Source organism: Humulus lupulus, chromosome 1, assembly GCF_963169125.1.
Source record: "Humulus lupulus chromosome 1, drHumLupu1.1, whole genome shotgun sequence".
NCBI lineage: Eukaryota > Viridiplantae > Streptophyta > Magnoliopsida > Rosales > Cannabaceae > Humulus > Humulus lupulus.
In genome coordinates, this window is record NC_084793.1 from 52151026 (window position 1) to 52223114 (window position 72089).

At 36.9% G+C, this 72089-nt stretch overlaps 1 protein-coding gene and 1 long non-coding RNA gene across 5 annotated transcripts; one reads left to right on the forward strand and one right to left on the reverse strand.

The window, feature by feature from the left end:
• Positions 1-28937: 28937 nt before the first annotated feature.
• Positions 28938-33288, forward strand: LOC133826558 (uncharacterized). The gene is made up of 3 exons (XR_009889325.1): positions 28938-28972; positions 33048-33125; positions 33217-33288. It is a non-coding gene; the product is annotated as an uncharacterized LOC133826558 (long non-coding RNA).
• A 2626-nt stretch (positions 33289-35914) lies between these two features.
• Positions 35915-42368, reverse strand: LOC133792423 (protein ALP1-like). Of its 4 annotated transcripts, none has more exons than XM_062230342.1 (5): positions 42135-42365; positions 41901-42002; positions 38410-38950; positions 38095-38320; positions 37022-37256 (listed from the first exon to the last, which is right to left on the reverse strand). In XM_062230342.1, exons 3-5 carry the CDS (start codon positions 38944-38946, stop codon positions 37162-37164), a joined length of 858 nt encoding a protein of 285 aa, XP_062086326.1. In that variant the 5' UTR covers positions 38947-38950; positions 41901-42002; positions 42135-42365; the 3' UTR covers positions 37022-37161. The 4 variants fall into 4 exon arrangements, with proteins under 4 accessions (XP_062086317.1, XP_062086319.1, XP_062086326.1 ...); XM_062230331.1 differs by lacking the exon at positions 37022-37256 and adding an exon at positions 37382-38010 and having other exon boundaries at positions 42135-42356; XM_062230333.1 differs by lacking the exons at positions 38095-38320; positions 38410-38950 and adding an exon at positions 35915-36753 and having other exon boundaries at positions 36905-37256; positions 42135-42368.
• Positions 42369-72089: the final 29721 nt, after the last annotated feature.

A 72089-nucleotide genomic window follows, 5' to 3' on the forward strand; every position in this document is an offset into this window, starting at 1 on the left:
GGGTTGGGAAAAAGCTGTCATTCTTAAGCTTTATAAAATACTTGGAAAGTGAGGTTTAGTGTATTTCGGTATTGAAGTTAGACCAATCCATAAGGTCAAATAAGGTACTCTTATTCTTTAAGTCCAGTTCTTTAAACTACTTTAGTTTTTTTTTAGTTCCTTTTATTCAGAACCTAACTTTTGATATTGGTTTTTGATTAGGTTCTTAAAATTTAAAGATCTTTCTTGGTAAGTTTCTTCTTGAAGGTTTAGTCAAGCAATGACCAAAATCATATTCCACAGCCAACTCCTAAGAACTGGCAGCAATTGTTTAATGATCTACAGAAGTATTGACGCAGGGAGAAGAACTCTACCTCCTAAGACAACAACAGGTTCCTGCAGTAGCCAGTGTACCTGGGGCACCCATTGTTTCGGTGCCAGTAGCTGAGCAGTTGCCTGAGGTTGGAAACAAATGGGAGCCTCTCTATGAAAGATTCAGAAAGTAGCAACCTCTAGTATTTAAGGGCAGTGCAGATCCTACAAAAGCAGAACAATGGATGAGCATGATTACCACCATTCTAGAATTCACGAGGGTGACTGGTAATGAGAAGGTGGCCTGTGCCACGTATATGCTTCGGGAGGATGCCCGAATTTGGTGGGAAGTTATATCCCAAACCAAAAACATCAATGCCCTGAGTTGGGAAGAGTTTCAGACTTTGTTCAACAAGAAGTACTATAATGATGCCATCAGGGCGGCAAAAGCTGAGGAATTCATCAGATTACTTCAGGGGAGATTGTCAGTGACTGAGTATGCCCTGAAGTTTGATCGATTGGCAAAGTTTGCCATGGAGTTGGTGCCTACTGACGAGACCAAAAGGGAGAGGTTTCTCCAGGGGATATAACCTAGATTAGCCCGAGATGTTTGCATTACCATTGTGGATGGGGTTACTACCTATGTACAGGTGGTTGAGAAGGTACTCACAGCTGAGAGTACAGAGAACAAGATTTGGCGAGATAATGCAGCCAGAAAAGAGTTTAGGGGGACAGGTTCTCCTTTTGTGGGTTCTAGTAGGGGTGGAGGCCCCAGTGATTAGAAGAAGAAGGTTCCTGATACCTTCCCAACTCCAGGTCCTGATAGGCGACCCCGTGGTATTTCAATGAGCCACTAGAGTGGTAGTGATGCCTAGAAGACCTATCCTGAATGCCTTAGATGCAAGAGGCGTCATTTGGGAGAGTGTAGGGCATGGGCCTGCTTTTTATGTGGAGTAGTGGGTCATCTCAAGAAATATTTCCCTAAGGAAAGAAAGAAAGAACCCAGAAAAGCGGACAGCTCGGCCCCAGCTTGAGTGTTTGCATTGACACAAGCAGAAGCTGAGGCTTCTCCCTCAGTAGTTACAAGTCAGCTTGTTTGTGTTGGAACCCCTTATAATGTTTTGATTGATTCTGGTGCTACACATTCTTTTGTTGCTAGTAGAATTATTGATAGACTGTGTAGACCTTGTGATTTTTATGCTGTGGGGTTTGGAACTTTATTACCCACTGGGGAGTTGGTAGTATCCAGGAGGCGGGTCAGATCTTTGCAAGTGACAGTGGAGAGCAAAGAGTTGTCAGTGGATTTGATAGAGTTAGTTATGACTGACTTCGACATGATTCTGGCTATGGACTGGTTAGTGAAGTATGGTGTAACCATTGATGCAAAAGGAAGATGGTCACCTTTGAGCCTGAAGGTGAGGATCCTTTTGTGTTTGTTGGCACTGTGCATGGACCCCACATACCTATGATTTTTGTTTTGAGGGCTAGAGATCTATTGCAAGGAGGTTGCATTGGATTCTTAGCCAGTGTGGTTGATAACACTCAGGTCGTGTCAGTGAGACCGGAAGAGACTAGACTAGTTTGTGAATTCCTAGATGTGTTTCTAGAAGTTTTGCCAGGGTTGCCACCACACAGAGAAATTGAGTTTGTGATAGAACTGACACTAGGGGCAGAGCCAGTGTCTAGAGAACCTTACAGAATGGCCCCAGCTGAGTTGAAAGAATTGAAAGTACAGTTGCAAAAGCTGTTAGATTTGAGTTTTATCAGACCTAGTTTCTCACCTTGGGGAGTGCTAGTTCTGTTTGTGAAGAAGAAGGATGGTTCTCTGAGAATGTGCATTGATTACAAAGAACTGAAAAAGTTAACAATCAAGAACAAGTATCCTTTGCCAAGGATAGATGATCTGTTTTATCAGTTGCAAGGTAAACAGGTATTCTCAAAGATCGACCTTCGTTCTGGTTATCATCAGTTGAGGGTCAAGGAGGGACACATACTGAAGACTGCTTTTCGTACTAGGTATGGGCATTATGAGTTCTTAGTCATGTCTTTTGGATTGACTACTGCCCCAACTGCTTTTATGGATTTGATGAACAGAGTATTCAAGGATTATTTGGAATAGTTTTTGATCGTCTTCATCGATGATATCCTGGTTTATTCTCAGTCAGAGTCAGAGCATGAGAAACATCTGAGATTGGTTCTACAGAGATTGAGGGAACACAGACTGTTTGCAAAGTTCAAGAAATGTGAGTTTTGGTTATCTCAGGTATCTTTTCTTTGGCACATTGTCAATAAGGAGGGGATTAAGGTAGATCCAGCAAAGATCGAGACAGTCAAAGATTGGCCAAGGCCAAAAAATGCTTCTGAGGTTAGAAGTTTCCTTGGATTGGCAGGTTATTATAGGCGTTTCGTGGAAGGGTTCTCAAAGATTTCTACTTCATTGAATGAGCTGGAATGCAAGAATTAGAAATTTGTGTGGTCAGACAGGTGTGAGAACAGATTCCAGGAATTGAAGCAGAGATAGATTACAACTCCAGTTCTGAGTCTTCCAATAGATCAGGAGAAGTTTGTGATTTACTGCGATGCCTCACATCAAGGTTTGGGCTGTGTTCTGATGCAGTCAGGGAAGGTAATTGCTTATGCCTCATGTTAGTTGAAGGAGTATGAAAAGATATATCCAACTCATGATTTAGAGTTGGCGGCTGTGGTCTTTGCTTTAAAGGTATGGAGGCATTACCTTTATGGGGGGAAGTGTGAGATCTACACTGACCACAAGAGCTTGAAGTACTTCTTCACGCAGAAAGATTTGAATATGAGACAAAGGCATTGGCTGGAGTTAGTAAAAGATTATGATTGTGAGATCTTGTATCATCCAGGAACGACCAACGTGGTAGCTTATGCTTTAAGCCGGAAGGGTCCGAGGCAGATTTATAGTGCGAGGCTGATAGCGAGAGAGTTAGCAGATGATATGACCAGAGCTGGTATAGAGTTACTGGTGGGCCAGTTGGCCAATATTATGCTACAGTCTACACTGTTGGAGAGAATAAAGGAGGGTCAGTTGGGTGATCCTCAACTGATCAAGATCAGAGAGGATGTTTTGGCTGGAGTATCCAGAGATTATACAGTGTCATATTTGGGCTTGTTAAGATACAAGGGTCAGATATGTGTTCCGTTAGACACTGCTATGAGGCGAGAGATTCTAGATGAATCTCATACTACACCTTATTATTTGCATCCATGCACCATGGAGATGTATCAGGATGTGAGATCGTTGTATTGGTGGCCCGGGATGTAGTAGAATATGTGGCTAAGTGCTTGACATGTCAACAGGTCAAGGCTGAGCATCAAAGGCCGGAAGGGTTATTGCAGCCTCTGGATATCCCAGAGTGGAAATGGGATGACATCACGATGGATTTCATGGTGGGGTTACCCAGGACTATTGGTCAACATGATTCTATTTGGGTTATTGTGGATCGCTACACCAAGTCAGCTCACTTCTTGCCAGTGAGGACTACTTATACAGTTGACCAGTATGTAGATCTTTATGTGAGAGAGATTGTGTGCCTTCATGGAGCACCGAGGTCGATCGTGTCAGATCGTGACCCCACTTTTACTTCTAAGTTCTGGGGGAGTTTATAGAAGGCCATGGGAACACAATTGAAGTTCAATACTACTTATCATCCTCAGACAGATGGACAATCTGAGAGGACGATTCAGATATTGGAAGACATGCTGTGAGCATGTGTGCTGGAGTTTGGTGGATCTTGGAGTAAGTATCTACCTTTGATAGAGTTTTCCTACAACAACAGTTATCAGTCTACCATTGTGGTTACACCTTATGAGATGCTATATGGTAGGAAGTGCAGATCTCCCATTCATTGGGATAAGATAGATGAAAGGAGATACTTGGGTCCTGAGGCAGTTCAGAGGACCAGTGAGGCCATTGAGAAGATTAGAGCTCGGATGCTCGCTTTTCAGAGTAGGCAGAAAAGTTATGCAGATCTCAAGCGCAGGAACGTGGAGTTCCAAGTTGGAGACTATGTCTTCCTTAGAGTCTCTCCATGGAAAGGGGTGAGGAGAATTGGGAAGAAGGGCAAGCTGAGCCCTAGATATGTAGGTCCATTTGAGATCCTGGAGAGGATTGGTCAAGTGGATTACAGGTTGGCCTTACCTCCGGCATTGTCGGTCGTGCATAATGTGTTTCACGTTTCAGCTCTTCGGAGGTATGTATCTGATGTGACTCATGTTTTGAGCTATGAAGATCTGGAGCTTGAGGAAGATCTCTCCTATGAGGAACAACCAATGCAGATACTTTACAGAATGGACAAGGTCCTCAGGAATAAGACGATACCTTTGGTTAAGGTATTGTGAAGGAACAGCAAGGTCGAGGAAGTGACCTGGGAGCTGGAGTCAGATATGTGGAGTCAGGATCCCGAGCTATTCAGGTAAATTTCGAGGATGAAATTTCTATAAGGAGGGGATAGTTGTAATGCCCCAAAATCCCTAATGCGGTTTAATGGTTGGATTAGTAGGCCGGGATGGCCATAATTGATTTATTATGCCATTAAATTATTATATGCATGTTTATGTGAATTATATTATAATATGATGTTAAATGCATGCATGTGGGTCCACATTTCATCACAGGGGTATTTTGGTAATTTGGCCTGTCAAGGGCGTAATTGTATATTTGTATGCATGTTGACAATCTATTGTTGAGGCCACATTATAATGTGGATTTTTTTGAGCCATTCGGCATGAGACGATCGTTGAGTGCAGGTTAGCGGTTTGGTCATAGCGGGATTAAGTTTGGGGCTCGGGGTGAGTCTCGGGGTATTTCGGTGATTAAAGCGTTGCCGGGAGTCAAAGGGTAACGGGATATGAATTATTGGTATTTGAGAATATCAAGAACAACGTGAATTGGAGGATGTTAATTATGATTAACGAAATAGGTGGGAAAGGACGGTTTTACCCTTGGGGAGTCTTGAGGAAACCTTGAATGACCTAGTGGCAAAAAGGTCTTTTCACCATATGATATATTTAAGCCATTGAAGGCTGTAGAAGTTGGCCAAAACAGAGTATCAAAGTTTCCTCCCGTACATCCTTTTCTCTCCTTTTTCTTTTGGATTTTTGGAGCTTTTCTTGAGGATTCAAGCTAGGGAAGTGGATCTTGAGGGCTTAGGATTGTGTTCCAGCATTGAAGAGGGTCCTAATTTGAGGTTGAGGTAAGTGTCTAGCCATTAAAACTCTATATTTGCTCTGTTTTTGGTTTGGTTCTCAGTTTGGTTTTCAAGATTGGTTAAAGGGAATTGATGGGAGTTTTTGGCTAGGGTTACTTGGGTTGTGATGCCTAGGACATATGTAGATGGTTTTTGGGTTCATTTTGGACTTAAAATGAGGTTTGGAAGCTTTTGGTTCAGGTTGGAAATGGTGGAGTCCAAGGGAAAAGTTTTAGGGGCATTTCTGGCTGTGTGTAGCGATTTAGCGCCCACAAGTGGGCGCTACAACGCTACTCAAGGTGGAGTTCTTGCTGACTTGGGCGCTAGGGAATTATGGGGGTAGTGCTACAGCACAACCATGCTCCTTCAGATTTTGGTTTTGGGCATTTTTAAGGGTTTTTGGCTCGGGGTTTCAATCCTTAAGGCTCGGGATCGAATCTACTCACTGTTTGGGTACAATTCGGGGTCTCGGGAGTGAGGTTTAGGTCAAGACCCTTTCATTGTTGATTTTCATTAATGAAGGTTATAATTGGTTATGACTAGGTAACTGCTCAGGAATCAAAAGGTCGATCGTTCTCAAGGGTCATTCTTTTACTATCTCTCGCTCGAACTAGAGGTAAGAAAACTACACCCCATATGTGACATGCAGAGTTATTATTAAGGCATGTTGAGTGTTTAAATGTGGACATTGATTGCATATCAAATGCTTAGCAAATCTTTCTTACTTGTGAATGGCACTGACTTACTAGTCAGAATCGACAATGGTGTCAGAATTTTTGAGCACTGGTCATATGTTACTAACCTATGAGTCAGGAGTTTCATAAGCGTCATGAACGCCGATAAAAGATTAGATCTAATTGACATCTGCATTAAATGACTCATCATGAGCATTAATGTCGGACCGACCGTAAGTTCGATGAACTAAAAGCGCTTGCCTAGTTCCATGACTAGTTACTCAGAGCCAGGGCCAGAAGGCCCAGGTGACAGTATCATCACATGGCTAAGGGTATGGAACCCACAGTAGTGACTCCATGGTCACTCACTTGGTTTACATTGGTGACTCGATCATTAGTCACTTATCCTATTTAAGCTAGTGACTTGATCACTCATTTGTAAAGGGTACAGAATCCGCATTAGTGACTTACAACATCGGTCACTCATTTGTTTGGGCTATAAGTCCTGGATGATTATCATGATCATCATTTGATATTATATACATGTAGTAATGAGTTTTCTTGCTGGACTTTGGCTCATGGGTGCTATGTGGTGCAGGTAAAAGGAAAGAAAACTCACCCAGCCTTGAGTGGAGAGCTTAGATGGCGATGTGTACATATGTGGTCGCTTGACCACCATGGCCAAGGAATTCCTCAGAGGGACTAGGGGTTAACCCTATTTTTGCCGCTTAGGTCGGCGGGTTGTAACTTTTGTACTGTAATGGCCATTTTGTATTGTAAATAACTTGTAAACGATTTTATGGGTCTCGTGAACAATTTTATGTTTTAAATAAAATATATCCTTTCCTTTTGATTGGTACTTTCACCTTAACCTATTAATAACACTTAGATGCACATTTATAACCAAAGAACTCGAATAGCGAGTTAAGCACGATTCAAAGTTCACAGTAACGGTCTTGGAGTAATCAGGGTGTTACACCCAGGGTCGACCAAGATGACTCATAACCTTAAGGCATTATACTGGTGGTTGGGAATGAAGAAAGACGTAGTAGAATATGTGTCCAAATTCCTTATGTGCCAGAAAGTGAAAGCGGAACATCAGCGACCCGCAGGCTTATTGCAACCGCTTAGTATTCCGGAATGGAAGTAGGACGATATAGCCATGGACTTTGTGACAAGATTGCCATGAACAAATAAGCTGCATGACTCAGCTTGTGTTGTGGTAGACAGACTCACCAAGTCAGCTCACTTCCTGCCTATTAAGACTACGTACACTGCAGACTAGTACGCATACATTTTTGTTCGAGAGATAGTACGACTGCATGGAATCCCTAAGACCATAGTATCAGATAGAGGATCGGTGTTTACATCGAGATTTTGGGGAAGCTTGTTGCAAGCCATGTGTACCAAGTTAAGCCTTAGTACGACATTTCATCCTCAGACTGATGGTTAGTCTGAGTGTTCCATACAGATTTTAGAATATATGTTGCACGCTAATGTACTAGACTTCGGAGGATCATGGAGTAAGTATTTTCCACTTATAGAATTCTCCTACAACAATAGCTACCAGTCAACGATCGGTATGATACCCTATAAGTTACTTTATGGAAGGAAGTGTCGATCGCTGTTACATCGGGACGATGTAGGAGAAAGACAACTTCTTGGACCCAATGTTGTTAGAGAGGCTCAGGATGCAGTGGCGTTGATTAGAAAGTGTATGCTCGCTGCTCAGAATTGGCAAAAGAGTTATGCAGATGCCAAGCGGCGAGATATGGAATTCAAAGTCAGAGATCAAGTCTTCCTAAAGATATCTTCTATGAAAAGAGTAAAGCGGTTTGGGAAGAAAGGCAAACTTAGTCCCCGGTTTATAGGTCCTTTTGAGATATTGGACAAGGTGGGAATAGTAGCATATAGATTAGCCCTACCGCCAGCTTTAGCAGATAGCCACAATGTGTTTCATATCTTGATACTACGTAGATATGTGTCAGACCCATCTCACGTCCTCAAGTATGAGACGATAGCACTCCAGAAAGATTTGAGTTACGAGGAGCGACCCGTTAGCATCCTAGAGATGGGGATGAAAGAATTACGATCTATGAGTATTATGATAGTCAAGGTCCTATGGAGTAATAGTTCAGAATGGGAGGCAACGTGGGAGTTAGAGGAAGACATCCTAGCACGGTATCCAGAATTGTTTGGTAAGTAAATTTTGGGGACAAAATTCTTTTAAGTAGCCGAGAATTGTAGCGTCTCAGAATTTTACTTAGCTAGATAGTAGTAGTAGTAGCTTGCAGTATTTACTTTTCGTGGATATTGGTTCAAGCCGGGATATTTTTGGATACTCATAGAAATAGTTATGGATTTTATAAGTTTAACCTATAGTTTAGAAATATTAATTATAACATAAAGTTTGATTAATATAGCTGGTCCTAGAAATATTATTTATTATGACCCAAGGTTTAGATAGAATTATTAAGAGCATGACACTTGTCACATGCTTGTTTATTTAAGGATTTTAGATGAATTAATTAATAAATGGATTAATCTAGAAGCTTTAGAACCTTCCAGTAGTTGTTAGGATCACATTTTACTCAGTCAAAGTTGTTTTAAAAAACTTCAAATATGCTGAAAGTGTGCAAAAACGTGTTTAAAATATCAGTGTATGTCGATATATGACAGTTATAGGGGCCGATATGTCGCATGCGGAAGACACGGAAAATACGTCGACTTCGCACGAATGAAACCATGAAGGCTCGGGGCATAGGCATAGGCAATATATCGCCTAGGGTAGGGAGATATATCGGCCCTTGGGTTGGTTTTTTAAACCTCGTGGAACCCGAGCTAGAAATAGCCCCAACCATTTGGACTTGCTCTTGAACATTTTTTATCGAGTTCTGGGCATCTATTGAAACAAAAATTCAAATATTTTCAATGATTATTCATTTATTCAGTAATTTTAAAAAGGGGTTAGTGTTACTCCTTGAACTCTATAAATAGGACCTAGTACTCAGCCATTTCATTCACCATTCAAGCATTTTTTAGAGCTTCCAAGCTGCTAAGATTACTCTAGAGAGAAAACACTTGGGTTTTGGGTTAAAAGCTTTTCCAATCTAAGCTTTTCTAAATACTTAGGAAGTAAGATAGAGTGACTTTTCAGTATCGAGGTGTAGATCAAAGTCATAGTCCATTCAAGGTATTCTTATCCTCAGGTTTAATCCATCATTGTTATTTTATTTTCTTCCATTTTTCTTTCAGATCCTAACTCATTGTTATGACTTTTTGGTTAGGTGTTTAAGTTCCTTGAAACTTAAGGATTTTGATAAGTTTCTACTTTGATGGTTTCTACTAGCTCGATTAGTAGAATGAGGACCTAGATGGGTTATCATACACTATTTTGTGATCTAACCTACCTCGATTAGTAGACTGAGGACCTAGATGGTTTTATCACATGCTACGGTAATGAGTTAATGGCCATTAATATTGTACTCCTGTATGATATACGTTCTTACGTCATATGTTTTATAATATATGTTTTATGATATAGTCTTATGATTTACGATATATGTTTTTAGTAGATTTTCCTTGCTGTGCATTAAGCTCATTCCTTTTATTTTAGATGGTATAAGAAAATGAACTTGGAAGACGGGACAGATTCGTGGCAGCTTGGCATGTGTATTAAGGATGGATGGATTGAATGGACTACGAGAAGATTGAGGATGGCGTTGTTTAAAGTCTTTTAATTTATGTTTTATGTATTTCCACACTTATTTTTTAAACGATTGATTAAAGTTTATGTTCTTATGTTTTACGTACTAAATAATGGGTACCCATACCTTATTTTGTATTTCGTATCGTATTTTGGATTTTTAACAAAGTTCTAATATTTTATGTATGTATGTATTCCAAAATAGTAGTTATGTTCAGAAGTTTTTAATGGTCCGAGGTCTAGAATTAGTCGGGGCATTACAAACCAAGACCGTTACACTGTGTAGTTAAAATAGTGCAGGACTTGCTAATCAAGTCATTTTATTAAAAATGTGATCCTAAGGTTAACAATTGGATTAGGGTTAAAAGATTTTGACCATAAATGGTTAATTTTTCATTAAAATGGATATTAGTACATGAGATCCCAAAAACAAGGTTTAAGTGTTAAATTACAACTCTCAAAAGTTATAGACAATCAGTGGCCACTCTAATGGCAAAATACAAGGTTTTAGGCCTTTGTCCCTGTACTTTCCCTCGACCGTGTTGGACGAGCAATAGACAATGTACACCTCGCCCCAAGAGCTCTACAACTCATGGTTGATCCAGCTTACCCTTGCCTTTACTTGCACCATGCAGCGCCCGTGCGCCAAGGCCCAACAAGAAAACCAAAACAATAATCACATGTAGCAATAATAATATTCAATCAAGCTTATCTCATATAAACATAAAACAGAGTATGAATATTCAATTAAACAATGGTAATCACATAATCTCAAGTTATCAGGGTTGGCACCCTTAGGCCGAGCCCTTTATCGATCTAGTTGGCCCCGGCTCACTTAGGCCGGGCCGCGCTCAGTATGCTTACCATTAGCCCCGGCTCCCTTAGGTCGGTCATTCTTGTATGATAAATCAATATTATAAACACATATTACAAGCAACCGGTAATTGGGAATCTTAGTCTCGTTTACAACCACACAGGGTGTAGTTTTCTTACCTTGAATTTCGAGCAGAGATAATAAAACGGTCCCGAGCACGATCCTCCATCCAGAGCTTTGGCGATAAACCTAGTCACAGTGCCCAATGGGTAATTGTTAACTTCCAATCCAAATAAATACTTAGGAGTTAAAAACTAGCCTCCGGGACATCAATTTCTACTGAACCGGGTAGTAGAAATTGTCCCGAGCGCCTAGGTTCGAGCCCTCGAGCCTTACCAAACCTAGAAACCAACCTAAGGCAAAAATCCCTAGGCGGGCCGCGACCTGTCCCCAAGGGTTGTGACTTGCCCCCAAGTCAGAGGCTATACCCCCAAGCCTCAAGGGGAGGTAGGTCGCAACTTGCTCCCCAAGGTCGTGGTGCCCCCCAAAACGAAGAGCACACGTAGGGCCTGATGGGGACACGCGCCACGATGCCCCTGAGCATGGTCACGGCGCGCTCCCTTCAAACCCAGAAATTATGGGTTTTCTTCACACTTTTCCCAGCTAATTTTCCTAGAATTCAACCCAGTAAAACTCCACAAACACAGCCAAACTTACCCATGAATTTATGACCTTAACTCACCCAATTTAACATAGAAAACTCAACCCCAAACCAGTCCAATTCTAGCTATAATTCCAAACCTCATGCAAGCTTAACCCATAACATAGCTCAACATAATTAAAGATTCTGGTTTGAATTTCTTACCTCAAGGGACAACCTAATTCCTCACAGTTTCTCTGAGTATTCCTAACTTGATCACCCAAATTTCCTTTTGCTTTCCCCCTTAGCTTCAAGTCCTCAATTCCAGAGTTTGATTCCCAAGTTTCTCATCTAAAACTCAGCAAAACATCCAGCTTGTCACCTCCTCAATCTTCAAGCTTCACTTAGCTTCACAAGAGAGAGTGAGAGAGAGAGTACGTGGGAGAGAAAAAAGGAGAGTTTGGGAAGCTTTTCCCTTAAGTTTCTGGTTACTTCCTAGGACTTACTGAGCTTATCCCCAACTTAAAAAAATTACCCCCATGCCCCTTTAAGCTTACTAATCTTCCAAGGGTACTTAAAGGGTAAGATAGTCATTTTCCTCAGTTCCCGCTAATTCCTCAAATGTTCCTAATATCAACCAATCAACCCCGTCATGTCCAATTAATTACCAAACATTTATTCAACATCCAATAGTTCCCAAAATATTCTCTAAATTCCCAAAAATACCCCTAGCCTCCCCCGAGCCGAGTATTAAACCCCGTTGTGAATGTTTCGCTAATACACTGACTAGGACCGTCTCGAGTCATATGCTGCAAATATATCCACATAATAATGTGGTCTCAACAATTTATCACACATAATTGCATTTATGCCCTCAACGGGTTAAAATTACAGTTATGCTCTTATAAGCTATAAAGGGCCCACATGCATATAATATATCCATATAATCATATTAATCATGCATGCCACATAATCACGCATTTAACCATTTATTCACACATATGCCAATCATGCCCTCCTGACATGCTAATTAAGGCCCTTAAGCCTTATTAGTGATTTTGGGTCATTACACTCGCATACTTAAGTTGAGCCACTGCTCTACCCTTATTATTTTCAAGCTTTATGCTTGAATCAAATGGTGTATTTGCCTCTTTGATTTTGAGATGATTAAACTTGTCAAGCACTTTCTCAACATAGTGTTCTTGACTTAAGGCATAATCCCCACTATTTCTTCTCACTTTTATACCCAAGATGGTATCAACATGTAACGACCTGACTATTACTAAGGCCTCAGACCATTAAAAACTACTATGACATAGCTACTCATTTGAATACATACATAAGAAATAACATAACTTTATTTAAAACCCAAAATATTGTACCAAATACAAAATAAGGTAAAAATATAAAATGTGATATGGTATGGGATCCCATTGTTATAAAACATAAAACATAAACTTTAATTGTTTAAATACTAATTGTGGAAATACATCAAACATAATTTAAAAGACTTAAACAACGTCATCCTCGATCTTCACGCAATCCATTCAATCTATTCATCCTCAACACACATGCCAAGTTGCCACGATTCTTTTCTGCCTTCCATATTCATTTTCCTGCATCACGCTAAAAATAAAGGAATGAACCTAATGTCCAGCAAGGAAAATATACTAACAACATATATCATAAATCATAAACATAAGACTATATCATATACATATACTATAAACATATGACTATAGAAAAAAAGTATACCATATAGGACTACAATATTAATGGTCATTAACTAATTATCATGGTGTGTGATAAAACCATCTAGGTCCTCTGTCTACTAATCGAGGTAGGTTAGATCACAACTATAGTATATAATAACCCATCTAAGTCCTTTCTCTACTAATTGAGGTAGGGTAAATCATAACTCTAAACCATGAAAATGATAAAAATTATTGGGGCTTGCTATCTAAGCAAGTCATATGCCCAAGCGACTACAAAACATATTCTTGGGGCTTGCTATCTAAGCAAGTCATATGCCCAAGGACTACAAAACATATTTATACATATACATATTATAGCATAAAACATATCATAACATAAACATACAAACACATATAATCTAACCTATTTTCCGTACCAAAAACTGGCATATTTGGGAACAAGAACAGGATTTGGAACACTCCTAAAACCAGTAGTAAAACCATGAGTTTCTAAAGAAAAATAGATGAAAAGAAAACTAAACCATCCAAGAAGAAACTTATTGAAAAGAACCTTAAGTTTAAAGAAACTTAAACACCTAACCAAGAATCATAAACAAGAGTTAGGATCTAAAAGAAAATAAAAGAAAACTAAAGAACCATGAAGAACTAAACTTATAGATATGACTTGATCTATACCTCGTTACTGAAATAATTCTATATCTTACTTCCCAAGTGTTTAGAAAAGCTTAGATTGGAAAAGTTTTTATCCCAAAACCCAAGTGTTTCTCTCTATAGTAACCTTAGTAGCTTGGAGGCTCTGAAGAATACTTGAAGAATGAAGAAAATGGCCGAGTACTAGGTCCTATTTATAGAGTTCAAGGAGTGAAGCTAACCCCTTTTAGAATGAATATAAAATGAAAAAGATTTGAATTTTCGTTCAGCAAATGCCCAGAACTCGGTCAAAATCGTTCAAAGGTAGGTCCAAGTGGTTAAGGCTGTTTTTAAATTTAAAATCCCAAACTTTCAAAATAAATGCACCCGGGGCGATATATCGCCTACCTTGGGCGATATATCACCTAGAACATTTTCCCGAGCCCTGTTCGTTCATTCGTGCAAAGTCGACGTGTTTTCCATATCTTCCGTAGGCGATATATCGGCCCCTATAGCTGCGATATATCAACATACATTGATATATCAAACACGTATTTGAACTTTTTCAGCATATTTTGAATTGATTAAGCAGCTTTGATTGAGTCAAAATGTGATCCTAACAACTACTGGAAGGTTCTAGAGCTTTTAGATATTTCTTTTAATTAGTCTATTCATCAATAATACTTAAATCCTTAATAAACATGATTATGACAAGTGTCACATTCTTAATAATTCTATCTAAACCTTAGGTTATAATAAATAATATTCCTAGGACGAACCATATTAATCAAACCTTATGTTATAATTAATATTTATAAACTATAGGTTAAACTTATAAAATCCAAATGTTGCTATGAGTTTCCAACTAAGTCCCGGCTTTAACCAAAATCCACGGAAACTAACATACTACTAACTACTATTACTATCTTGCTAAGTAAATATTCTGGGACACTACACAACCTCTCCAATGTCTTTCATCTTGAAAGTGGAAGATAAAAACCTCTTTGTTTCTATTATGCCTTTCATATCATTACTCAAAATCAATATATCATCAACATATAGACACACCAAGATGACATAGTCATCATAAGTCATAGAGTATAAGCACTTGTCTGCATTATTGTGTCTAAACCCATCCAAATTTATGGCTTTATCAAATTTCTCATGCCATTTTTCGGTTCTTGCTTTAAAACATATATTGATTTAACAAGCCTACACACTTTATGTTCATTTCCCCTTAGAACAAAACCCTCCGGTTGTTCCATATAAATCTCCTCATCAAGATCTCTATTTTAGGAATGTCGTTTTGACATCCATTTGATGAACATAAAGGTTATATATTGATGATAAGGCAAATAGTACTCTTATTGTAGTTGTCCTAGCAACTGGTGCATACGTGTCAAAATAATCGATTCTTTCCTTTTGTTTAAACCCTTTGGCTACTAGTCTTGCCTTGAAGGTTTGATGTGCCATCGGTGTGATATTTCCTCTGAAATACCCACTTGCACCCAATTGGTTTTGAACCTTGTTGAAGGTCTACCAATTCCCATGTGTGGTTTGATATAATTGAATCCATCTCATCACTTATTGCCTCATTCCAAAAAGTAGAGTCTCTCGAAGACATTGCTTCTTGGAATGTCTTGGAATCACCCTTAACTTGAAGAGCCATAGGAAATTTCCATGTGACTACTTGAAGGTTTCCCTCTACTAAGTAGAGTGTCTCCACTTGAGAACATGTCTCATTTGATCCCAACTCTTTAAGCATTTGGCATGTCCGAGGCAATATAAGTTGCTCATCAACCTTTGGATCTTTCTCTTTAAGAGATTCTCCAACACCTGTGGGTTCTTGAGAATTGCTATCACATTATAACATATTCTCAAAGAACTCCACTTCTCTTGATTCTATTATCACGTTAGAATCCCAGTCTAATAGCCTATAGACCTTGCTATTTAAGGCATAGCCAACAAATGCACACTTTACGACGATTGGACCCAACTTGGTTTTTTAGGCACTGTGTTCTTGCAATAAGCAAGACACCCCCAAACTTTAAGATAGCCTAGGTTAGGCTTCCTTCCTCTCCATAACTCACATGGAGATATATTGTTCTTTTTCATAGGAATTTGATTCAATATATGACATGCAGCAAACCATGCTTTACCCCACAAATTATAACACAATTTAGCATGTAAAAGCATAGAGTTAATCATTTCAAGATAAGTCCTATTCTTTATTTTAGCTATTCCATTTTTTGTGGAGTGTATGGTGTAGTGAATTCATGTATAATGCCATGTTGTTCACAAAACACATTAAAATAAGTTAAAAAGTATTCACTACCTCTATCACTTCTAAGAGTCTTTATTTTCCTTTCCAATTGATTTTCTACTTCAGATTTATAGATTTTAAATGCATTAAATGCCTCATCCTTACTCTTAAGAAAATACACATAAATATATCTAGAGCAATCATCTATAAAAGTCATGAAGTATCAATTTCCTCATCTAGTCAACATGCCATTAAATTCACATAAATCACCATGTATTAAATCTAGCAAGTTTGAACATCTATCAACAATTGGAAAAAGTTTTTTTTTACCATTTTAGATTTAACATATAAATCACATTTATCATGCTCATTCACATCACAATTAATAAATCCACATTTAACAACTCTTTTAATTGTGCTATAACTTATATGACCAAGTCTATTATGCCACAAAGTAATAGAATTGGAATTAACCACATTGCAAGATTTTGATTCCATATCATTATTGTCACTATCAAGAGTACAATGTTTGGTCATTCCATCACGTATAACCCTTTTCCCACAAAAATTCACAATTTAGTCAAAGTGAGTTTACCGAATTCAAACTCTATTTTGATACCGAATTTACTAAATAGACTTCCACTCATAATGTTTCTAGTAATATTGAGAACATATAGAACATAAATTAGGGTCACTTTCATTCCATTAGTGAAGAACACATCAATGCAGCCATTTCCAAGTACATTGGATCTCTTTTCATTTGGCATTTGGACTTCAAGTCCCTCCTTTGCACTTTCAAAGGTTTTGAAAACAATTTTATCATAGGTTGCATGAATGGTGGCACAAGTATCACACCACCATCCTTGCACCTTTCCTTGGGTTGCATTAACTTCACTCAAGGTTGCAATGATCTCAATATCAAATGCATTGGCCTTGGTATCTTTACTTAGGTTTGCAATGATCTCAACATGTTCACCTTCTCTTAAGGTTGCATTAGTCTCATCACTACATGCATGAACTATGTTAACTCTCTTTAGGGTTATCATACATTCCTCATTGAATGAATTAAGTTCACTTAAGGTAACAAAGATCTCATCATTACTTTTATTAACCCTAATCTCATTATGGTTAACTATACAATTGTTATATCTCGCATGATGATCAATAACTTTATAAACTTGGGGAACTTCTAAGGATTATACACAATAAGAATATTGTTGTCCAAAATCTCTATTCCAAGCCTTCCCTTATTGCTTGAAGCTTCAACTAAGTAGATCAAGTTTTGGGATTTAACAAGCCTTAAAACTCATGCAAGTCAAGCAAAACTTGATGAGTTTCTCAGAGAGAACTTTGGTCTTTGAGAGCTAGAGAGAGAGAGGTTATAGAGAGAGGGAGAGGTTAGAGAGAGAGAGAGTTGGAAAGTGTTATCAAGGCTTTACAACTCTAATAACCCATATATATAATGTACGCATCATCATTAGTCAAACCAATAGGATTAGAGCATTCAAAACACATCATTTGGAGCATTTTGCGTAAACTGTACAACCCTAAAAGATCGCCCAGGCAATGTATCGCCTTTCAGGTGATACATCTCCTGCTAGCAGGCTATGCATCACTTGCTAGGGCTTTTGAAGCCCTTCACATTTTGGCAATGCTACGCCACTTAGGGGGCGACGCATCGCCACCCCTCTGACTTTGGACCCCTCTAATTTTCCTTAGATTGCTCTAAATACTACCAATTTTTTTGGGAATGTTTGGATATCTCATTGTATTACTTTAGAACCATAAAAGTCACTTTTAGATGTCTTCTACACAATATCATGCTTTCACTTCTCTTTAAGTGAAAATCGTTAAGTGTTTTGCACCTCAACGTGTAAACATCTTAACAATTATATTTAACCAATCGCAACATGCTCTTGGTCCAGAGATTGCATCACTTTCTGATTGTATCCAAAGTAGGCGTCCATGAATGACAACAACTCATTTCTGGAGGTGGCATCATTGATTTGGTCAATTCGAGGGAGCAGAAGGCAATCCTTGGGCATGCTTTGTTGCGGTCGCAAAAATCAATACACAATCTCCATGTTCTGTTCGGTTTGTGCACAAGCACCAGGTTGGCGACCCATAAGGGATAGAAGGCTTCTTGGATGAAGCCATTCTCTTCAAACTTCTTCACTTATGCTTTCAGAGCTTCATTCCTTTTGGTTTCTAGGGACTGTCACTACTAGGGAACTAGAGGTGCCTTCGGCTCTATGTTCAGAACGTGGTTTGTGACCGACGGGCTGATACCTACAATGTTGCTGTGGGACCAAGCAAAAACATCTTGTTTTTTTGGCAAGAAATTGATCAAGTCGGTATTCACGTCGCTACTCAGGTTCTTCAATTCTACTTCTTCGAGCTCTTCGACCGATCCAACCAGTCTCTCTTCGCCCCCAAAGTGAGTATCCAACTCCTCATCGCTTTGGGACTCATCTCATAAAGTGTTTAGACTTGGGTCTTCGTTAGTGGCAACACTATCCATTTGATTGCTGTTGGCGACGTTGTTCCTACGATCATTGTTGGTGACCACGTCGGGGGAAGCCTCACTAGTCGAGGCCCTGTCTCCCAAGCCACCTACTTTTGTTGCCTCGCCCATTAGGGCCTTGCCAATCTCAACCTCACCCATCAGGACCTCGCCTATCTAGTCCTCGTTAATCAGGGCCTTGCCTATCTTGACCTCGCCCATCAGAGCCTCACCTATCAAACTTGTCTTTGTCGTCGCGATGGTCTTCTCATCAGATAACTGCTTTATACCTTGAACTCCTTGGTCATCAAAGATCATGCTAGCACTACCAACACTTCCATTTCTATATTTTTTGATCGATGCATTGTAGCATTCGTACTCCTCTCGCTAGTTTCCTCTTACGCAGCCGATACATTCGCTAGTGGGGAACTTAATGGTGAGGTGGAAAATGGACGTTATGGCTTGTTAATCAATGAGCACGTGACTTCCTAGCATGCCGTTGTGTCGTGATGGGCAATCAACGGCTGTGAACGTCGCCATGGAAGTGGCTCTCTAAGGAGAATCACCTAGAGTCACCTGGAGCTTGATGTATCCAATAGGGGACAAGCCCTTGCCATTGAACCCATAGATCATGGTTGAGCACGGCGCGAGGTCACAAATAGACAGTTTCATTTTATCCAGACATGACTTGTACAAGATATTGAAGAAATTGCCATTGTCGACTAGGACTCTTAGCACCTTTAGGTTAGTGATCTGACCTGCGAAGATCATGGAGTCGTTATACGGGTAATGGACATGTCTTGAATCTTCGCTTGTGAATAAAATGTCTTGGTTATCCATGCGTGAGACCTTCTTGGTCTCTCTTCGTTTGTCATCCCTTTGTCTGCTTGATGTCGCAGCTCGCGTGTATACTTCTCCCGACACTTGTTACTGTCTCCTGCAAGATGTGGTCCTATACAAATCGTGACAACGGTAGCTATCACTTCTTGAACCTCACCTACGGAGGCTGGCAATCACGGTCAATTTGGTGGTGACCACTGCCTTTGCCTTCCGTCATTTGGACCATCGTTCTAGTTCTGGCCTTGGCGACGATCGACGAAATGAGCCACATGTCCTTTTCTAACCAAGAAGTCTATCTTGTCCTTTAGTTGTCGACATTATTTAGTGTCTTGACCATGGTCCTTGTGGTAGCAACAATACTTGGTCTGGTCGCGCTTGCCTGGAACCTTCCTTATTTGAATTTGTTTTTTGTATGGTGCCTAATTCTCAGTTTCCATGAAGATATTTTCACACGTCCAGGCCAAGGCGATGTAGTTGATGAAGCATAACTCATAAATAGACTTTCTTCCCTCCTGCTTTGGTTTTTTGTAGTCTTGCCCATGCTTGTAGGAAACTTGGTGATTGCTTGCTCTTTTCCATTACCGTTGTTCTCGCTACCCTTCCAGTCCTCACCATTATTTTGACCATGGTTGCAAGTCTTGATTTGGTCCACATTCTTCACCGCCTCATCTATACTGTGAACTTATTTATGCGGTCCAAGAAATCATGCATCGAACTAGCTACCTTCTTGGTTAAGTTGTTCCAGAGTGGGCTTTGGACTCTCATTCTCGCCTTGCTTCAGGTTGGCAGGTGGTTAGCCTCGCGATGGTGGACATAAGAGTTATATAACTGATGGTAAAAGTCTTGAGTGAGTTTTTCATAGGAGACAATGGATCTAGGATGGTACTTCCAAAACCATTGCTTCACTACCCCAACCAACGTGGCTGGGAAGACCTTGCATCATGCATTGTTTGACACCTTGTGAATCTCCATCTGAATCTCAAAGTTGTTGATGTGCTCCAAGGGATCTCCCTTGTTGTCGTAGGATGCCATCAACAGCCTCCTAAAGTTGTCAGGTAGTTGTGCGTTGGCGATGGCGAGACAGAAGGGGCTCAGCTAGCTTGGATTCAAAGTGGGATCACCATTCTTGGTCCTGCCCACTTCCTTGATTGCCCTTCCTAGCTCCTCAATAATGGTAAGAACTAGGTCGTTGGCGACTAGGACCTCTTGACCCTTGGAAACCGGGACCCCTTGACCGTTGGCGACTGGTGGTCGCCAATGGTGATCTACTTGCTCTTCCCTTTGAGAATTTAGATGGTCATGCAAGTCACGTTGGCTCTCCACATCCCTGCCTCGGGCGTCACCTCACCGGTCATTCAGATGTTTGTATATGTCAGGTTCATTCCTTGGTCTTACTCTTTCTCCATGAAGTGTGAAAATGCTACTAGTGTGGGCGCTATTGGTGTCCTTTTCTCGCCTATGTGGTCGGCTATGGAGTGAGCAGCTAATCGAGCCTTCTCCATGGTCCCAGACCTGGGGTGGTCGCTGTCCTTCCTGGTTTGGAGATTGAGAGGTTTGTCTTGCTGGGGCCGAGATCTCTCGGAGTTTGCAATGCTCGTGGAGTGATGAGTGGTGGATTGCTCCACCCCTTCTTCGTCCAGGACATGGGGTTTCCCTGAAGGAGTTTGGCGATGACTCACTGCCATATGTACTACCATCTTGAAGGCGAGGGTTGCCTCTCGTTAATGCTGCTCCATGTCCCGTCGATGGACAACCATCTCGGCTACAGCGGCAGCATTCATGGTGCACAACCTTGCCATTTCTTGTCTCAGGGTGGCGACGTCCTCCTGTGCCGCCTTAGGTTGTTGTGGGATGTGGTCTCCATTTCCTTCATCCATGTTCTCATAAGGGTGCTCCTCAACGTTTCTATAGTGGAGGAGGAGGATTTAATGGGGCCACATGGCCATTTTCTTTGGCTAGACCATGCGTAGGTGCCATGGCCAGCGAAAGGGTATGCTACCTTGGGTTGTAGGTGAGAAGATCACACCCTGAGACTCACACTCTCAATGAAGGCACCAAAATGTTGACTCATTTTTTCGTCAACTTGCACAGAGCAATAAATGAAGAGTTATTTTCTATGTACAATCTCAAGGCGAAACTTAATGATGATCCAAAGAAGAGACAAATAATGCAGTAATAAATGAATGAGACAAATATTTATAGTGGTTCGACCCAAAAAAGATGACCTACATCCACTTTAGTTTGTATTATTTCTGATGAACTTTGAACCCTCAAGAACAAGCTGAGTTTGATCTTGTTCTTGGGGAAGTTACAGTAATAGAGAGTAGGAGCTCTCTCTAAAGATGAACAATTACTAACATGTTTTTTGACTGACCTTGTTACATTTTGATTCACACTATTTATAGATGCAGATACAAGTAGGGCTTAAGGTGGCACCTTGTTTCCCGACTAGGCTAAATTTTGGTACACTTGGCTGGAGAGAAGTTTCTGTCTCACCAAAAATGGTAATCTGATGTGTCCTATTCATTTAAAGGTTTGAAGGCACACTTTGGTTCAGAAAGAAGGCTTGGATGGCGAGGCCCACTGGCGAGCGTGGCTGGTTATCGGGGCTAGCGACTGGCGAGGGCCTCGGCCGACCAGCTACGATTGATGACGACTTAGTTGGTGCTTGTGATGTGTGTTTGTCCAACTTGTGCATCCGACTATAGCGATTGACAAGAGCCCTTTTCTTCTTACGATTGGTGTTTGCATGGCCATCTAGGGATCATTTCGCTTCCTGCGATTAGAGAAGCAGACCAACTCTAGTGAGTCTTGCCTCTTCTTATGTGTTGGAAGAGTGGCAAGGGCCACTCCTCTCGGGTTCTGGTGGTTTTTGTTGTGTCTTGCCACTTTGTCTTGACACGTCATCACCTCGCGGGCCACCACGTGGAAGATTGTTTGGTATTGAGGAGGTAGATTTAAAATTTAAATGAAAAATTAGTAAATTATCTATTATTATATAATATATATTTCAATTTTTATTTAAGAGCCTATATGTAGTTTTTTCTAATTTTTTAATCTTATTTTAGAATATTTCATTTTTTGAAGAATAGATTTTGGATGATCTAGACTGAGACTTCTGTTGAGATTGGTTAAGTTGTTTACACAATGTGGTGCAAAATATTTTACAGTTTTCACTTAAGTTGAAGTGAAAATATGAGATTTTGTAGTAGGCATCTATAATTGACTTTCATGAGTCTAAAGTGATACAATGAGGTATTTAAGCATGTCCAAAAAGTATGGGAGCATTTGGAGGTGTTTAAGGTCACTTTGAGAAATTAGACCTGCTTATATGGCGTTGCATCGCCACCTTGTAGGCGATGCATCACCTAAAGTGTGAACTACGTAATGAGGCCCTACATGCGATGCATCGCCTGATGCCTGATGCCTGATGTGTCCATACAATTATGTGGTTTTAGTTCCAAATGATGTGTTCAAAGCACTAATCCTATTGGTTAGACTTAATGATGGTGTCTACACTATAAATTAGGGTTATTAGAGTTGCAAAGCCTTGATCATACTTTACAACTCTTTCTAACCTTTCTCTCTCTCTAGCTCTCAAAGATCATAAGTTTTCTCCAAGAAATTCACCAAGAATTGTTTGAATTGTGCGAGTTTCAAAGGCTTGTTCAATCTCAAATTTCATTCTCTCTTGGTGAAGCTTTAAGCAAAATGGAAAGACTTGGAATAGAGATTTTGGACAGCGATACTTCTAGTGTATAAGCCTTTAGATGTTCCCCAAGTTTGAATATTCAATTGCTCAATTCAAATGTTATATTTATCTAAATCGTAACTTTTAATTGTGTTTATATTGTAAGTATTGATGATTAAATGTTTATAAATTCATGTTATAATAATTTAATCGATTAATCTTTAATTATCAAGATTTGCATCATACCTTGAATGTTATTTGATTATCAAGATTTGTATTCATACTTTGAATATGGTTCTTGATTAGTTTCTAGGGTTTTTAATATTGAATTAATTCTTCTAATCATTGTTAATAAAGAAACTATAAGCCATAAATTCCCAACAACTTCTTCCCTCCATCTCTCCTCTCCTTCCACTTACTCTCTTGCCAATAATTTTTTTGCTCTTCACCCACCTCTTTTCCTCCTACCAAATATTGAGACCCTGTGTTTTGTTAAAATGTTAAAAGTAAGAATATATAGATAGATTATTTTATTCTTGTATTTTGGTCGATTACCTGTTTTGACCATTTTTTAAAAAAAAAATTAACTTTTGGACTCTGTATTTTGTCAAAATGTTAAAAGTTCGTTATAAAAAGTACAAATTATGTATATATAAATTTATGTTTTGTGTAAGTAACACACTATAATGAACCTTGTATTTTAGCCTATTATGCGTTTGGACCTTTTATTTTTAAAAATTAACTTTTGGACCTCGTGTTTTGTCAAAAAGTTAAAAATATGAATATATAAATAAATTATTTGAACCATATATTTTGGTTGATTACTCACTTGGACCCTTTAGTTTTAAAAATTAACTTTTGAATCTCAAATTTTGTGAAAAGGTTAAAAATAAAAGAATAGATAAATTATTTATTTATTATTATTACCCATTTGGACCCTTTTATTTTAAAAAAATAACTTTTAGACTCTGTGTTTTGTCAAAATGTTAATATGAATAGATGGATTATTTATTATTATTATATATATATTTTTTAACATATATTATAATTACTATTAGAATAAAAATATTAAAAAAAATAGAGTTTCTCCTTAATTAATTAATAATCATAGATTATAAAAGTAGAATAAAAAAGGACGTTTATTCTTATTATATTGATAATTTAATTAAACAATTATTATAATTAAATATCTAATCAAATTTGAATTCAAATTATTTATATTGTTTAAATAAAAATTTAAATAAATAAAATTGGAATTCAAATTTAAATTATATATGTTGTTAAGATAAAATTTAGGAATCAATATCATAAACAAATGTATTTAGAATTAAAAAAGTATAATCGTAGAAATAGAATGGAAAAAAATTTGAGAGAATGAAGAGACTGATGATCAAGAGCTAACTGTGTCTATCGACCATTAATGAAGAACTGCTGATGGGATATCAGAATTGCCATCTTTCAATAATTTTATGTTTGATTCACAATTTATATATATGTATATATATACACATGCACATAAAAAGAGCCATATAGAACATATAGAACCATAGTTTGGTTACATACCTAAACTATTAGTTATCAAATGAATTCATAATTTAATTTTTTTTAATATATAATAATACTTTAATATATATAGATTTATATACTTTCAAATGGCCATGTCCATGTTGAGTATATCACCAATACCACCAATGTTTGGTATCTTGGTCCACTTGGCTACTGAATATGTTTGACTTAAGACTTAAATTAACTATTGCATGCCACATATATGAAAAAGAATAAGAAGCTTTTACATCAGTAATGAATTATTTAAAGCTATGGAAATACAAGATATTTACACTCAAAATTCTTCTTAATACTCTTCTTTCTCGAGGCAAAGTTACTTGCACTACAAATTTTTTTAGTATATATTACATTAAAAAATAACACATATTTAGAAGCGTTATTAATGGGTTATTAAAAAAAAAACACGGAACTATTGGCGCCATATGAAATACAAGATATAGGCGGAAAATGAATTTTTTTTGGGTCTAATCTCTTTCAGCCAAATTTTAATCCCTAAATCTAAGTTACCCAAACAATTTCTCTCAGCCTCCATCTCTCACTCTCGTCTCAACTCATCTCTCTCTGCCTCATGAAGTCACGTCGATTATAGCTTCCAGAGTTCTATCTCTGCCTCACGACTTCACGCCGACTATCACAAGCTTTTGGAGTTCTATTTCTCTCAGCCTCCATCTCTCACTCTCGTCTCAACTCATCTCTCACTGCCTCACGAAGTCACGCCGATTGTAGCTTCCAGAGTTCTATCTCTGCCTCACGTCGACTATCTCAGGTAATAGTCTCTCCTCTGCTTACATTTTTTTTAAGGTACGATATTATATGAAATATGAAATATAACTTTCTGGGTGTCTCTCTCTTTACACTTTGGATGAAATCGATTTGGGTTATAAAAAAATATGGTGACTCGAGTGTGGTTGGTCAACGTTCTGACTGTTTTGGAGTAGATTTTTTGAGCAATGGATACTTGTAATTTGTAGGGCTGAAACTAATTATTGGTTTTGGTATGATACTTCATTACATATATTGAGAGTACTTTTAAGTTAAATGCCTAAGGGGTGAGAGTTTTGACTGGTTTCTACAATGAGCTACAAGTTTGTTTCTTTTGACTGGTTTTATAATTGATGACACTTGCTGGTTGCTAATGCTTATTTGGACAGCTATTTCTGATCCTTTGGGTGTTTATGTTTTTGAATGGTTGATGAGTTTATGTTTTTTCAATAATATATAATGGTCTCACAGTTTATGTTTGTGAGCATGTTGTTTTCTGAGTTTCCACCCCCCTTTCCCTCTGAAGCTTCAATAATATATGGGAGAGGATACTTTAGTCTCAAATTTCAGTAAGTTGGTTTGCTCCTCTCCTTTTCTTTTTCATAGCTGTAGTTGATTTGATAATAAAGAATGTTGGCTGATGTGAAAAATGGAATAACAAATGGAATTCTGTAAGTTGTTTTCCCTCTTGCCTTCGTGCAATTTGATCTTTTAAGTGTCTCAGGTTTTAGTTATCAGATGTATTTTATGACCAGTTCGTTGTTTCATTACTGTACCTTTTATAGATTATGTTCCCTCTTGGTTTTTCCCCCTTGAAGATGGTTAGATTATCTGTAAAAGTTTATTTGGACATAGAAGGGCACTGTTTACTTTTGGTTAAAGTTGTGCATTTAGTATTTTCTGTATTTAGTTTATAAATAATCAATCAGGACATATTTTGTGCGTACTCATTGCATAGGTGGTTGTATAAAGTTTAACCATCTAATGGTTATATTCAGTGGGAAGGGAATTTTCTTTTCCGTAATTATTGGTTACATGGTTTCTTCTGTCAATTCTCAATCAACTTTTCTTCATTTGCAGCAGGATGTAGAAGGAGGTCAACAACCATCAAAGGTATTGAAAAGCTTGCTATTATAATTTGTTATTCTGTATTACGTGCTATAAGGGTAAATATATAAACTATATGACAATGTAAATTAATATATCACTAAAAGGCTACTGTCACCTGTAAAGTGTGGTATCCGGAGTTTCAGTTATGGACTTTTTTTTCTTCTTTCTTTTCATTAGTGGGTTGTTGAGAAACTGGAAAGAAAAACATAACTACTGAATTAACTTTTGCATTGGGACTTCAAAGTTCATATTCCCATGCTGATATCTTTTCTGATATATGGGTTGGTAACTAGACTTATAATTGGTTCCAATATGTGAGGTCAAGTGATATTTATTGCTTCTGCTAGATTCCGTACATGGTTGAATTAACATGTGTTTGCTGATTATGTATTGAAAAGAAGACGCTATCTTATAAGCATTTGGTTGCATACATATATGTAAATTGACACCTCGACAATTTGTACCATGTATTTGCATGATGTTAGTTTGGCTTCCCTTTATATGATTGTATTTCTTACTACGAAAATATTGAATTCAGAATTATATCAGGTATGCAACACGTCAAAAGCGAGCTGATGCTAAGAAGGCATTGAAAGATCTTCTGAACAAAAGCGGGGCCTCCAAATTTTCATTTCAAGTAAACTATGTGCATCATTTATTTTCTTTTAATTTTTTAATTAAACTCCATTCCATTACATGTCATGTTGAAATTTATTATAATGTTTGCTGTTCTTGCTCTATACTTTCGCATTATTCATTTTCACTTTTTGAGTATTGATTTGTTTTTATTTCCACTTTTACCTAGGATGATGACTCAATGTGAAGACTTGGTGGGCAGGCAGATAAATCAGATAACTCTCGAAAGAAACATAAGCCAAAGTATTCAGCTAAGCATGCTTACAAAGCTCAATAAAAGAAAACTAAAGGTGAGTTTTTTTATAATTTTATTAAATTATCATATTTTTTTCTTAGTTATTTAAATTAAGGGTGAGGAAATACCATTATATCACTACCACATCAAAAGTTGACGATTTTTTTTTATCTCAGTTGTAAACTTGAAAAACTTGGTTATGCATCTTGTGATCACTGCAAAACTGTTCCGTGCAATTAGCTTCCTATTCATTATCAAAGAATTCATATTGTAGCACTTTTTTAAAATTTTCTTTATGAACATAGCTTAGCTATTAGACGAATTTATGTAATGGAGAGTTTTATTGTGGGTCAAATTTATATAATTCACGGCTCAAGTAAATGTTTGGGTGCATTGTACAAAAGAGAAAAAGTTAACTTTTCATTCCCCTGTGAGAAGTAAATGGCTGTTTCTATTTATTTCTTTCTCAATTGTTTGCGCAGTATGTGTAAGCGAAATGCAATTGAAGATGCTCGAAAAAAGCTTACTTTATGAAAATTACCAAACATAACTTATGATACTGTCTTGTTTATTGTTGGAAATATGGAACCGCCAAGTACATGTCAATTTGATACTGGTATGTGCCCTTCTATTGACATATATATGGATGCCTAGTGCAACAAAACATGATTATGTATTACCAGAACTCTATTGACAAATAACTTCCTATGTTTTCAATAGATTGACAGTTTCTATTCTACGCTCAAAATGACGTTATTAAACATTTTGGGGTCTGTGAAGTGCATTTAGACGAAGAATCATACTATCTTAGATACACTTTTAACCAATAAACATCTCATTTTAACCAGCAGTCATAAATTTTATGACAATTACACCTAAATAATCTCAGAAAAATTATTTTGGCTAAAAATAAAAATAAAAATAAAGACAGATGAATATGAGAAAAACTAAAAACCATATCTACTGAAATTGAAAGTTGTGAGAAAACAAAAACTGAGAGAAGTAATGAAAATAAAAAAAAAATTACAAAAAAAGAGAGATGAACAAAAAACAGTAAATTAAGATAGACGAATTATAGTAATCAGTAATCACTATCAACAACTCATCGTCAAGTAAAACAAAAGAAATAAAAATCTATACAAAAATAAAATCAATAGAGAAAAAATTAAGATCAAGAGATTTGAGTAATAACTTAAAACAATCAGATCATGTATTAACTGCAGAAAAGAAACAACAACTCACAATTGAGCCAATGACCGGAAAAAAGAGCAGAAATGGCTGGATCTTGGCTTAGAATCCATGGAAACCGCACGCTCCTCAGGTTCCGTCATCCAAGGATGTTTTATGGGGTTGTGATTTTTTGATTGATTTTAGGTCCTAGTTGTTATTGGGGTTGGTATATTTTGCAATTCGACTTGATATATGCTTTGCTTGTTTGATCCTATAAGCTTTATTGTCTATGGTATGAGGTTTTAGTAGCACAAGAATGTTGATATTTTTATAATCAATGATCATTTGAGCATGTAAATAATATCTATGTCTTTGTTCATGTAATTTTTATTTTGATCTTATAAGCATGTTGTTCTTTCAATATGAGATAATTGTGACATGACTTTTTGATTTAGTGGCTTCATTGGATTTCAATTTGGAAGGAACTTTATTTGCAGCAGTTTGCAAGAGGTATGTTCTCTTTTATTTTTGTTAAAATATTTTGCAAATGTTAGAGGAGTTTGAATATCTTAGATATTCATCCATAGTGAAGTAGGTCCTGAGATTATTATTATTGTGTGCTGCGGTGATAACGGAAGGTTGAGAACTTGTGTGTCTTAGTGAAGTAGGTTCTGAGAAATTTGTGTGCTGCGGCGAGATAAGGAAGAAAACTTGTGTGTTGTTTGAATATTTTGAATTGATAATGATTGATGGTTGGTTAATAAATATGGCTGAAAGGTTTTCTGATTTTCTGTTAGTTATTTGATGTATATCTAATAAACTTCAAAAACTCACATAAATTTGAAAATCTAGCAAATCACTAGGTAGAATCACATGAGAAATCAAACCGTACACCATAACCTAACCCTTCTAAGTAGGATGAACTCATAGTATAATTTGCTGAGTATTGAGACCAAAAAGCACCAAAAGGAGAATGGTTGAAAATCGAGTATACAACGAGAAAAAGTATCATATGGATCAATAAGCATGAAAAATGAGAAATTGCAAACAGCAAAGTGTGTATTGACTTTGTTGTGCTGACACCAATTAGCTAACTTAGTAGTTACTAATTTGATCATTTCTGGCCAACAGAAATGCTGCAGAATATTCCTAAAGAAAAGAAAGAATAGAATACAAAATTTAGTTTACAAGAACCAGTGCATTCATGTCCAAGAGAAAAGTCACTCAGTAATGATTTTAACACTAACTTATTTTTACACACCATTAAGACACAATGGCTCAAATATTTACATGTTATTAACTCTTATCGAAACCCCATGAGCACAGAAGATTAAAAAGTATCCCAAAAATTAGAATTTCCCTTAACTTTATGGGAAAAGTGGGGTAACAATGGCAAACTTAAAACTATGTTGTTGTAGAACCTAAACTCACCCTGGTTTAATAACCTGTAGCAATATGGAAGCACAGCCACAAATGGACTGAGTTTGAGACGCTCCGCAAGCAGCTCAGATAGATATCTGACACCACAAAACAAAAACAAAAACAGAGTTAAGATCAAGCTTTATATACAAAAATCATCATAACACATACGATTCCCAATTAAATTATGCAAAACAAACAAACATTAATACTATATCAAAAAAAATATTATTAAGAATATAATATTTATATAACTAAATAGAAAGATTAGACAGATTCTCATAATAAATATATTTCTTCTATATAAAAAGTATACAAATAACTGAAATTTTTTATTGTAGTTTTCCCCTGGTCAAGACAAGTCGTTTTCACATGGTAGTTTAATGTTCTGTTTGTATCCCAGGAAACTAAACTTTTTATGGTATTCCAGTTTGTTTTTCCAATAAAATCTATAAAGAGAAGAGAATAAATGTTAGTGAACTGGTATCATGGAATTTGGTTTTGAGATTGTTACCTTTGGAGTAAGATAATGAATAAGTTGCATTTTCAGCCCCATTTCGTATGGACAGATAGGAGCTTTTCTCAGTAATATTATATTTCTGTCTTATCTCTCTCTCTATATACTCATCAATGGGTTCTTACTCCTCAAACTACTACTCATCGTAAAACAATTAACGGTGTGACCCATCAGCTCAAACTTTAACTTGATCGTCAATACATGTGCATAACAAGTATTGACTGCAAATGGATCAAAATGATTATGACTATAATCATCTCTGCTGATAGTGTTGTGAATCCTTAATCAAATACAATTGATCAAATAGCTTAAGAATAATCTTATAGAACTTTAGACAGAGAAAATTAAAAAACAGAGGTGAGAAGAAGAAGAGAATTTGAATGAAATAGCCACATTCTTTATTGCTGAATATCAATCCACATTACAATCTTGAAAGCCTTCTATATTAGTTTGTTTACAAGATTACAGAGCTAATACAATGTAAATTGTCATTAAAAATAACCTGTACAATGTAATGTCTATTTATAGACAATTATACTTAACTAACATTACTAAGAAGAGTAAAGCAGTTAAGTTGTTAGTGACTGAAATGAACAGGTCAGCATAGCTGACCGAACCAATTCCTACAGATAGTATTAGTAATTTTTAGAACAACCAGATACTGCAACATGTAGCAGCTTAAACTTTTCCTATATAGTAGTTCCTAGATGTTGCAATAGATCATTTCAATTATCAAGTGTAATTGCTCTGATGCATGGGCATATGTTATTTGCAGTGCATATAAGTAGACTATTATGGATTTAATAAAAAGAAACCCATTATAATTCATATACATCTTGACCACTACACTTGCATCACACCTTATATAGTCAGCTGCTAAAATACTAAAACCAAACTAAATCACACCTTTATAGTTCAGCAGAATATTCATCCATAGAAGAGAATCCTCTGAGAGTCAAAGTAGAGTCCAAGCCTTACTATATTTAGGCACAAAGGAAAGAAAGAGAAAAATTGATAGTCACAATAGAATTAGAAATTTATATTAGAAAATAGAATCAAAATTATGATCCAGAAACATAAACATGAAGGAAACTGTCTGTCTATAACTGTGTACAAAAACCATTATCCCTTCTAATAGTACAAAGACTAGAACCAATATATAAAATGGTTCTGAACTGAACCGAGCATCTTGCTCTTTAAGAAACTTGTCTCCAAGCATCCGAGCAAGATTCAAGCCTGAAGAAGAGGAAAAAAGTGACTACTTCTTTATTTAAGATTATGGTAGTCCAAAAACAAAAAAAATGAAGTTTAAGTATCGCATAATCGTGTTTCCCCATCTCTCAGTGGCTCTCCTCTTTCTTCCAGTCTCAGTCTTTCAGTATGACTAACTACTCTATGGTCCTCCGTCATCTTAATCGATTTCCCATTGGCACTGCTACAATTAAACATATTCAATATAAATTATCATGTTGCTGGTATAAATTACAATGCAGGTACTTCTATAATTATATTTGGACCACATCTAATAAGTATTAAACAATAATAATTTTACAGAGATATATTTTAGGAAGACAAAAATAACATGATACGTGAAAGTAGTTACTAAATTGTATTAAAACGTCATAAGTTCATTGTCATGATCATGCGTGCGTTAATGTATTTCATCAATTGCTTAAGTTTATTCTGTCTGAGTTTGTGATTTATTTGAATTTCATTGCTGGTTGGGTTGGTTCATGATATTTTAATTTTACAGAGATATATTTAAGGAAGACAAAAATAACATGATACGTACTTCATAACACATGCTGAGTCCCCCACATTTGCACATTGTGGAAAGAAATTTTCAGCACCATCAGACCATACCAGAAGCATTGTTGCAGTACAACCCTGAGTAAAACTAGTTATATTAGCACAAACTATAGCATTATCAACATTCATCACTACACAAAATTATCAAAAAGATATCAAGTGGATATATGAATACACCATATATGTAATAATATATATTTATGTTTTTTTTATTTTCTGATTTTCCTGCTTGCTGTGCACATTTATAGGGGCGGTGACTTTCTTTTTAAATATTTTTTATACACACTAAAACAAGAGTTTCAAATAATAATAACAATACTAAAACATATACATACATATGTATATGCTGCTAACATTGTCTTATCTTCTTCTCTGTTTTTCAAATAATAATAATAATGCAATACAATTCTATGAGATTAGTGAATAGTAATTTGAGTAGACAATTATTAAAAAGTTTAATCAGTGCTTGGGTTGATTGTCTAAAAATTTGGATTTGTGAAATGTTTTATTTAATATCTATGTGTCTTTGAGTGAAGCCCAATTAGTTGTGTTTCTTTTGGTTTGTGTGAATGAAGTTTATTTTTTCTATTTAGTGGCTATAGTTTAGGTATTTATTAAGATCTATTTAATACTTTATATTTTATTAACTAAAAATACTCAACTATTGTTGAAGCCATGTGAGTGCCATGGCCATTTTAATCTCTTGGGGATAAATATTCCCCTGTATTGGTTCTATTTATAGGCTTATTTTTTTATGTCGTGAATTTACTTATGAATCTGTGAGCACCAATAATTTTTGTGTTGTAGATTGTATGGTTAACCTCATCTCTTTCTTGGCAGGTACCTCTCTATTATGATGGGATTGGGGGCATACGTTTGTCATTAAAACTTTCTGACTCTAGCCAAACACCTATAGAGGTATGGATTAGTTTGAGTTGTAGTATCAATTATAGTTGTTATTTCACTAATATCTGCATTAGAATCAATGGCTCCAAATGAAAAATATTAGATTGGATTGGATCTGGAGAAATTGTTGCAGAAGGTTATTTTATTTCAAGTGACCCAAAGGATGAGGTTCACCATATTCCTCTTGGGCCTAGTGTTATGAAAGTGGGGATAGATCTTATGTGAAAGAATGATGCATTTCTGTGGAGGCCTTCAACATTTATGTCTACTATAGAAGATGCTATAGGTAGTATAATTGCATGGCTAGTTGATAAAGTTATAATTCGGTAATTAACTTTTTTTATGTACTCTTTTAGTTTACTATAACTTTAAGTTGAAGCATTAATTATTTAAATTTTGTTGTAGCTAAGCAAATGGACTCACAACAAAGACAAGTGCACAAAAGATGATGAATTGAAGGATGGAGCAAGTTTCACGCATGATTTACTTTTGTGTTTCTTGTATTGTTTCTATTTTTCATTTTTGAAGTAAAAATTGTTCAAGATTATAAAACTTTATTATGTTATGCTTTCAAACTTAAGTTAGAACTAAGATCTCATGAAGTAGACACATTCATGGTTTGAATTAGTTATTGTTTAATGTAATACTTATGGTTTATCAATCTATTGAGAATTACATTTTATGATTAATTTTGATTTTTTTTTATCAAAATACAATAATGAAAATCTTTTAATTAAAAAAAAAACCATATAAGTATACTCATCAAAATAAAATTTAAAATTTTATTACTATATGTTATGATTTAAAAACATATTATAAGCGTAACAAATCGTTATGATTTATATAATATAACAAACTAAAAATGTTATCAAAATAATCAAATGTAACAGTTGAAAAGTGTTATGCAAAAAGTATAAGATTAAACTTCAAATTTATAATCAAATACTCTAACTAAATGTTATTATTTGAATATTATAGCAACTAAAAATGTGTTATTGAATAGTTTAAGATAACATCGAACATAACATTCAAATACTTTTATAGAAAAGATAGGACTTTTAATAACAAGGGCTATGTTAGCGTTTTCAGAAGCGTTATCAATACTCCCGGTTAGCAGTTTTTAAGTGTTATGAATACTGCTTTTTCTTGTAGTGTTGGTCCAATTTCTATGGACATTCATTTGGTTATGCAAAACGTAAGAATAAGTAAATAGAATTAAGAAACTGAAGATAAAAAATAATATAGTTTATGAATCACAAAAATTGAGATACACGTAAGTTATCAATGACAAACAATAATAGTAAATATAAATTGTGCAAGTAAAGTTTTGAGCCACGAACCATGACAAAATTGTTCTAGAATAATTTCATAATGACATGAATTAATTATGCATATTATATATATAAACATTTAATATCTAATAAAATTTAAATTCAAATTATAAGTTATGAATATTTTTAATTGATATATATATTATAGATTGATATTCTTAATATTGATTTAATAAATATTTTTTTTGGTTATTATGAAAATAGTATTCAACAGGTGCCTATGCTCATATGATTTTATTTAGTTATTAATATATCTAATGACTTTAGTTATTAAATAGTATTTAGTGATTTTATTTAATAAATAATAATTAAATGACGTTTTAGTTGTTAAGGAAATAACTTTTTATTCTTTTATATTATTGTTACTGAAAATAAAGTAGAATAAAAAAAATGAGATTGAAAACGTATGAAAATAAAGTAGAAAATGATATTGAAAACATATGAAAATAAAATAGAATAAAAAATATCTTTCAAAAAAATATAATAGAAAATGAGAAAATCTATTTAATTAAATATCTAATCAAATTGGAATTCAAATTAAAAGATATTTTGTTTTCTTTCTTTAATTATTAATTAATATATTTTAAAAATTAGATAGATTTTTTGTTGTTTTATCATAAATTTTTAAAAGAAGAATAAAAAATTGTGAATAAAAGGAGAAAATAGATATAGTGATGGATATCAATTTTAGAGTACCACACACACACATCTATATATATATATATAAATTTATTTATTAGGTGCAAGCAACGTGCAATGCACGTTTGTTTAGTTTTATTTAGAAAATTTACTAATTATGTTTATCAATTTTTTATGATTGTTATATAAATTTTAAATAAATAAACAATATTATATATCAAAGAATGACATAAACATATTAAAAGAAAAATTAAACACAAACATTGTTTATGTTTTTAAAAAAAAAATAATACGATAACCTTTTAGATCGCAAATGATAACTCTTAGGTGGCGTTTGGTTGGAGGTAATGAAAATAATGGAATAGGAATAGGAATAGGAATAGGAATAGTAATGGAATGGAATAAGAAAGGTAATGCGATTATGTTGTTTGGTTAGAATAATGGAATCAATGATTGAATACCTATTCTTATGTTTGGTTGATTATGGAATGGAATGGAATGGAATAAATTTATTTTGGACAAAAATACCCAAAGTGCTTAAAATATGATTAATAAATTAAAATAAACATACTAAATATATATATATTTATATAGATTTACCAACAATGACGTTACTTTTTTATCATATTTTTTTTTTTACAAAATAATATTTAATAATCCTACTTTTTTTAAGCATAATAATTCCACTTTTGAACACTACAAAATATTAAAATTATCAATAAGAATTTATTTTTGTGAAGTATTTTATTAATGTCAAATGCAATTTACTTTAATTATCACTAAACACTATTTTATATTTTTTAAAAATAAAACAATATAATAACATAAAAATGTTAAACTAAACATTATAACATATTTATATTCTAATAATCAAAAGAGTTTTTGATTACTGTCCATACACATGAAATATCACTAGAAATAGTATAAGTATTCATGTCCAATTACTCAGATCTATGCTCAAAGACAATCTAGTTTGCAAAATTATGAGCATAAAACATTACATCATATCCAAAAGATTATAATTTGTATACTACTGAATGTCAAAGGCAATATAAATTGTCCTGCAAATTGTAGTAGAGCAAAGTGGACTAAACATGATCTTAGAGAGAGCCATCAAGAAGAAGTGTCACCCATTCATCCTTCTCATTATCTGGGACACTGAAAAAGTAAGAAACCAGAGCATTATCTTGCATAATCATGCGAGCTACCTTATGACGTTGAGCTGTGGTAAGTGTAGTGGTCCTTTCTAACTCTTTCCCAAGTTGCATATGCTTTTCATTCATGTCTTCACCAATAGCTTTACTCAAACGAATAGAAGCTTTTTCAATTTCTCTTGCGATAATAGAAGCTGATTGTGTGAGTGCATCTGAAAGTTCTTCATGATTTACACCTTTCCTTTTCTTCTTTGAAGACCCATCTGATTGAGTGTGAGATTGAGCACCTCTTGTTGCATCTGAGACAGACATAGATGGCACTTCATCCACATTGTTAGCATAGTTGAAATCATCTTCTCCAATAGTAGTGTTTTCTTCTTCAGTTTGAAGTTCTTCAACAACATCTGCTGCAGTCTCCGCATTTTTTCCAGTTGCACGATCCTTGCCAAAAACCATACATAAGTCATCATACCAAGGGAATGACTTGATTTTGAAGGGGGCTGCTTCTTTGTGACTCTGCATTTATACAAAATAAAAAAATCAGATACAAATAAATAAGCAAACCATCCTTGTTATGGATCCATTAACATCATAAGCAAATAATCATTCTTATGGATCCATTAACATCATAAGCAAAATGGTAGACCAAATACTATTATTTGAGTACCTGCAAATATGCTTCCCACACTGACTTTTCTGCAGTAACAGTTTTTCTGTCGTTGTCCCACCCAAATCCACTACAAAATGGTCCAGTCAACATTTCATGAACCACTTGAAAATGAGTCTTCAAAGTCTTCATTCTAGACTCAATGTGTGGCTTAGCTTGTATATCACATCCAGGCATCCGCTCCTTTAATTTCATCTCAAGAGCTCTAAGATGACCTGGCCTGAAATTTCCTTCAGCTTTAAACTTCCCTTCATTATTCAGTTCCATAAGTGCTTCAACCAAGTGTTTGTCTTCATCTTCGCTCCAAAATCTTTTATTTTGTCCTGGACCTCTTCCTTTTGAAGTCTCCATGCTGAAATAAGGTATCAAAATACTGTAAAACTAAAAACTAAAGCTGAAATATTGTAGTTGAATGAAAAAGAAACAAATAGCCATCACTAAAGAAATAAAAGTGAATGGATATACACACCAATAACAAAACATAAATTTAAAGATAAATTTTCCATTTCAAAGCAAGGGATAAAAGTTTTTGGGGCGGTCAATTACACAAACAGTCAAATGAATTGGCATAGCCAAGTGAAACCAAATTTAGAAACCTAGACAATCATTGTGCATTTAATCTAAGAAATAAAAAAACTAGCTTGCTCTCCTATGTTCTCTCCATTCGTTGTACATCTCAAGTGCTAAATGATTTCTAAATGTTGTCCACACTTCAGAAGCTTCAATACTTCTTATGGATCCATCAGCATCCATGCTATCTTCTTCGTCTCCACTATCACTCTCATTCTCTGGATGCATATCAGTATTATCAGTAGGCATTTCTCTCCTAATAAAATTGTGAAGCAAACAACATGCTAAAATGATTCGGTTTTGAGTCTTTATTGGATAGAATGATGGACTCCTAAGAATTGCCCATCGATTCTTAATTGCACCAAAACATCTCTCAATGACATTCCTAGCAGATGAGTGCTTCATATTAAAAAACTCTTGTGGATTTCTGGGAGGATTCCCATCTTCCCATTGGTTGAGGTGATAGCGTTGGCCTCGATATGGAGCAAGAAATCCCTTACAATTAGTATATCCACCATCTACAAGGTAATAATGACCTAAAATAAAATAAATATAAGGATTAAGTTGTCTCCTAAATGACTTATCCAAAAAAAATGTATAATCTAAAACACAAAGCATACCATTTGGAACACACAAACCATTTGTTCTACGTATGGCATCACGTAAAACTCTACCATCTGCTGCAGAGCCTTCCCATCCAGGTAACACATATATGAATTGCATGTCTTGGGAGCATACACCTAAGACATTTGTAGCTATTTCACCTTTTCGAGTACGATATTTTGGTTTATCAGCCATAGGTACTCTCACTCTAATATGAGTTCCATCTAGTGCCCCTAAGCAATTCTACCACATAATAAACAAACTTTTTTTATTAGTATTTCAAACAAATAAAAATTTGTAGTGATTTTTAATTCAAGTAATATATAATATACCTTGAACCATTTCCACCTTTCATCTGTTGAGTTTTCAACAACCGGTTCAGGTCTTTTCAATAACGCTCCATGTAGTCGAATGATTGAATGTAACACATTGTGAAAAAACTTGCTAATAGTCTCACCAGATCTCATAAATCGAAATCTAATGACTCTATTTTTCACATGATGAGCAATTACATGTAAAAACATGGCCACTTGCTCATCTACTTGCAAGTATTTAGATGCTTTTAACCCACCCCTAGTTTCAAGCATTATGCATAAATTGCTAAATGCTTTCCTATTCATCCTAAGTTGATCAAAACAAATGACATCACTCTCATAAGCTATTTGATGCACAATTTGCCTATTGACAAAAACATCAAGTATGTATAATTGTCTTCCCAAAGAGCTTGATTCAATACCATGTACAATAATTTTTTCCCATAATTTGAAAAACCACTGCACTACATGCAACACATTCATCCAATGCAAATAAAGAGCCATGATCTTCTTCTTTCTCAAAATTTGTCTCTCACTGACAGTTAAACGAACCATTATCCTACAATGAATATAATCAAGCAAATAAAATTTTAGTTATCGAAATGAACAAATCCAAGTTGATTAATTAGTCCCATTTTTTCTCAGTATTTTGTTGCCAGAAGGCTTTGACAAAATTAATAATAAATGAAGTTCCTTAGATTTAAAAAGGAAACTGTTCAACTACTTAAACTCTTTAGCACAATTTCAAAGCATAAATTTGTTGGTTTGCTCTACAATTATATAGTATATTAAAGTCAAATCATATCAACATGTTATATTTATATATATAAATATATGTAAATACTGTGTCCAAAATACACCTTAACATGTTTAGTTGTTAAATATTAAACTTGTTATAGCAAAACCCTCCAAAGAATAACTAATTTGCAAGAATTGATTCTGTTGTGAAATATTTTTTTTTCTTATATAGTTTGCTTCTAAAGTCTCAAGTTGTGATTTAAAATCTTTCTAAAAACAATGATTAACTTGTGTATAGATTTTCATTGCAGTGGCAAAAAATGGAAAACAAATACCAATTGGCAGAAGTGGGCAAGCATAATCCAGAGTTTTTTTTTTTCTGTCAGAGAATCCAAATTAAAATAATGTTACAAAAATGAGATTAAAATAGTATTTATTTAGATGGGGTCATGACACTTTTTGACTTTGATTTAAAACTTGTGGTGTAGATTAGACACATTCATCAACAGAGACACATACACTCCACTCCATGCTCTCTGCTCCAATTAAAACTTGTGGTGAATGAGAATGAGACTCTGTTTTAGTGTTTATTGACCTTTGAGAAGTAGATGTATCCATATATGGGACCCCACATATAGGTCTTATCTAAGTGGTGATTGGCTAAGAGGTGAAACTCCATCTTGTTTTTTTATTTCTGATTGGTTGGGTGTCTAATGAAGAGTAATTAAGACCCTTTTGTTGTAATGTTTCTTCTTTTTTATATCTCTTATTGTATCAATAGACCCCTTAAAAACGATTGTTTATAGCAGTCCCCTCCCACTTTTGGTTACTTTCTTTCACATGAAAGGTTATTCTGCTCTGGATAATAATGACCAATATGGCTTTTTAAGTATGGCTAAGAGCAAATTATAAAGAAGAAAATGGCATTTTGTGTGTATAACATAAACTCTTGAGACTGATCTGTGACAGGTTATTTCGTTAGTTATCTGAAGATATTCCCTAATAAGAGACTAGTTTTAGCCACAACGGTGATACAGTATTAAAACCATCTTTTTCCATTTTAGTTGGTGTTACTAAAATTAGTCAAGTAAATTTTCCAAAAGAGCTGGAGGTTGAAGGGGTTTTTAGAGCTACTAAGAGGGCCAAAAAATCACATAAATCTTTAATTAAATACATGTTTTCTCTCTCTCTTTCCATGTAGTGTATATATATATGTATATATATGTGTATATACACCTATATGTGTGTGGATACATGTACGGGTTATAAATGAGTTTTGTTCTTATTAAGCTATATTTCAATGTAATAAACAACCTTACCCTTTGATAACTTCTGTTAAGCTATATACATGTACACAAAATGTGTTGACTAACTAAACTATAAACAAAACTTAGCTGAAGTTGATTCATTCAATTAATTATGAATAATTAATAAATTATGACTTAATCTACATGCAGATTCAAGCTTTGTTCCTCCTCTGATATATTCTCTTCTGGTGTTGTATGGGGAACAATTTAAATTTTAAGCAATGCATGCTTGCTTATAGTTCATTGCTGCTGCTTTCAGCAACACTGGTTTCAAGCATTTGAACTAGCCCTTTTCCCCTCCCACACACCCATTTCCTTATGCAGATTTTTTTAACTTTCTTTAGGTTTTCACTTTAGTAAAGATTGTTTTGTAATTTTTTTTGCTGTGTTATGTGCATTTATGTAAGCTCCTTTACTTTCAAGGATTTTAACAAGTGTATTTGGAGCATAAACAATACTTGAATTATGTTTAGTTTTTGAGAAAATATCTTGCTAGAAATTTAGCCTTATTCTATTGATGTATACAAGGTGTACTCTGTTCTTTATAATTTTTTATACATAGATTTATAAATATATTACTTTTGAGAATGATGTGTTCTAATATTTATTATTATTTCATAATTTGGCTGCAGATTGTTTCTTTTTATGCTCTTTGAACACTTTAAGATAGTCATGTAATATATATTGTCTAAGAAATACTTCTAAATATATGTGATTAATATTTTGTTGAGGTCTTTTTTTCTTCAAAAGATCTGTGATAAATAGATATCACATAAATAGATCTTTAAATAGTTTTATATGTTGTATATTGATAATCTATTCGCTTGTATATTAAAATATGTCTAGTGATCTTTTATAGAGCATGCTTGCTTGCTATATATATAAACAGATCTATGTCAAGTATGATTTTGTAATGACAATATGATATTATTTTCAGATCATTCTTGGATAACAACACAAACCCAAGCCTAAAAGATCTAGTTCATATTCTCCTAGCTTATTATAGTGACAGATGCCACTTTCTTCTGAGAAAGGTAATCTAAGATTTATTACATTCACAGTCATAATGGTTCAAACACAAACCCTCAAATCTTTTTCAGTAATATGCCAGATGTGCAATGGAAACATTATAGGCACTACTGTGAGCTAAATTCTAATAGAAAACATCTAGATTCTTTAACCCACAACTTCATCAAACCAAGAAAATAGTGACTAGCTTGTAAAGTCTCCATTGTAAATGAGAGACGGGTAACAAATATTGACCTCACAGAGTTTATTTTCTTTTGTTTGGAATTTTTTTGGAAAAAAAATGTTTTAGATAATCTAGAACAAAAACATAAAATAAGTTGGAGGACTTGGAATTACAACAGAAGGATTAAAAAGTCTAAAATATGCAAATAGGCATTCCATCAAACATTTGGTGCTCTTACTGATTTCATAGAAAGAGAGATAGAGAGAGAGTACCTCTGCAACAGATTAGAAAAGCAGGAGGAAGAAGAGAAGAGTGTCTCTGACACGGACCTCCGATTGGGACGAGCAGCTACCTTCGACTGGGTGTGTTGCTTGCTGAGAGTGAGAATGAGAGATGATTGTGTCAGATTGCTTGTGGTTTTCAGGAGTTGAGCAAGAGGAGAGTGAGATATCAAAATAAATAAAGCAAATAAGTAATAAATAAATAAATTGCAGGCATGGCCATACCTGAGGAACTCAGCGAGTTGGAGAAGAAGACGAAGACCCAGGAGAGAGATGATGATAACCAGTGGAATGGAATTATAATTCCACTTGCTCAAAATTGGAAAAGTTATTCCGTTAGTTTGGGGGAATAACCATTACCGTGGAATTCTTTTCCACACTTCTTATTTCCAACCAAACAAATGAATACAGCCTATTAATATTCAATTCTATTCTTTTCTGGCCCATTCCATTCAACCAAACGGGCCCTTAGATAAAGAATTATTTTGATGCTTTTAAACTTGTAAATGTAGAATTAGGAAGAGTGATGTTTGCTTATCGGTGTTATTTTTAGTTAATTTATTTTCCTTTTTATGTTGTTGTGAGTTTATTGTGTTTGTTGACAACATTTTTTCGTCAACTAAAAAAAAGTAAGAGCGACTAAGCACTTATAAACGAAATAGGAAGAAAAGAAAGAAACAAAGATTTTTTACGAGGTTCAGTAGTTAATTCTACCAACATTCATGAGCCACTTTTATTATAATTTGCATGAAACCTTTTGAGAGAAATTTCACAAAGCTTTTGAGTACAAATTTGTGCGTGAAAATAAATGACTATCCTCCAGGCTATTTATAGACATGGTTTAAGGAATACTCTTCCCTTAATTTTAGGGAAGTTACAAAGTATCTGATTTGAATTTGAAAATACATCCTAATATCTTAAAATACAATTAAATGTATTAATTTAAACAAAATTCCCTTAAAAATAGGGCTATTTACACACGGTTTCAACTAAGCCCACAATTATAGGGATTTATAACTGTATACATATTGTTGCTTCACGCGTTCGCCTCCTCATCTATCAGACTTTCGAGTCTGTCCTTCAAAGAAGACATTTGCCTTCGAGCTCAAACTGTGTGCTGGGGTACCAGTGTCATGGTGTCTTAAATATATAATAGGTATAAACACAAGTAATCATACTGAATACCATTCGTAATTTCGTTCTCTTCACTCACGAACCTTATTTCGAGACTGCTTTTTAAGTCTTGAAATTTGGGTGTAAGAATTGTGTCTTAGTAGTTTTTAAGAGTTGAAAGAATGAAAACAATGCATTCAGGCATGAATTATCTAAGGAGAAAGAGGAAATGTAATTTGGTTTCTAAGTTGTATTGTTTGTCCTAAAATCCCAAATTTTGTTGTAGCAGAGAAAATTTTGGTGGAGCATTTTCATTAGGATCCAAGTGGGGATTTTCAGCATGTGAAGAAGAGCCACTTTGTAACGACCTAGATAGCCAAGACCGTTACACTGTGTGTTTTAAATGGTGTTAGACTCTCTAAACGAGTCTTTGGGCCGTAAACGTGTAACTAAATGTGATTAACAGTTTAGGGTTAAAAAAATTTGATAAAAAAGAAATAACCATTTCATTAAAAAATATTTACATTCATACATGGGATCCCAACATAATGTTTAATAGGTCTATTACTGTTCAAAAGTTACTACCAACTCACCTAAGCAGCAAAATAGGATTTAACCCTAGTTCCTGTGAGAAACCCTGAGTCGTAGTGGTCGAGCAGCCGCATTTGTACACGTCGCCACTGAAGCTCTCCAACTCATGGCTAATCTAGCTTCCCTTTCTCCTTACCTACACCACATAGCACCCGTGGGCCAAGGCTCAGAAAGAAAACTTAAACATGCTCATAAGTAGTTAATAATATGTCATAGAATCACAATAAGCATGTCTAGCAATAATAACCCTACTCATGTATGCATTATATGCAAATAAGTGACTACACTGTCACACAGGGGCCCACTGTCCTAACTAGATGACTAATAAGTCATAACGGGGCCATGCCCTATGATATGGGACTAATAAGTAACCCGGGGCCCATTGCCCTATCCTCTGTATAACCAGCCTTAGAGCTGGCCCAGCGTACCTAGAGCTTACTTTTCCACGAACATTGGGTCGAACAAGCGTATAATGCGCTCTTGATTAGGCCTAACCATATTGGCCAGCGCTCAGTGCGCTATTTTCGTCCTTGACTTATAAGTTAAGCCTTTTTCAATCAGATAATGCAACACAAACATACATTTTATAACAACTATTCAGATGTAGAGCATTCAACATGCTTAATCAAATAATCACAGACATAATCGTAATCATGCTCATTTACAGGGGCCCAAGCCCTAATCAAATTTACATTTAACTATCGAGCCAAGCCCTAATCACATACATCACTCATTGGGTGCATTTTTCCTACCTTTGGTCCAAGTGCAAGTTAAATATGGACAACCCTCCAGCATGATCCTTTCTCGAGCCCTAGTAGTACCCTAGTCATAACCATAACAAATGATATTCATCAATATCAAGTAAATAAAGACTTCTGGATCGAGTCCTAGTCTCCGGGACCTCAAATTCTACTAATACGAGTAGTAGAATCCTTTTCGAGCCCTTAGGTTTGAGTTCACGTCACTCAAAACCTAATCTGGCCAATTTCCCCTATGTGTGCCATGGCACCCCCTTACGGGTCACGATGTGCCTCAAGTCATAGCCCCTCAACCTTGAGATTCCCAGGGATGCATGTTGCGGCGCAGCCCTGAAGGATCGCAATATGCCTACTCAAAACCGAAACCCTTGGGCCCTAGGTTCACGCGAGTCGCGGCGCGACCCTATTTACCCAATTTTCCTAGCTTTTTTCCTCAGCCAATTCTTACCAAAATGCATCCCAAATAAATCCAAAAATCATTTTCAGTCCTCAGACATCATCAACACATTAATACCAACAATACCCAACCCTAAACTCACTCAAAATCCCACCAAAACTCAAAATTAATACCTTGAGCCACAAAGCTCATGAACACTTCAAGAACACTAGAAAACCAGGGTAGAATTTAATCAAAATAAACATTGATGCTTACCTCAATTGTGAAATTCAACCTTCTAGTTGCACTAAGTCCAACCCTACACTCAAGCCTTCAATCCCAAGTTTCCCAGCCTTAAATTTCCCTCAGCTTTTCTAAAGAAAACTAACCAGCCTATGTGAGAGAGAGAGAGAGAGCTGCTTGTAAGTGTATTTTTTGTTAATTCTACTATGTTCTTAATTGGAGAGGCTAGGTATATCTATCTCTTAGGCAAGGAATGACTGAAATGCCCCTTGCCCTTAGCTTTGCTCTCTTATGCCTTCAGGGGCAATCTAGTCTTTTATCACATATCGCTTTAATCATAATTATTGCCTCATAATTCTCATTACTTCCAATACCCTCAAATATCCACTAAACAATTTCCCATTACCCGACAAATCCCGGTAATGTACTAAATCGCCAAAATACACCTAGGCTCACCCCGAGCCGGGTATTTGATCCCGTTATGACTAGCCCACTAACTTGCTCCCAAGGATTGCCTTGTGTCGTATAACCCAAATCTATCCACATAATAACGTGGTTTCAATTATATAGCACATATATATATATATATATTCAAGTATGCCCTCAATGGGCCAAAATCACAAAAATGCCCTTCTAATAAGAAATGGGCCCACATCCATGAAAATACAGTCATATTATAATATAACTCACATAATTCATTTATTCATGCATCAAATCACATAACGATACAATTAATCAATGATTGCCCTCCTGCCCCCCTAATCAAGACACTAAGCCTTATTAGGGAATTTTGGGACGTTACACACTTGGCATTTCATTAATTGAGTTGGTAAAGAGTGATGAGGTGGCAAAACCAGATGCATTATTCAGTATTTTGGAGCATTTTCAAGAGGGAAATGAAATGAGTTCACATGTGAAAAATGGAGGGGTGGCAATGTTGTCATTTTTCATCTAATTTTGATAACCTAGCATAATTAAATGAGAAGGCCAATCACAATTTGAAGAGGGAGCTGCCATTGTAAATAGAAGAAGAAGAAGAAGAAGAAGAAGAAGAAGAAGAAATTCCAAGCTTGAGGAGGAGAATCCAAGGAAGTAAAGGAAGAGGAGGAAGACAAGATTATTGAGTCATCATCTTTGGCTTGTTTTCTCATCTTTAATCTCATTTAAGTTTTTAATTTCTATAGTTTTTTCTATTTAAATATCCATGGGCTGTTTTAATTTGGGATTTGTGATCTTGAATTTAGCCATGATCTAAATATTTTGAGGCTTGAATTATTAATGACCCCTATGTCTTAGTGTTTAAATTTCTAGCACTTTATTTTAACAAAAATACCGATTGTTCATTCAAGTGTGCTTAAAGATTATTTCTTGTTGTTTTTTGGCCATCAATGGCAAGATGTTGAGTTATATTTGTGCTGGAAAGTTTGAATATAATGGATGAACTTGAATGACACAAGTAGATAATCTTGTTAGGTTATATTTAGTGAATAACATAGGAATGTGTTATTTTCCTTGTGTAACAATTATGAATTGAATCTTAAAATTGTATTCTTAAATCTGACCAGGCATAGGAATATGTTTAATTAGGTGAAATAATTGATACCATAGGATATGGGAAAGTTCTATGAACATATTTTGAATTCTTATTAACTCTGAGAATTTTGCTAAAATATTGTTGTAGCAAACGTTACAGGCCACTTGACATAGAGGAATTTAATAGCTCCAACCCATTTCACTAAATTGAATTTCTCTTGCTTTTAGAGTGTCATCCTAGTTTATTTTAAGCATTTTTAATTGGTTAAAATTAGTTTTAGTTTACAGGAATCAACCCACTTTATTTTTCAGCATTATTAAATTGTTTGGTAATTGATTTGTGCACGATTATTTGCTAATTCAATCCCCATGAAGACGATACTCAACTTATCATTATATTACTTGTTTTGTGACTATGTACACTTGCATATAATTGATCAAGTTATATCACAACAAGTTTTTGGCACCATTGTCGTGGATTGAATTTAGTGAAATTATGTGTGTTAAAATCAATTTCTTATCGATTTGGTTTTGTATTTTTCATTTTTCATTTATTTTTATTTTTCCTTGTTCTATTTTACATTTTTTTTTTGTTGATTTCTTGCATACCTGAGATGTCTCATATGCAAGTCGTCATGAATTTTGTTCGACATGACTTGGAGCCTTTATACAAGGCCTGGTGGAGATACAAAGTTTTGCTAATGAGGTTCCCTTGCCATGGTTTGTCCAAAGAGTGTCAACTTGAAGTCTTTCTCAATGAGTTGAATGCCAAAACAAGAGAATGGGTAGAAAGAGGAGATGGTGCCACCAATTTCTACCAAGTATCCGTGAATGAAGCCTATTGGATGTTGGAAGACATGACAGAATACAATGAATGGTGGAATTGGAATTATTCAATGACCAACCAATGGTGGGAGATCAATTACAGCAATATGGAGCCAACTTTTGACACTTGTACTCAAGGACAAAGTGAGGAGAGTCTGGAGGATTTTAAAAAATTCAACATAGAAGGGAAACCTCCCCAAGCGGCTCAATCAAATTCATTGTAGGTATTAATGATGGAGTTTATGGCTAAATATGATACCTTGATTCAAAGCCAAGCTTCATCCTTGAGGAATTTGGAAAATCAAATCGGGTTATTGGCCAATGAGTTGTGTATTAGAACCTATGGTGATGTGCTTAATGATTGGGAAAATTCAAGGGTGAAAGCACAAAGTGAGGAGGTCAATTTGGGTAGTGGAGTTACCAATGGAAGAATTTGAGCATCAAATGGAGCCCTCTTCAATCCAAAATGACAAAGAAAAGAGAGATAAAATAGTAATGTCGTATGCTACCTCTACCCAAGATGTGGATAAATTATTTGAGCAAAGTAGTGAAGAAAGACTAAATCCACCACCACCCCTCATGTGAGCTAGTGATAATGGAAGAGTACACATGTGACTATCCTTATTGGCCACCACCACCTCCATTAGCATTGTTCCTTGACATCCATCATGCACATTCTTCAGAAGAAAGTCAAATGGATCATTTAGGCTTACCAATTCTGTATCTCGCCAAGCTTGATGGAGTCCATAATGAAGACCCATGTGTGATGGCATATGCCACTCTCTATGGGTTGAAGCCTCTCTTTGATGTGTACTTCTCTACAAAGTCAAGCTGATGAATTTAAAGCGCTTCTTGGGAGGCAACCCAAGTTTCTAAACTTTGTTTTTAATATTATTTGAGTATTTTAGTCAAGTTCATTGCATTTCCTTTATTGAATATTTTTATGTTTATAAAAAAAGGCAAAAACATGTGCTCTTTACTTAGTTATTTTAGTTTTAATCTTTGTTATTTTAATTTCATTTTATTGTGATGTTTTAGGAGTGGTTTTCTGTTTGTTGATGAATTTCAGGTGTTGAAAAATAAGGAATTGTGTTTTGGGAGTAATTGAAGAGTCAAGTGCTTTTGTGGAAATTTTTCGGAAGCAATTCGGGGTGCAAAATGGGTGATATTTCCGAAAAAATGAGAGTTCCGCCTGTTGGAGCAAAATTTTTACTCATAAAATTTTGCAGCAACAAATTTTTCAAGTTCAAGTTCAGGAAAAAAAAGTCAGAGAGCTTCACGAGCCCGCGTGAGAATGGGACATGGGCTCGCAAGGGCAACTGAGTGTTCATTCAAAATAAAAAAATTAAATTAATTTAAAAAATAGTTTAGAAAAATAATAATAAAGAAAAACAAGGGTACTCGATACCCTTGTCTTCATCTTCCTCTCGTCATCTCTTCCTAAACCTAGCCACCATCTCGATACCCTTGTCTTCTTTTTTTCTTTGTTATTAATAAAGAATAATGGCAAGAGTGATATTGAATTTGTGTGGGGTAATCTTTTGGGGAAGTGAGTGTGAGCTCTTACTTTGGTCCTAGGAAGATTAAGGTGCTTTTAAGGTGAATTGAGCCTAAATTGACTTCTTTTAACCACCCTCACCTAAGCCTTACATTACAAGCTTGATAAAGTCATTTTGATCTTTGGTTTGGTGTTTGTCTACATTAGTGGAGAGGGAATCATTAAGTCAACCTATGGAGACACTTATTAGGATTTAGGATCAAAGTCTAGTTTGTTTTGGGGGAGAATTGAGATTGTTTGGGAAGTGCTATGTGAACACTATAAGGAGAAATGCTTGATTCTTGGTTTGATAGCATCATTAACATTTGTGGAATTTAGTTGAAAGAATTTACAAGAGGCATATCAACAACTTCGAGATTCAGATAGAGATCCATAAGGCGTCAGAAAATGCTCGATGCAAGGTTTTCCCGACCACGATGGTCGGAGCCGCGAAGCAATGGTTTTGGAGTATCTGCTAGGGACTAGGCTATAGATAACCTTAAGTTTGTGATACAACTCAAGACAAAAGATACAAGTAAATCACCCTTTAAGAATAGTTAAACACAATGAGATAAGAGTTTAAAGTGGACCTTCCTTGAAGAACAAACCCTAGGAACATAAAATCACAAGCTATGATTTTAAGTGAAACACAAAAGTTGCAAGTCTTGACATAAATGAAGATTTGTTGTCCAAAAATCTCTATTCCTAGCCTTCTCTATTGAAATTCTTGAAGCTACAACAATGGAATGAGATTGGGATACACAAGCCTTGATACTTCATACAAGCCAAGCTTTCTTGATGAAGATCTTGGAGAGAACTAGTAATCTTGGAGCTAGAGAGAGAGATTTCTTCTTTTAGAGAGAGAGAGAGAGAGGTGAGTGATCAATCAACCAATTAACTCATATGAGCCCGTTAAATAGTATAGGACCCTCATTAGACTCAACCAAAAGAATAGAGCATTTAAATTTAAGTTTTGGAGCTAAATTACGTAACAGTATGGATACCCAGTAATGGCCTAGGTGATGCATCGCCTGGTATCACAGGCCGACTATTTTGGATCTCCAAGTAAACAGAACATGCGACACTTGCGGGCACTCCAAGCTAGCAAGTTTTCCTGCAACTCACGCCAACGTTCAAACAAACTCATTGCTTAGCCCCAAACACTTCTCGTACATGCAAAAGGCAATAACGAAGTATGAGCAAGCACAAAGCAAGTCATTCCATAGAACGTCCACACCACACAAAAGCATACAACAAGGCAAGTGTCACGCAATAGCCCAATGAAGGCAAAAATCAAGTTGCATATAGACAATAAGGAAGTATACACGGGAAATTATGGCAAACATTGTTTTATTAATATATGGCCTTGATAGAGCAAGGGAGTACACTGATTGAGCCCCTATCTACTCGTGGCCATGGTGCTTCCCTAAGTCACCAGGTCACCCCCCCTAAGGAGCATTCTTGGGGTACAAGGTCTTCCCAGGAACATATATAATTTTTGCCTGGGAGACATATGTATAATTACAATATCGCCACTACCCTACCCCATGAGGTTGCTTGGTGCAAGACTTAACTAATGATCAAGAACCAAGGCATGCTCACTTACAAAATGGTCCCTTGTGGGTGTGCTAAAGGAACAGCATGCCACACTCGTCCCTACTTAATTATTCCCCGTCCTTGATGAAGTAGCTTATAGATCTTTAATCTTCTGCATGAGCTTCTTCATGTCTTTCGCCCTCTCTTAGCTTATCTCGTTGTCTGCAAGCCCCTTCTATTTTACTAGCTATTCTTTGTGATTTTTAAAGTCAACGGTGACTGTTCTTTCGCCAGGATTTCTTCAGGTTGATGCTTACTCCTTGGCTAAATGATAACCCCTCCTCTAGTTGATTGGTTACAAACTAGATTAGCTGGATCTTCCTGATACGACTTCAAGTCTCTGACGTTAAGGACCGAGAGTATCTTCATCCATGCTAATAGGTTGACACTGTAGGAGGTTAGGCCAAATTTTGAGAAGATTGGAATTGGACCCTCGTACTTGTGAACGAGTATGATGTCCTTGTCCCCTTGGAATCTCAACTGTTCGGGCCTCAACTTGATCAACACTAAGTCACTTGCTTTGAACTCCAGTGGTCTACGCTTCTGATCTGCCCACTTCTTCATTATCTTCGATGCTTTCTCTAAATAAGCTCGTACAATCTCTATAGTCTTCTTCAAGTATTTTGTGAAATGAAAGTGTTGACACAGTTTTTCGCCAACAATTGATTAAGGAATTCGAAAATAGAGATATTAGGCTTTTGATAAATTGTAATTGGACAAATAAAAAAGTACTAAGATCACCCACACATTTTACATGGTTTAGTGGTTAAAATCCACCTAGTGCACGAGTCACTCTTATTAATCTGTTTGCTTCTCACCGTGATATTGTTTGTCACAATTTCACCAGAGTTTCAGTATACAAAATGTTCTCCCCTTTCTGTCCATTCTCCCCTGTATTTATAGAGAATTCTTCCTGGACAGTTTTGGGTAACCATGCATAAATATGGTAACATGCAATTTTTGGTAACATCCCATTCACATAAATACATTACTGCCTATTGATTCTATGCCCCCAATATCGAGTAATAAATATAGAATAATATATGAGAATTGATGAGTGCATAAGGAATCTCTGAGTCTTTTGGGATCCTTCACTGTGCGTTCGAACTAGGCATTCGCGAGCTAAACACTTGCTATGAATTGGATGTCAAAGAACTAACCTGAACCGACACGGGTCACATTCAGAGTTTAACGAAGGCGATCTGGCCATCACGCATCTCGAACTAAGTTGTTGGTGAAAGATGCGATATGGAGACTATTTGGTTGTCGTAAGTTGTCAAGTTTGACTCGAGCTGCTGACTCCAGAGTTAGGTAGATGTTATATCTGTATGCTTTCTTCATACGCTTGTCTGCCAGCTGTACCCTATGTTGAGTAATTCAGTTCGTATTTATCTTGGGGTACAACATTTCCCCCCTAAGCTCCTGCTAGTGCATGGTGTCACTTCTGACATGCACAGTAGGGGATTTTAGGTTTCTGTTATGTAAAAATGTGCTTACCCACCGCTCGAGTGTAGGACACATGTCAGTCTGTAATATGCATCTGTTCGACTTTCGAGTACTGTGACAACTGTCTTGTAAACTTTTTTTCCGCCAGTTGGTTTATTTAATCCAGACCCTTGGATCTTGAACTGATCTAATAGTGTGGCCTAGATCGGTTCCTGAAGTTTACGTATAAATAGGAGAACCAGACCTGAACCTTACCACCTTTGCATTCATATTTTTTCCTTTTTCTTCCCAAAATACTTTCAGAGCTTTCTGCGTTCCCTCATTTTCAAATAGCTTTCAGGCTAGTACCTTTGGGGCTACCATCATTTCCACGATCGAAAAACCAAAATGTAAGTATCTTTATATTTGGTTTAAATTTTCAAGTATATTTTCTTACTTTGGTTCGGTTTGAGTTTAGTGTGGGTTTTTGTTATGCCAAAAACAATAACACTAAGTCTAATTAAAAATAATGCACAAAAAGAAATGGGTGATTTTCTAGATTTTCTAGGTTTGAATGAGGATCGTCTGAGTATGTGAATGTAAAGATTTGAGGGTTTTTAGGTTTAGTTCTAGGTAGCTTAAGGGTCACAGTTGCTCGAGTTGTTTTGCATTAAACCGCTTTTCCATAAAATATTGGGTCTGATGTATCAGGGGTTTCCCAAGGTTACAACGCGTGGTCACTGACCGCACACACGCATGTGCATTGGCGCTAGGGAAATATTAGCTCGTATATACCTTAGGATGAATAGATCGAATCCAAAACCTCAGGTGGCCATACCTTTATCATCGTAGAAAGGTTTTATCTTAGGTCACTAACATGCCGCTTTGTCACAAGGAAAACTAAATTATGGCTAACCAGAAGAAGTCAATGGTGATCTCTTCTTCCTAAACGAAGAATAAGGGTAAGTAGATTGCATCCAAGACCCCTATTTCCCACTTTGGCTCAGTAGTGGATAGGGAGATTGTGGTTGACCCCAATGCCTTCTTTGAGGCCGAGCATATCGAATCCCAGATAAAGAATCAGAGAAAGGTGAATAAAATTTTACTGAATCACGAAATCGAGTTGGGATCTGAGGGTCTTGTTGCTCGACCTCCGCTGGAGGGAGAGTGGAGCTACACTCCGCTTCAGGATGACTTTGGGGCTTGGAGTGATTAGCACTTGAAGCCAGGTGCCTTTCTTCCCTGGGACCAATATTTTGTAGATTTTTTTAAACTACATCGAACTGGCACCATTCCAACTCCCCCAAATTTGTACTGACTTTTGGTACGGCTAAAATATCTATTTTTGAAGCACGAGTGGGAGGTCCCCAACCCCGCCGATATTGTGTACTTATTTTTCCTCAAAGCCAATCTATAATTAAAGGGACAAGGTGATGGCTTCTACTACCTCACCAGATTCCCCAGCACAACCTCCATCATTGACCTCCCTAGCCACCTGAATGACTACAAGGATCAATTCTTTTTCTCAAATGGGTTCAAGATCTGCACCCATCCATATTTCAACCATCCTCGTAAGCTTCTTAGCTTCTTAGCTCCTTGAACTTTGTACTTCAATTCCTCCTGAACCAAGTTTAAAGATATTCTAATCGAGTTGTTACCTTGTGTGGCTATATATAAGAGAACAGAAGTGGTTAGAGACCCTCAGAGGTCAATATAAGACCTTGGCTCGTATTATAGTCAAGGAGAAAGAGTTCCATATGGTGGTGAATGATGCCACCATGGTGGCTGTAACGTCCTGAATTTGATAATTAAGGCTGAGTGCTTGGAGGGCCTAATTTGGATTATATGCGTGCTGATGTGTTATAAATGAATTATGTGGTAATGTGATTAGACATGCATGATTGTGTGTATTAAATATGCATGTGGGCCCATTTATGTGAATAGGGGCGTGTTTGTAGTTTTGGCCCATTGAGGGCATAAATGTATTATGCATGTTTTTTGAGTGAGGGTTATGGGGATATATTTGAGAGGTGTGGTCCGAGATGATCCTAGGGAGCAGATTAGCGGAATAGTCACAATGGGTTAGATACCCAGCTCGGGAGGAGCCTGGGGGTATTTTGGGAACACAGTTTGTATTCAGGATTTATTGGGTAACGGGTAATAATTTAGTAATTTCTGTACATGTCGAGATTAAACTGGAATTTATAGGAACACTCGAGGACTTACGGGATGTGTCAAATGACAAGATTGCCCTTGATGGTATTAAAGGATTGAGGATAGGCTTCGAGGAATTTTGGGAATTAGGTAGCTGGGGATTACACTAAGTTACCACATCATTTTGGAATTCAAAAGAAAACAGAGTTGTCAATTCCTCTACCTTTCTCTCTCTCGGTTCTTCCTCTCTTTCGCTTGGAACTTAAGCAAGCTTTGGGGAAAATTCAAGTGGTTGAGGCTGTGGATTTGATGCTGAAGCTTTAAGAAATCTGAAGTTTGTGGCAATTGAAATCAGCTCAGGGTCGAATACAGTTCAGAGGTAAGCTCTTATACTTGATCTTCTTGCTAAATTATACTAGGATTAGAGGTTTGCATGACAGTTCAAATCTGAGTTTGATTTTGGGTGTTGATGAGTATGTGGAGTTGTTTGTGGTTTTGTTGTGATGTTTAGGTTATGTGGAAGGGGAGTCTAGGCTTAATCTAGGTTGAATTGGTGTTTGGGGTGTGAAATTGGGGTTTAGGCTCAAGGAAAAACGCAGAAAATAGCTAGGATTTCTTGGTTTGGGGGCTCAAGCCGCGGTTCTGTTCTTCAAGTGTCGCGACCCATGTGTACGAAGAGGCTGGAAAGCCTCTGTTTTCCTAGGCGCGCCGCGACGCAAGGTGTAGCACGCCGCAGCCCGTGTCCCTCAGTAGAGAGACATTTTTCCTCTGACTTGAGCGCACCGTGGCCCTTAAGGGGCTGGGCCGTGGTTCAAATGCAGATAATGGTTGTTTTAAGGTTTTAGGCTCGAGAACCCAAATGTTAAGGCTTGGGAAGGATTCTACTACTCGGCTTAGTAGAATCCGAGGTCCCAGAGGCTAGTGTGTTATTTCAAAGGCTTTTAATTGATTTAGATCATGATGGATATTTATTAATATGTTGTGACTAGGTTTTACCGCTCATGCTCAGGATTAGGAATCATGCTTGGGATCGCTTTGGGTTGTCAGCTTGGGACACCAGGTTAGAGAACTATTTGTACCCGTAGAGCTATGAGGTGTGTTGTACTTTATGTATTGTTTATATCTGCTATTTCATACATGGTATCACGACTGATCGCCAAGGGGCCGAGATTGGCGTTAAGCATGCTAAATGCAGGCCGTCAGGGCAAGACCCTCAAGGGTATTGTAAACACCCATTCGGCTAGGACCGCGGAGCCGGGAACGACAAGGGGCTGAGATCGGCGTTAAGCATGTTGAATGCAGGCCGCGAGGCCGATACCCTCAAGAGTGTTGTACACATTCATTTGGCTGGGACCGAAAACTTGGTGCCTAGTAACGCACCCCAATCGGTGAAGGTCGCTCGTGTAGTATTGAGCTACTGTGTTATTATACTAATGTATTATTATGTTGTTGTGCTATCTTACTGTATTGGGTTATTGTACTGTCATGTTATGGCACTGCTGTGTTATTATTTTGCTATACTATTAGGCTATTATGTCATTATGCTTTTGAGTTCTTCTACTGCTTTGTCATTGTGCATTCTAATAGGATTTGTAGCTGTTTGTTGCTCTGAATAAGTATGTTATGTGGAGGTATATAACTATTGTATGTTGTGCTTAAAGTTCTCTTGCTGGGGCTCGGCTCATGGGTGCTCTGTGGTGCAGGTAAGAGCAAGGAAATTGAGTCAAACAACCATGAGTTGGAGGGCATGGAGCGGTGTGTACATGTTTGCCCTACCTGGCCACCATGACTGGGGTTATTTTAAGGAACACGTGGTAAACGTTCGATTTTGTCACTTAGGTCGACTATACTTTACCTTTGGATTGTAAATGTATTTCAAAACAGTGTTTTGGGATCCCGATGTAACATTTTTACAAATTTCAATGAAAGACTAACTCTTCGTACTTAATGTTTATTAAATGAGTCTTTATTCTTATTAAATCACCCTTTTTAACCTAAAACCTCGATTAGCGAGCTAATGACACATTTATAAATCACATGGTAATGACTCTAAGGAAGTACGGCATTATAGTGGCCTGTAAGCTGATCCAAAAATATCAGACACTGGTCATAAGAGCTCGAGGCCCCCTCCCCGAGCTCCCTCCTCCCCAAGAACTCATCCCAGCCATTGAAGAGGTTGATAACAAGGAGGAGGTCACACAGTTGGTGTGCAAAAGAAAGGTTCCAAGAGATGGACAAAATCCTGACCAAGGCCAAGCTGAATCAGGGTAGCAGCTGGCACCTCTGGCCAAGGTAACCCATATAGAGAAATGAATTGAGCTGCTACCAATTTTAGGCTAGTCCGATTCAACCTAAGGCAGCTCGTTTGTCGACACACGGTTGATCCAAAATTGAACGTGACCATCCTTCAGTGTGTGGATCACTTGGTCGTATGCCACAACCATAGCTACCCCATATGTACCATAGTGTAGATAATACCTTTCACTTTAGGTCCACTATTTTTGAGGAATACGGTACAAACCTTTTTCGTGGCCTTCCCTTTGTCATGGTGTTTTTACCCCAGGTATTAGGGAGGCCAAGCATGAGTCAGACCAAATGAGGAGCATGAACCCTGTAGGTCCCAAAATCTAATAATACTAGACTCTCCCCTTTCCGATAGTCCAAGAGTTAGAGGTTTCAAACAGCCCAATTCGTAATCTAGAGCTGATCATAGTAGTTTCCTCCTCTAGCTCGGAGGTTAGGGTTCTTTTTCTATTCTTGGACTTGTGTTATTTTGACTAATCATTTCTTGGATCTGACTTTTCTGCTCACCCTTTTCCAGAAGAAGATATGGACTTGAAGAGAGCCTTCAAATATGGTGGGGCTGGAACTGGACCCGTCATCAAAAAGGAGAGAATATCAAAGAAAATCACATCTAGAGCCGGAGCTGCCACTGGATCCCCTGCAAATGATAAAGGTGCCAATTCCGGCCAAAAACAACAACATAAAAAAACTTCTAGCACATGTAACTACAATTACCATTCATGAGGCTCCTCCTCCTCGCCCTTGCGAACCTGCTCTGATTCCTCAAGTTGTTCGGGGTGAGGCCTCATCTTCTTCGCTCCAAGACACGCAACTCCCAAACATGCAGCTCCCAGTCATGCCGCTTGAGGTAGCTAGGATCCCGGAAGCACTTCGAGGATCGCTTAACGACATGGAAAATCACTAGGTGGGTCATGCCAGCCAGGTGAACGTCAAGGAACTGAGGGCCATAGAGGAGCATTCACCAGGAAGTGTCTTGGAATCAGCCTTGGGAATAAATCTGACTGTGAGTTATCCTCCTTCTTGCTACATTCTTTTTTTTTTATATATAATTATTTTCATGAGCTAATCTTGTCATGTATTTTTCTTTTTTAGTCTTGTTTATCCCAAATCCACGGCATTGCCCGGATCCAAGCTCAAAGAGATGAGGCCAGGGCCGTCCTGGTGGCATCCCAAGAAAATGAGTGAATCGCCAAGGAACAGATCATTGAACTGAGCCAGCACCGAGACTAGCTGCAAGTTGAGGTCGAGGTTGATAGCCTCAACAAGAAACTTCAGGAAATCGATTTGATAAAAAAGAAACTGTCTGAGGTCAAAGAGAGAGCTAAGAAGGATGTCGAGAAGGTGAAGCAGGATGTTGCTGAGACAATGAACATCTTGGAGGAGATGTTATAGTGGTGTTGGGCAGACAACTAGGAAGGAGATTTCTCATTTCTGGATGCTGAGCTTTGGAGGCGCTATCTTACTATGTTCCAAAGCTGACTCTCACAAGAGCCCTTCGAGACCGTGGAGGCTTCTGGAGCTGTTGAAAAGGGCGACGATGAGGTGACATCACAAGGGCAAGTTACCAGAGCTCAGTGATGTTTAGGGTGCCCTCATCCTCTTTTTTTTTATGTTTTATTTCAGATTTTTTGAATCCATGTAATTAAGCTTTCAAAAGCTGAAACAATCGCCTTCGAGCTCAGTTCCAGGTTATTTCTCCTTGAGTTATTCATATACTTGTTAGTACATGTTCATTAATTTTTGACCTATTTTTGTTCCCCTTAACCTATTATTTTGCTATGCTTATGAACTTTAAGTTCTTGTACATTCGCAATCACAGGGGTTATCTTTAGATCGAGATAAACGCCTAATGGCTAGACCAGCTAATTCTGGTCGATGATCTAGTTACATCTAGAAATTTTTCTTGCCTAATAGCGTTATACAGGTTAGGAATCAAGCCTTGGACCTGGTTATATCCATGAATTTTCTTTCCTAATAACATTATACCTGTTAGGAATCAAGCCTCAGACCTTGTTATAGCCAGGAGTTTGCTCGCCTAATAGTGTTATACCTGTTAGGAATTAGGCCTTAGACTTGGTTATATCCAGAAGTTCCTAGTTGAATTCTAGGTTTCGTTTCTTTGAATTTTCTTAACTTAGTTTGTATTAAGAATTTCTTTAAAAATTCGAGCTTTAAAAAGCCGTAGAATAATCAATTTTCCAAATTCTAAGTTTCATAAATTTGCAAATTTGTTAAATAACTTAAAGAATCTTCGAGGGTTATATGCCCCCCAAGCGAACAGAATTTATGAATATTCTAGGTCACTTTTACAAAATGAGCACGTGATACATCACAAGAATAAGATCAAAATATTGTTTCTATGTTTAAGTTTGAGTAATCTAGTGCTATTAAAATAGAATGGCTTTTATAAATGAGTCTTACACAAAAAAATACCAAAAACATTAATAATTAACAAAGTTGTCCTATCACTGATAATATTTTTTGAGATGTAGAGCATTCCAGGTCCGTGGGACTAACTCTCCACTTTACCGAGCTAGTTTAAAGGTTCCTTCACATAAAATTTACATGATCTGGAATGGTCCTTCCCAATTCAGTCCCAATACACCATCTTTAGGATCGTTACTAGCCAAAAACACCCTTTGGAGCACTAAGTCACCCAGTTAGAGTCTATGTCCTTTTACCTTTGAGTTAAAGTAATGAGTAATCCTCTGCTGATAAAGGGTGAGCTGTAATTGTGACTCCTCCCATTTTTTCCTTGATCAGATCTAGAGATGCATTGAGCAAGTCGTGGTTTCGATCCTGATCGAAGGTTTTCTGCCTATGTGATGTCACTAGTAGCTCAATTGGGAGCATAGCCTCACTTCCAAAGGTTAAAGAGAAGGGAGTGTGCCCTGTGGAAGTGCGATGTGAGGTCTTATAGGCACAAAGTACTAATGGGAGCTTTCATATTTGGCTATGGAGCAGATGAAAACAACTTTTAATGGGATTAGGAATAAGGACTTGAGCACCATCCTCACGAAGTCACTCCTTGACATTCAAAGTGTAAGTCCTTTACATTTTTCTTCTTCTCTCGTTAGCTTCTGTGTTGATATTTATCTAACACTTGTACATTTTTTGTAGGCACTGATGTTGGTCTCCCATGTTTGTGATAGGTCTGTAGAGTATACCTCTACGCTTTCCAACCTTCGTTCTGAGCTTAAAGCTATTTGCTAGGAGGTGTTGGACCTTAGGCGCGTTCTTGGCTCTAAGGATACGGACATTGCTTTGAAGGATGAAGAGATCAACACTCTCCACAGTATCGTTGAGCTCAAATAGTTGGAAGTGATTGAGTTGACTCTCAGGATAACCTAGATGGAGGGGAAACTTGCCGATCAACTCCAATAGTTTGAAGCTGGGAACGAGAAGCTGAATGTTGACATGGAACAACTGTGGAAGGATGCTCTTGTCAAGAAAGAGCAAGAGGTCAAGGCTGCCTGAGACAAGGCTCAAGAGGAGTATTCATTGATATCTTTCTCTTGCTTCTACTTGATCTGTAAGTCAAACAAAGATTTGAACTTGGATTTCCTTCCTGAGAAGACGCGAGCGAAGGAGCTTAGGAAGTGTCTGGCTCGCGAGGCTGTCGAGGCTCAGGGTGGTCTTTCAGATGATACTCCTTGCACTAGTTAGTCTTCTTTTTTGTCTTTTATTCTTTGTCTTTCCTTTTGTGCCATTGGTGGGGCACCTTGTACTTGACAGTTTTTACATATGACATTTTATGCCTTTATGTTTTTTTTTGTTATGAGTACTCAGTGTATTGATTGAATTTTTTTATTTCCAATGCTTACTAACTATATCAACTCACAACCCTCATTGGTTCAGGTATCAGTATACTCTGAACACATGTATTTCAAGTGCCATACTAACCTTACTCTTTTATGTTTTTCATGCTAACAACCATGGTAATGTGAGTTGTATGATACTTCACCAAGCACCATGAACAAAACAGGTCAGGTCAACCACCCCATGGGTGATAGGCCGACCACCCTATAGAGTTGATGGATTGGCTGACCACCCTATATGGGACATGGCTAGGAGTCTCCTCACCAATGCCTTTTTTGTTTTTATTTTTTGCACTTTCGGAACATATGTTTAATCAATGTCCTAGAAAAACTTGAGCTTGGTTAGTACTTAAGGTCACATCCTCATTGCTTGTGTATACCCTGATTTGTATGTACTATATGCCCCCCAAGTGATCATGGGTTTAAAAGCCTTGGTCACTTGCTACTTGACCATGCCTTGCTTCGAGAGTTTAGACACATAGTACTATCCTTTTCATCCAATGATGCAAGTAGCAAATGCTTCTCCTTCATTGGTAGTTGGATGATGGTTTCATACTCAGTAGTAATGATACCTATACACAGATGTAGATTGTGTAGCAAATGTTGATCATGATCTACGTAATCTCTCGTGTACTCGTTATAATGATTGTAGACAAAAGTGTCTAAGTTGGACCAACCAGGTCTAGATTGGCTAATCGAGCTTGTAACGAGTCTTAGATCAAATTATCGATCGATCCCTCGAGGACTAGATTCGATTATGATATGATGATGGCGACTAGTCTTCAGACCAGTATTTTTTTTTATCACATGGGTCGATAGGTTCCTCAAGAAACAGGATTGAACATGATCAAATTATTGGAGACAAGGCCCAGGACCAGTCTCTCTTTTTGGATTGTATGGGTCGATAAGTTCCTCAAGAAGCAAGATCGAACATGATCCATAATGGTGACAGGTCCTCGGACCAGTCTCTTTTGTTGATCGTATGGGTCGATAGGTTCCTCAAGAACCAGGATCGAACATGATCACATGATTTGGCAATAAGGTCCTAGGACCTGTCTCTTTTTTGGATCGTATGGGTCGATAGGCTCCTCAAGAAACAAGACCGAACATGATCCAATAATTTGGTGACAAGGTCCAAGGACCTATCTCTGTTTTGGATCGTATGGGTCGATAGGCTCCTTAAGAACTAAGATTGAACATGATCCATTAATTTGGCGACAAGGTGCTAGGACCTGTCTCTCTTTTGGATTGTATGGGTCAATAGGTCTTTCAAGGACCAGAATCGAACATGATCTAATGATTTGATGACAACGTCCTAGGACTTGTCTCTCTTTTGGATCATATGGGTCGATAGGTCCCTCAAGGACAAGAATCGAACATGATGCGATGATTTGATGACAAGGTCCTAGGACTTGTGTATTGTTGAACGTAATTTAAAGAATTAAGTGAAACTTAAGAAATTAAATTCATTGATTCTTTGAAGCACCACGGCTGTTACATTGATCATTTGAGAATAATGCATCTGCCTCCTGCTCAGCTACGCTTCTTTCCACCAAGTATTCGATGAGAATGACATGTAGGGTGTCTGCATCTTTGGCACTGGCAAGCTTGGTTAAGGCATCAACATCAGCATTTTTCTCCCTCAGGACTTGTGTAATCAAGTAATTCTTGAACTATGTCAACAAGTCCTTCACCTTGTTCAAGTACTGCACCATCTTAATTCCCTTGGCTTGATACTACCCCAGTACCTGGTATACAACTAGCTAGGAATCGCTTAATATTTCCAGGGACTGTGCATGCACATCCCAAGACAAGCAAAATCTTGCTAATAATGCCTCGTACTCAACATCGTTGTTTGAAGCATTGAATCCAAATATGAGAGCGTTGTGCATTTGATGATTCTCCGGAGTGATCAGTATTATTCCTACGCCTGAGTTGTGTTCATTGGATGCTCCATCAACATATAGCTTCCATACAGGAGTATCTCCTTCCTTCTCGATATGTCCATTCTCCGATTGGTAGGAAGGGTCTTCAAGGTTGGTGCCTTTGACTATGAAGTCTACCAATGCTTGTCATTTTATCGCCGTCCTCTAATGATAAGGGATATCAAAATGTCCTAGTTCCACTGCCCACTTGAGTAATCATCCCGATGCCTTTGGTTTATGAAGAACTTGTCTCAGCGGTTGATTGGTCAAGACTTGGATCAAGTGAGCTTGGAAGTATGGATGCAGCTTTCAAGAAGCGATTACTAAACAGTAGGCTAGCTTTTTAAGAGGGGGATACCTGGACTCCGTGTAACGACCCGGATTTTCAAGACTCGATAATGCGGAAATATAAATGTTTTCATTTAACAAAATGTCTCAAAAACCCATAGAAAAAAAACTTTTTTTAAAAAGTCGTATGGCCATACTTAACATTTAGTTACAAACATGTTTTATAAAGATTAGAGTGAGCCTAGTTTAGGAAAATTACAGAACATTTCCAAAAATAAAAAGGCTTCCCAAAAGGTCGGTCCACATGTACATTTGCAAGGAAGACTCCAGCGCTCACTGCTCTGCCTTGCCCTTGTTCTTACCTACAACATGAAACAACTAGGTAAGCGAAAACGCTTAGTAAGATCAACTTCCAAACAAAGCAGATAGAGAAATAGGGATCCGGACCCATCCGGACCCTACACAATCAATTTCAAGAACGCTAAAGCGTCCTGGCAAACTTATGGTCATGCCTGATAACCAATGATAAATTAATTCGTAACTAGATAAAAATCCTGCACTCAGAAAAATCCCAGAACAAGCAGATATATTATATCACAACTATATCTTATCAACAATTATATCCCTGCACTCAGAAAATCCCAGAGCAAGCAGATATATTATATCACAACATAATTCGAGACCAACGCTCGACAATTTCTAACAATTCATGCGTAACGCGCCCTCCAACATAATTGCTAATCTGTAAAAGAGAACTGAGTCTCCACACTAAGATCTAGCCAATAAATATTCTCATCAAGGGTAACTATCGTGTTACCTAGGGCATCGCTACTTATTCAAGAGTGTAATCCAATTTACACGGTTTTACGGAGACTTCTACGTTAATCAGTGGTGCTGGTGAGCAGCTGCCCCTAGGGTGTTCAACCTCACTCTATCTTGGCAACCCCTAGTATCTCTAGGCACCCTCACGGAATGGCCAATATTCACGGCTGCTATCCGGGAATAACTTATCAGAGCACTTGCTCGGATTCTAACCGTCCAATGATTAAGTAAGCATGAGGGCCCCTAGGTCCCATTTATCTTGGCGCCCCTAGGTTTAACCAGCTTATCCTCATCTCATGGCCACTCGTCGCGGTAATGAACCGGACATAAATAAAATCAAGCAGTGTGACGGGGATCAACCGTCTAGGATATGACGGACTTCTACCGTTCATATTTTCTAAATCAGCACTCACTAGACTAATGTCTCTAAGCAACTTTCTATGACAGCTTATATATGTGCATGTATCCCTATACTAACATACAAGACAATAATCATTTCATGTTGCAGCCATACAATATAAGTTGACTTACTTGGAGTCCTTTGTGCTCAGCAAGTTTTCACCCTCCAACGTTCAGTCCAGTTACGCTTAGCCAATACTGTAGTTATCCATACAGTATACTCGGATTAATTATGGCACTAATAATTCATTATTATTATTTTGGGCAGTTTGGTCATGTTAATAAAAGTCATTTGTAAGGATTTATAATCCTTATTTGGTTTTAAACCTATTAAGGAAAGTCATACAAAATATTCGAGACTAAACCCTAAGTCTCGGGGAGACCTATCCTAAGGTCTCGATACCTAGGCTCGGGTATCACAATGGTATTTCCCACAATCCGCTAAAAATCTTATTATTTCAAGGTATGGCTATTAACCCGCATTTTCGACTAGTCGGTTGAAATATGTAAGATTTTAGCCGGTATTATATCCAGCAAATACAAATAAATTCCTTAATTATTTTTAAAGAAAATAAACTCTTTAAATTTTCCTTATATTTTTCTTAAGGTTTTAATATCTAAAAACCGTTTTAAGAAAATTGCTTAATTTGTCTTAATTAGGAAAACCGTTATAAATTTCTCATCTTGACTAATTAATTTTCCAAAAGCAATTAATCAATTTTACTTACTAGGAAAATAATTTATTTAATTATTTTCTCAAAATATAGGGTTTTAAACCCTCTTTTAATTTATTAACTATTAATAAATTAAATCTCTTATTTTTAGAAAGAATAAAAACTCTTTAATAAAAATAATTCATTTAAACTCAAAGGGATAATTTTAGTGAAAATATGATTTCAAGACTTACCAATTTATATATTGAAATAAGCAAAATTTTACTTTTTACCTTATGTTCCAAAATCTCATTTTTACACTAAGTGTGAAAAACCTAATTTTCACATTTTTAACTACACATATTTCGTTAGTTCATAACTTGAAATTTACTTACCCAATTGTTTCCAAAATTTCCCAATTCCATTTTTGTTATGCCATTTAGGTCTTTGTAAAATCTTAGGTCAAAATGAGCATTTTTGATTGGTGAAATCATTTTCCAACAATGAGGTAAAAATAACCTTATTTTCAAGTCCTTATTTTTTTCCAAACTTTGACAGTTAATAACTTTCAAACCGTTTAATATTTTCTTACCAAATTTTACAGTGTACTAATAGGTTATGCCAGAAATATGTCCACAAAATTTTAGAAAAAACTGGGTTCATTTGCACTATACAGTGGCTGTCCAAATTTGGTTCCGAAAATAAGAATACGAAAAAACAGTTTTTTACCTAAACTTTGAAATATCATAACTTACTCATTTCTAAACATTTTTTAGTGTTTCAAAAGCTCAATTTTATGTACTCAATCTCAACAACATCACAGTACAATTTAATTTTACAAAAACAATATACAGTGGCTGCTTGACCCCTTGGAAGTCACAGCTTAAAACATGTTTTGTTTTAGGGTATCCTACAAAACCCTTGGGGGTTTTGGTTCCCATTTTCAAAAATCAATACACATGCATCATAAAAATTATTAAACAACTACCATAACCTTATTACATCATCAACAAGAAACTCTAAGAATTAGATATACAAAATAATGCTTAAAACTAAAAACCCTACAACAAACTCATCAAAAGTAAACTTTTTACCTCTTTGGTGTTCTTGCTTAAGGTTTGGACCTTCCTATAAGCTTTGACTCCTTCAAAACCTTTCAAAAACCCTAACAAACTTCCCCCAACAAAATAGTCAATTAGCTATTTGAAACTCTATGCTTAAAACTTTACAAAAACCTAGATTAGTGAAAGTTTACCTTAGGGAAAATACTTCCTAGACCAAGACTTAGCCTCAAAGTTTCCTTGGTGTTCTTGGGCTTGAAAAATGGAGAGAACACTTTGAGAGGTCTTCAAAAATCAGATGAGTGAATGTGAGAGAGTGGTGTGGTCGGTTGGGGAGGGATGGAAGAGTTATATACTATCTAATTTACCCTAAAAACACTCAAGTGTTTTACCCACTTGCTTTTATCCCTAACCTTTAATTAAATGGGATTTAAATCTTATAAAAGTGGGTTCACACAACTCTAAAAGACCACATGGCCGGCCACCCTTTGCCATATATGATCATTTCATTTTTTTTTTTTTTTTTAAAGAGGGTTAATAAATGTTTCATAAGAAGAAAAGTCCAAATTGACTTTTGACACCTTTTTCACTCTTATTAAGTTTTAATCACCAAACTTAACATTAATTAATTAAATTAAATGTCTCTCACATTTAATTTAATTAATCACATAATAAAATTTAACCTAAGGTCCATTCATGGAATAAAATTCCACATTTCGGCAAAATTAGGCATTTAACACAAAATGCCTTAAAATTTCCATTTTCTTTTAGGTTTATTATTTTTGACCAAACTTTAACTTTTATGAATGTATTTTATGCCCAAAATATAATTGCCATGATTTTTCGTTTTATTTTCCGAGATTTTTACCCGATCAGGGTTTTTGTGTCGGTCCAGGACCGAAAGTCTTATCTTGACTTTTAAAATCACAAAATTCATATTTTGGCTAGCAATAACTCATGGAATACTTACAAACAAAATATAATATTATTTAAAATAATATTCTTAACCCGGGGGAAAAATCCCGACCCGAGTCGTTTAAAGGTACCCAAAAACGTAGGACGTTACACTCCGCACCTACTAGCCTTTTACTGATATAGTACACAGGGTGTTGTACCCTATTCTCTTGTTTTACCAAAGCAACGCAGATTGCATGCTCAATGATTGCCAAATGGATGAATAGTACTTCACCATATATTTTCTTCACTAGGACAGGAGGTTGAGCAAGATACGCCTTCAAGGCTTGGAAAGCTTTTTTGTACTCCTCGGTCCATTGGATCTTCTTGCTGCCCCTCAGTAGGTTAAATAAGAGGACACACTTGTCTGTTGACTTCGATACGAACCTACTTAGTGTAGCTACTCTCCTTGTTAAGCTTTGAACTTCTTTGATTGTGGTAGGTGACTTCATTTTGATCAATGCTTTGATCTTCTCAGGGTTAGCCTCGATTCCACATGAATTGACTATGTATCCGAGAAACTTACCAGAACCAACTCCAAATGAGCACTTGAGAGGGTTTAACTTGATGCTATACTTTCTATGTATTGCAAAGCATTCCTATAAGTCTTGAACATGCCCTCCAGCTTTTTTGGACTTGACCAACATGTCATCGACATATACCTCCATATTTTTTCCGATAAAGTCTCAAAACTTGCCATTCATTAAACGATGGTAGGTGGCTCTTGCGTTCTTCAAGTCGAATTCCATCACCTTATAACATTACAACCCTTTGTCTGTCCGGAAGCTGGTATGTTCCTTGTCGGGGGGGTTCATACTTATTTGATTATACCCAGAATACGCATCCATGAATGAGATTATTTCATGTCCTGCAGTTGGATCGACCAGTCAGTCTATTCTGGGTAGTGGGAATTAGTCTTTGGGGCAGGCCTTGTTTAGATCTGTCAAGTCCATGCATGTTCTCCACTTCTCGTTTAACTTTGGGACCAGCACGGGGTTTGATACCCAATCTGGATAGTAGGCCTCTATTATAAAACTATTTTCCTTGAGCCACTCGACCTCCTCCTTCAAGGCTTGAGATCGGTCTTTGTCAAGCAGTCTCCTCTTTTGTTGCACCGGTGGGTAGTTCTTGTCCACATTGAGGACATGGCTTATCACGGAAGGAGAAATTCCAACCATGTCCTTATGTGACCAGGCAAAGACGTCCAGGTTCTTCTTCAAAAATTCTACCAACCGTGCCTTAATTTCCACCTTTAGCTCATTCCCGACTTTAATTACTCTACGTAGGTCCTTCTCATCTAGTAGGACTTCGTCAAGCTCTTCGACTGGTCCTACCCCCATGATGTCATCCCCAAAGCGAGGATCGATGTCGTTTCCCTCGCTTTGGGAAACTTGCTATAATAGCAAATCTTTGTTAAAAGGAGCCCTCGACTCAAGTAGAGTGTTTCTTTCAAAGTCAACTTCCATGTTGACAACCTCATCGGTTCCTTCATTCTCTTTGCAGCAGATTACTACCATGTTGTTTATTCATGGTCCTTTCTTTGCCTTGGCCACTGACACATTATAGCATTCTCGTGACTCCCTTTGGTTACCCAGTACGCACCCTTGCCCTGCACTTGTGGGGAACTTCAAAGATAGATGCCAGATAGACACTGTTGCGTGTAATGCCATCAGGAGGGATCTTCCGAGCACTACATTGTAAGTTAATGAGAAATATACCACTAGGAACTCTGTCATCATAGTCTCATGCCTGATGGCATCCCCCATCGTGACTAGTAGTCTGATAGTTCCTGCTGGTGCTAGGCATTCTCTTGTGAACCCATATATCACGTGGGAACACGGCGTCAGGTCCTTGACCGTGGGCTACATCTACTCGAGGGATGATTTGTAGATGATATCTACTGAGCTTCCCGTATCCACCAAGCATCTCTTCACTCAGGGATTGGCGATTTGAATGGTAAGGACCAGTGGGTTATTGTGGGGGTACCTCACGTGCCTGGTGTCATCCTCCGTAAAAGTGAGAGTTTCACTTTCATGCTTCAGATTTTTTGGATACCGCTCCTTGACTATCATGCACTGGGAAGACTCCCCTACCTCATGTCTTAGGATCCTTGCATATCGCACACGAGCATTTTTAATGTTGCCTACTATGTGGGCCCCCCCACATATGGTATCCATGTGAAGTCCACGGCCGTTGGCTTCAGTGGTGGACTCCTCTGCCTTTGGAACTCTTGAAACCTATTCGGGATTTCAGTCTTGACTCGATACCTCGAGAGTTTTCCTGGTCTGAGGAGAAAATGTTGGGGTTTTATGCCCTAATTAAAACCCAAATTCTTTGTAATCTCTTTTTATTATCAATAAAAGAATAGAAATCATTTTTGACTTGGTCAATCACTTTGCTCACATGTTTTGTTTTCATGATTATTTGTTTTATATAAACTTCTCTTAAATCCCGAGCATATAGCTAATCATATTTATAGTGACGTAATCACAGTGGAATATAAATATGATTATATGTTCAAAATAAGTTAGTCCTAAGATTAGGCAGTGCACAGGATTTACACTGACTTGTCAATCTACGATATGATCTACTTACACATTGTAGTGTTATGTTCTTTCCAGAACAATAGCAAAGTAGATAAGATTGGATGTATTTGTTACGTCGGACATGACCGATATTGACAGTTGATAAGATAAGTAAACATACTGTTATTATCTATTCTAGTCATATCATATAGTTGACCATAGGTCAATTCAATCTCAATTCTGAGTGGTTAGTGTTCTAACTGATTGTATTATTTGAGTTCTTTGACTTGTTCATTACCAGCTTACCCTACGGACTAACCCATACTTACATCTAGGGAACTCGGTAGTATAATTGAGTGGGAGTGTTAATCATAGATATGAACATCTATAGCTTCTGATGAAGAAGTGAAACGATGGTTTCCTTTTAGTTTGGTTCAAGGTGTTAAATGATAGTGATCTCATTTCAGTAATTAAATTAGTTTACTGAAATATCATTTACAAGGAACTAAGTGTTTTAAGGATAAAATACAATGAGGGGTAAAACGGTATTTTAGTCTTATCTCATTGTAGACCATCTATAGAGGATTTAGTGGCAATTGTGGTTGTAACAATGATAATTAATAGCGTATCTATATTTGTTATAGAGCATTCTATGAATTCAAGAGTGCAATTCCAAGTCTATAGTGGAGTCATGAGGAATTAATAAGTTAGTAAATTTATTTGTTACATTTATGATAACTTATTGGAGCTTGATTTCATAGTCCCATGGTCTCCATTGTACCTTGGATAAAATCATCTAGATAGTCTCAATTAATTGATTTAATTATCAATTAGAATTATCAAAGTTGACCAGGTCAATTTTGGATAGTTTCACAGAGTTATGTAATTTTGAGAAGAAAAGAGAATTTATGGCAGATTTATTAATTAAGATAAACTGGTATCTAAATTAATAAATAACTTTAAATCAAGGTTCAAATTATAAATAATTAATTTGATAAAGGATTTAAATAATTATTTAATTAATTAAATCAATAGAAAATAATATAGGCCTTTATTTTAAGTCCAATGAGCTTATAATCAAATGGGAAATTTCACGGGCCTAAAGCCCATGATAATTTCGACCTATGGTTTCATATTGGCTATTATTTTAATTATTTTTAATTAAATTAAATAGCCTAAATAAGTCTATAAATGGAGTGCTTAGAGAGAAGTCAAAAGACAAGTTTGATAAGTCACCAGTCAGTTTTTCTAATAGGTTTTAGATTCTCTCTAAACACAAGTCTTTTTCTAAGCCTCTTTGTTATTTTCTCTTCTTCTTTCTATATCTATCTCATTTTTTGAGAATTTCCCACTCTAGTCTAGGTGATTCTAAGGATACATTGGAAGAATGTGAAGAAATTAGAAGAACAGTTAAGTTTCTTGATAATAATCTGCGACAGAAAGGATATAAGAGTTAGAGAAACTGAAGGAAGGACTCTTTCATTCTGTTGTGTATACTATAAGTATTCTTATCTTTGTTTCTCTTTGAATTCAATTTTAGAATGATGTTCTAGGTTATCTCATATTAATTTGTTTAACATTAGATCTACATGAAAATAAATAAAGATCATGTATAAGTTTTTCCCAACAGAAACTCTATATCATCCTTCAATTGTTCGCATTCGTTTGTGTCGTGCCCATAACCATTGTGGAAATGAAAAAAAAATATTTTTTCCCTCTTTCCTTCTTAAAGCAAGGGTGGTGGCTTTGGTATGGTACCTCCTGGTATGTTTCCAAGTAAATCTCTGCCCTTGATGTAGTCAGGACAATATAATTGGTGAACCTGGGCTGGTAGTGCTAATGCTTAGGCTGTTTGTCAGCTGGTGCTGACTTAGCTTTCTTTTCTCCACCCTGCTTGGCCCCTGAGGTACTCAACCTTTTACCGTTGCCCCCATTGCCGCCCTGAGGGTTTGCGCCTTTCTTTCTTGTCTTGGTATTGTTTGGATGGTTTATGCCTTTTTCTTCCTTCATGATAGCGTCATCTAGCTTCATGTATTTGTCTGCTTGGTCTAGGAACTCCTGCAAGGTGTTGATGGGGTTCCTCTGTATGCTATTCCACAAGGGACTATGATAAATTATTCCTGTCGAGATGGCAACGAACTTCCCCTCATCTCCTATTGTGGATGCTTGCTTTGCCTCTCTCATGAATCTTTGGATGTAGTCCTTTAGGGATTCATCCTTCCCTTGCTTGATGTCAGCTAGCTGATTCGCATAAACTAGTTGAATCTGTCCGGCACTGAATACCTTGCAAAATTCCTTCCTAAACTTCTCCCAAGAAGTGATGGATCTAGAGTCAGAGAGAGTGGTAGGGAATACCCTACACCTATAATCATGTTCCACACCGAGTAACTCCATCTGATCCTCGAACTTTCCAATGTGTTGTACTGGGTCATCCTTCCCAGTGTATGTTGGAAATTTTGGGGTCTTGTATTTCGGTAGTGGTTGAGCAGCTTGGATCTTGGCACTGAAGGGACTCCCACTACTATGAGCCAGCTTGATATCGGAAGGTTTCTTGGTCAGACCTTGAACATCCATGACGAGTGCATCTCTTTGAGCCTACACTGCTGGTGCGATCACTGCTCCAGGTGGGGTAGACGTCCCTGGTACCCCCTCCTGAGCGCTGGTCCTCTTGTTGATGACCTCCCTCAGATCCTGAGGTTGTGCATCTTTCCCAATTCTATCGAACACGGTATTGGTGTTGTTCATCGATTCCTTTCCCTTGCGAGACTGAGGGTGTAGGGGTTGTAGGTCTTCCTTGCCCTTGTCAGTGCGATCCTGCCCCCGAGCCTCTCCTCCTACATGACTTTTAGACTTTGAGTGACCATTTCCATTCCTGTCACACCTCTCAGATGTTTGACCCTCTTCTCCTGCGTTTTTTTGCCTGTCCTCTTGGGAGAAGGCCTTAGGGTTTGTAACACTCTTACTCCGTGATGAAGTGTTATTCTTCTTAGTCATGGAGGAGGCAGTCTTGGACTGTGCCTCTTCATCCTGTCTCTTAGAAAGTGGCTTTGAGAGTTTCCTTGGGGTTCGACTCCCCCCTAGGACTCCCTGTTACTGTTGTCTCGCATCCCTGCTGCTTTGGCCTTAGCCTCCCTTACCACCCAAGCAGCAGCTTTAGCGTTAGCTCAGGCTAATTGAGTAGCCTCCTCCAGGTCTATAGCAGCCTCCTAGTGCCTCCAGTCAACTTCTTGCTCCATTTGGATCATCCTCTAGACTTGCTCATCGATCTCCCATCGTTGTC

Excerpts from the sequence above, each read along its gene's own strand:
- LOC133792423 (XM_062230331.1), bottom strand. The coding sequence starts at position 38,946 with ATGGTTCGTTTAACTGTCAGTGAGAGACAAATTTTGAGAAAGAAGAAG. Across the intron at positions 38,321-38,409 it reads AAAGGTGGAAATGGTTCAAG|AATTGCTTAGGGGCACTAGA; the intron begins GTATATTATATA and ends ATTATGTGGTAG. Across the intron at positions 38,011-38,094 it reads TGGTTTGTGTGTTCCAAATG|GTCATTATTACCTTGTAGAT; the intron begins GTATGCTTTGTG and ends ATTTTATTTTAG.